We start from the raw sequence: 72089 nt of genomic DNA on the forward strand, positions 1-72089 counted from the left end.
CCTTCCAGCATTTTCCCACACATACCATTGTTGTTGCTTCTCAAAGATGTGATTATACTGTATATAATTTATAACATCATTTTTTCATATTAAATTATAGACATTTCTATTGTTCATCTTCATAACCATTTTGCTTAATACCTGCACAAGAGGGGGGTGTATGTGTCATAGTTGACTTAAATTCCCCCTGTCTGTTGCAAATCTAATTTGTTTCCATTTTTCACTGTTATAATAATAACCATCTGCCAGCATAAAGCACTTTCCATATTTATAATAATTTCCTTAGGTTATGTTGTCAAAAGTGAAATAATTGCATCAAAATATACAGATTTGCTAATGGCTCTTGCTATAAACTTCCAAACAGTCTTCTAGAAAGGGTCTTCTGATTTATACTATCCCCAGGAGAATATGAGCACATACACATGACCAGTGCTCTGGGTCTAGAATTGTTTTACAATTTTATAATAAAATGAGTCAGTATATATTATTTCCATTTGCATTTCTTCTATTGCTAGTTGGAAATATTTTTTTTCTGAGCTATTATTAATCTGTCATGTCTATTTGCATGCGGACATAATCAGCTACCTGTTGTGGCTTTATATGTTCTAAGGTTTTGTAAGGGTGGGCATATCAATATCCTGTTTTTTCTTTTGTTTATGTTTATGAGTGAATTTTAGGGTCATTTTGCTAAATTCCTGAAAAAAGGTATCTTTGGGATTTTGACTTGTTCTTAAATAAAAAAATTTCCACTAATAGCAGGTACACTCTTCTCCAGGACAAAGTCTCACAATGACAAATATTATTAGTGTCTACTGCCAGTCTCCATGTGAGCCAGTAATGCCACTTCTGCATATTTGCTTGAAGAATCTAAAAACCCTAATTTCAAAAGATACATTGGCCTATGTTCATTGAAGCACCATTTATAATAGTCAAGATATGGAAATAACCAAGTACCGAGGACGGATGGATGAATTGAAAAAGAAATGTGGTGTGTACAGAATGGACTACTACTCGGCCATGAAAAAGATGAAATCTTACCATTTATAACAACATGGACAGACATTGAGGGAGTTATATTAAAATGCAGTAAGTGTAAAGAAGAAAGACAAAGATGATTATGATTTCACTCATTTGTGAAATATAAAGAAAAACAAAAATAATCAAACACATCAAAAACAAACAAAAAGACACTGACAGCAAAATCAGGGCTGGGACAGGGAGGGAATGACTTGGAGGTGGATGGTGACTGGACATCCCGTGGTGGGTATGGGGACACAAATACTGTACCTTAGACAGTGCTATCAACTGTTACCTCAATGAAAAAGAAAACAACTCTCAGGAATCTTCTTGGCTCCCCCACTACATGCTGAGGTTTTCTGCTCCAAGTGACAGAGCATCCTACAAGGACGAGGCAGAAACTGACAGCAGACCCACCCTCCCCTCACCAGGGATGCCCAGGGCAAGACATTCCGAGGGGAGATCACCACCTTCCCAACACCTTCAAGGCTTTGCCTTTTCCCATTATGTCCACCATCTGTGTGTCCCTGGTCACACCACCAGGTCATCAGACCACAGTCCAGGACCTCAAATGGGTGTTTTCTCTTCTCTGTGCTTTGTTTGTTTGTTTGTTTTGTTTGTTTTTTAAGAGAAACCCCTCCCCCAAGCCATGCAACCACTGATAATTCCATACACCTGATTGGCCAGATAAATATCAGATGATTGTGCATCCTCCAGTCAGCAAAGAAGGCTGTGATTGGTTTTAGCCAATCAATGTTCAGGCTGTAGGTCTGAGGCTTGGCCGCCACTGAACACCAAAGAGGGGACCAGAGGAATGAATTCCAGGGAAGTGGCCCTCAGCAGGCAGGTGTTGGCTGTTTAGTGACGATGGCTCCCTGGCCGAGTTTTTCTCAATCCATATATTGGGAAACACTTTACAGAGTTTGTCTTTGCCTCTTGAATCTGTGATGTTTGAGTAGCCAACTTAGGTTTAAAATGGGAAGCTTTGTATAGATCATATATTTTTTAAATCTAACAAATTACCACAATTATCACAAAGTCTAGAAAAATGACATTGTATTTTCATTACCTGCTCTACCCACCTACAATATTTTTTTTCATTATATTATATGGCCTAAGTATATAGAACGTATGTCACTGAAACAACTGTGGCTTAGACCATTTCACATCATCGGTGGCCGTTCTGACCGATGTTTTACCTGGAGTGTGCAACTTCATCGGGGCAACAGATCTGTGCATGCCGGAATGCAGACACATGATTCCTCCTGCAGATTACTTGCTGCTTGGAACTGTAGTTGTTTTCCACTACTATGTACCAAACAATCACAAACTTAGGCCTCAGAACAACAGCAGTTAATTATCTCACAATTTCTCTGGGCCCCACCTGCGGGCCTACTGGAGCTGGCTTTTCCGCTCTGGTTTCTTCACCACAAAGAAACGGGGGTGTCAGCCAGGACCACAGTTCTCATTGGGGGCTCTGGGTCCTCCACCCAGCTCACTGGTTTCACCAGTTATTGACAGAATTCATTTCCTTGCGAGGGTCAAGCTGTTGGCAGTGAAGGCAGCTTGCAACTCCTCACCAGGTGGCCCCAACAGATAGCCCATGACAAGGATGTTTGTGTCCTTCCAAACCAGCTGCGGTGCATTTCTGCCATTTTCTTTTCTACAATCAGAGAAAAACTCTCTGCTTCAAAGGGTTTCTGTGATCAGGTTAACTTCCCCACCACTCTTCGGATAAGCTCCATATTGAAAATTAACTGGTTTGAGAGCTTCGTTTAGTCTGCAAAATCCCTCACAACAGTGTCTAGATTCATGTTCCATCTAATGCCTAGAAGGTGTGTGGAGTCCGGCGTCAGGATCTTGGAGCCACTTTGCAACTGCCCACCTGAGCATTATTAAAGGTGTGTGCCTTGCAGATGGAGTTATTCTGACCTGCTGTATCGTGATGTCCCCTTCGGGACTATAACTGTTCATGCTCTGTCCTTGTAGATATTCCTAAGAGAAAAGTTGCGACTTTGACAAGCCTTGATGAGTCTGAATTGTCTGTTGGTGACTTTAATAACAAGATCAAAAGTTTTCTGAAAATGACCTTCCAAACTTTGCTTCTTCATCGCTCCTCTCTGTCCTCTGAAAAGTCATTTTCTCCAATCTTGAGTTTGGGTTGTACGCCGGGTATCCACCTGCCTACAGAGGTCCTGGGTTCCTTACCCACAATTCCAGAATCTAGAAAACACTGAGGCCAAAGCTTACTTAAACACAGAGGGGGGCAACACCTTACCTGAACTGCAGTAAGGCTACTTAACGCTCCTTACTGATTTCAGCCCATTTTCATAAGGACCTGTGGGAATCCCAGTGATTCCTGCAAGGTGTTCTCAAATTCTGCCAGGAGACCTAGGAGACACCCTCCCAAAATTTCTAAATTTGGAAGAAAAACAAAAGCAACCAAAACTCCAGCCCTAAGGTGAAGTTTGCCCCCAAGTGCCTCGGGTTACCTTATCATACATCACACCTGTTTGCTCTCCGCACAAGCTTCAAAGCCACGGGGGAGACGTCCACTGGTTGACCTGGTCTAGGCGGGCGGTCCCCTCCTGGAGAAATAATACGACACTAATTTATGGCAAGAAAAGAAGCCCATGCAGTAAGATTCAAATGCAATATTGGGCCATTTTAGAAATAATTGAGGAAAAAAACTCTGATGTTTAAGCCCTGCTAATTCAATGGTCCGACAAATAGGTATAAATGGCTTCGGGTCAGATTGATTTTACTACGTAATGTAAATCTTTTGTTTTTGGCTTTTTTTCCTTCTACATCCCTTTGGGGCAGGAAAAAAATTCAGGAAGTTATTGTACAGTTTAAATATTCACTGTTTTGTTTTCTTTTTCTGTTATTAATATTCATACAACCCTTCGGGTTAGAAATTCTGCTAAGAATTTGTCCTAGGGAAAGAACTATGTAAGTATGAGTGATGATGATCAGGAGCAATTCTTGGGCCTGCTGTTCACCAAGGTTGCTGTAGGGTAAAGAAAATATCAGGCTTTTCTGCCCTTCCGCCATCAGGATAGATGATGGATCCTTGTCCTGAATGCATGCCTGATGGCGGGCACCTGGAGTAGGGTGTGGGCATAGGTAGATGGGATTCAGCTGAGCTAAGACTGTGCTTTTAAGGGCGGCGTCACGGGGGGGACGCCAGCAGCACCAGCAGCAGCAGCAGCAGCAGCCTCAGCCAGCAGCAGCAGAACCGAAAGAGAAGCCGAGAAGCAGCAGAACGAACGCTAGAGAGCCCAGATAGAGTGAAGACTTGCTGGGGGCTGGGAGGCCTGCCAGCCTCCCAGCCCCCCAGCCAGCACCCCTGCCTGCCATATGCCTGGTGAACCCCAAATAAAAAACCTGCAAAACTACTGAGGACTCTGACTCCTCCTTTACCCGATCTGCATGGGATCAGAAAACCTGCACTGTATCCAGTCCTGCCCTTACAGTTGCGCTCCGTGCGTTTTCTGAATCATTTATTCCCTCTCCATACAATGCATTGACTTGCAGGTGAAGAAATGGAGTTTGAAAAGAGCACCCTGTCGAGGCCGCAGAGCTGCGGTGAGGCTCCTTATGGTCCTTACTGATTTCAGCCCCAGTTGTGATTTCTCTAACTCCTCATGACTGTGATAGTGTGTGTGCATTCAAATAAAAATAGGAAGAAAAAGAATAGAAAGCTCTGCTTGAAACCGTGAGGCGTGCTCGGCTCTAAGTTGGGAGATGCCTTTTCCTTCCTTCTTATTTTCTAAATTTTCTTTTGTGGATTATATCACCCCAAATAACTCTCCCTTCCTGCCCCTCCTCCATCCCTCCCTCTCCCTGCATCCCTCTTTGTCCTCCAGTTTTCCGCATTTCGGCAGATTCCCACCACCTGCTCAAAACAAAACAGACAGGTGGCTCTTCAACAAGAAGATGCCCCCAGCATGGAGTCCTCACCTTCTCTCCACTTCCAGCGCATCCCTGCCATCTTCCTGGCCTCCCTGGCCCCTGCCTCCGCCGTCTGGCAACAACAGCCTTTTGGAAATGTCAATCAGAGTAGGTTCCCTCCACTCTTAAAATCCCTTTGTGACGAATAACATCAAATCCAAATAAACTCCATGCTGGCCCGCCACCCCAGCCAATTCTCAGGGCTGTTTCCTGCTTCCTCCTGCATTTCTCAGCCCTCCTAGGCTCTGCTACGGCTTCCCCCAGCTCTCAGTGTGCTGGAACTTTCTCTCGCAGGCTGCAGCAAACACTGCTTCCATGGCCGGGGGTGTCCTGCCACTGGAGGAGGTGACTTGCCGCCAACTCTCAGTCATTCTCAGGCTCCTACCAAGACACCTCCTGCTCGGAGAGGGGTCCCTGATCATCCTCTCAAAAGGCGCCCCCACCCATGATGCCCCCAACGAACCCTGCCTTTCTCTCTTCAGGGCGGTTTCCACCCTTTGAAATTATTTGGGGTTTGAGTCTGTTCTCTGCCTCATCATGTCTTCCAGCTCCCGGCCTGAGATAGAAGGACCTCCAGGCTCATCACACGCCCGGCACAGACCCTGGACCCCAGCGGCTGCTCCGCCATCTCTGAGAGCTCAATCCTATGGACAGGAGGCAAGCCTGGCCTTGAAGTAAGTCAAGCAGTTTCAAAATGTACAGATTTTCCTCTTGAAAGGACTTGCAGCTGCCCCCCAGGGGTCATGAGTGTGGGTTGGGGGGACTCTGAGTTACAGCTTCCGTGTGCAACTCAGGCTTTTTAAGGGCACAAGATGAGCCGAGCTGACACTTGCGTCTCGAATAAAACACTGTCCTAGCTGTGGGCCGTCGACCACCTTGAGCCGCAAAAGATTTTTGAGGTCAGAGTGTTTGATCATTGCCATTGTACAGCATTGCTGGGGCAGTGAGGTAATGAAAAACAGACCACATGTGCTTGGTGTTAGCAATGTTTTCAGGTTGTCCTTAGGGAACTGATCCTCTGATTGCCTGAGCCAGCACGAGCCCCCCACCTCGCCCCCATCACTGTCTACATGGTCTTGGGGCCACTGGCTGAGCACAGATGCTGCAACCTTGGACAGCGGCACTGGGTCTGTCCCACGCGAGTCCTGGACCGTGTCCCCGCGGTGTTTTACTGGTGTGTAGAACGGCTATGTCAATGCTTTCCGCGGGGTTGCCAACAGAATTAAGTTCAAGAGGAAGTGCGGTCTTTTAAAAACTTGGTAACTGCTTACTCCATGGTTGGCTTCAAGGTAGTGATGGTATTATTCACCTCTTTATTCTTAAAAAGTAAAGGCAGTACCGTAAGTGACATTTACAAAAATGACTGAGCTGCATCTATGGGGTTGTTGGAAAAGTCATTTGAAAAAATGTGTCGTGACTTTTCTGACAACCCAATGTTATCTTTTTAGCTCCCTCATTCCCCAGGCCATCCTGAGGGCCTCAGGAAAGGTTGGCCTGACAGTGCGATGCAGGGTGAGACTCTGTCCCCACCTAGCCTTCCCCCAAGGTGTCTTTCTGGCAGGCTCTGGACTTCCATGACTGGGTGCAAAGCAGGTAATGAAAGGACAGGATTTTCTCCCGGGCTGGGGCCGGGCCCCACGCCTGCTTTCGCGGCATCTGCTTCTGTCTCGCCTCAGAGCTCTGCTCGGCAGGCAAGGTGCACAGAGCAGGAGTCAGCCCGCTGGAGAGGACCCCCGGCTGCAAAGCCTCTTCTGTGTGACTTCGGGCATTTTACTCAACATCTCTGAACTTGACTATTCTTGCCCACCACGGGGACAACACAAACCCTTTCCAGGGATTTCCATGAGAATCAAATGAACTAGCACCAGTCGCCCAATGTGACCTCTAGAATGCAGTCAGGGCTCTATAAATATTAATTTGCTAACATCCCTGTGGAAGCCTTTCTGTGTGTCGGGGGGAGAGAGGTCTTGAAAGACCAGCCCGTGTGGTGTCTGCAGAACACAGCAGGTGTCTTAGAAAGGCCGAGAGAGCAAGAAGGAGCTCTCGGCACAGACTATGGCCATGACCTCGGTTCAACCCTGCTGCTTGCAGATGGGAAGATTCTGGAATGGCAAATATTAGACCAAAGCAAACGTGGCTTTTGTGAACCTCTTCTGGGCTTCTTTCTGAGAAGTGTCGCTTTCCAGGCCAGCTCTCCGCCTTTGCCGGAGCCCGGCCTCCGGAATGTGGCCCCGGGCAGAGCCTGCACCGTTACCACAGCAATGGAGATGTCCTTAGCTCAGAGCTTGCGGATGTGCTGCTGAATGACTGGGCTGAATGACTGGCCGGGACTTAATGGCTAGCAACTCCCGCTGCTCACGGGCAGCAGAAAACTGCGAGTGAAAATGTGAAAACTGCGCGTCCCTCAGGGGCTTGCTCCCGCCTCCCCCCACAGGGTTTCAGTTAATTCCTGTCCAGGGCATCCAGGTTGGGGGCCACACAACCTTTGACCATGGTATTTGGTGGCATATCTCTGACCTCGGATCTTCTTGTTGTGGATGGATATGTTCCCCCAAATTCATACGTCCAGACTGTAACCCCCAATGTGATGGTAGGAGGAGCTGGGGCACTTGGGAGACGATTCAGTTTGGATGAGGTGGAGCCCCCAGGGAGGGTGGGTGCCCTCGTAGGGAGAGATCAGAGAGCTTGCCCTCCCCCTTTCAGCCATGAGGATAAAACCAGAGGGCACCCCTGACAAGAGACCCCTCCCCAGGAACTTTCCTGGTCTCCAGAGTGTGAGGAAAATATTTCTGTTGTGGTTCAGTCCAACCAATCTCTGTATTTTGTCACAGCAGCTGACAAGACACCTCTTCAGAAGAGTGTGTTCCGTGGAGTCACGTATGCCCAGGTTCAAATTCCAGATGTGCCACTTCGTTCTGTGACTTTGAAGAAGTCACTTCACTTCTCTGCACTCCAGTTCCCTCGGAGGGTGGGCATGGATGGAGAAGAGAGTAAAGACATGGTCCCGCGTGGCTTTTTCATGCATAGCAGACTGCTCTAAGACTTGTCTTAAAGTTACGATGTATTATTCTCTCATCGTTCTATAGGCCAGCCTCTATAAACCATATGGTTGTATGTGTGTGTGTGTGTCTGTGTGTGAGTGTGCCCTTTCCTAGTCTTTCTTCACTTTGTAATATCCACAGGGGAACTGCCTTTCCACATCCATCCATATGACCATGGTCAGTGCTTTGTAGCAGAGTCTAGGCACCAATCTATGGTCTTCAATTCTAATTTTTCACTTTCACGGATGAGCTACAGTCAGACCTCTTCACACTCGTGTGAACAGTTCTGTAGAATAATCCCAGGAAATGAATGTTATTTTAGTGAGATACGTGCACTTTCGCGGATTAGTATAGACCACCAAGTTGCTCTTTGGGAACCTGACCCCCGTGGGCTCTACCTGCAGCGCCACCTCCAATTCCTTCCAACCCCCCTACAGCCCCCCCAGACAGCCTGGGCAACCCAGGGATTATGCTCCTGCTCTCCCAATCCAACAGGTCAATGTTCTTTTGTCATTGTTTTACTGCCGATGTGCACATTTACAGTGTTTCCTCCTATCGATGAAATCAGACTTCTTAATGAGTTTATTGAGCGTTTGTATGTTTTCTCCTTTGCAAAAGGACCAGTTCATACTCTCTGCCTACATTTCTAGGGAGCGTTTGCCTCTTCATGATGTAGAATTTTTGTGTAAAGGTAGCTCTTGTCATGTATGTTGCAAAAAAGAAATTCATTCCATTTGTCTGACATTTTAACTTTGTTTACTGTGTTGCTTGACCGTTCAGAACTGTTTGGTGTGATGTGGCCATATTTGGCCGAGTTCCTTTGATGGTGCTGGTCTTTGGGGTCATTGGGGTCACACTTTGAGAGTCCATCCCCAGCCTGGGACTAGGCCGATGTGAACCAGATGTTAGCACAGCTGCTCCAGCTGTGGCATCTGCATCACATGCTCTACATGGAAATTCAGCCCATCAGTGGTTTCCATGGTAATCTACTGGTCCTGCCTGTCTTGTGGAGCTAAGAAAGGGCCAGACAACAGATTTCGTGATGAGGAACTGTCACAGTTAAGCACGACCCTCCTGCCATCCTTTCTCTTCTTGCCAAATCTCCTTCCATAGCCCCCTCTGGGGAGTACCAAAGTTCCTACATTGTGCAGAGCAAGCAGTGGACCATCGTGTGTTATCTTGCTCTGTAACCCCACAGCTTATCAGGCATGTCTTTCCAAATAAAAAGATTACAGTCTTCCCAAAGACTGAGTATTTTTTTCTCCAACTCATTACATAAATATGTTCCTATAATTTCTTTCAGTGATTAACAATTTTATACTTTGCATGTGAATATTTATGCTACTTGGAAATTATTTTCATGCCAGGAGTGCAAAATTACAACATCAACTACCGGAATTCTTAACTCTCTCGCCCCCCAAAACCATCTCTAGGCTAGGAATGACAAGAGGGTAGCAAGGACATCCTCAGCCTTTCCCACAATTGTCTGCACAGTAGTGAGGTTATGGAGGGTCCTGTTGGTTGGCTTGTCTTCACCAAGGATCAACGCTCCAGCTTACAGTCTTGAAAGCATGTGATTGTCATGAAGATTTCACAGACACGTAAACAGAGAAAAGGCTACCCTCCCCGCAGCTTCCTGAGAGCTTCTCATCCAAACACTTTCTCTTCTTGCCAGGAGTGTGCATGATCTGAGCCAGCCAGGCCTGGCGAGGGCCCCTCATCGGTCCCAGAACCCCAGCCCCACCACAGCTCCATCCAAAGCGCAGTAAACCTGCCCCAGCCTCTGGCCTCCCATCTGATCCACGTCCCTCCCGGTTCACGTGTTTGGCCTTCCGACCGAAAACTGAGTATTTTGGACTTTGAAGAAAACAAGCTCTGTTTCCCCTGAGGCATCTCCAGCGTGTGGGGAAATAGACTGCCCTTTGTTACCGCTCCTCCAAGGAGACCGCGGCGGTCCTGGAGCCGGGCGGGCAGCGGAGGCAGGAGGAGCCGGGAGGTGAGGTCTGCTCAGTTGACTCAGCATAAGGCCTGTATTGTCCTGGCGGCCTCGTGGAGAAACAAAACTCCTCCTGGAGCTGAGCTGCCCGCTTGGGCTCAGAGCCCAGCAGGCTTCTTTGGAGACCCAGCGCTTTGTCATGAATGTCCCTCATCTTCTAGAATCTTCTTAGCTTTTGATCCTACCTACCATATTGACATGCAGGATGGAATCTTCCTCACCTGAGCTGCTTTGTGAATTGAAAGGAGGTGGAGATGAACCTAGAGGAGCAAGGGCAGGCGCTGGGGCAGCTGGTCCTTAATGGCCAGCCCCCAAAAGGCCCCTATGAGCAAGGACTGGTGAAATGCCTGCTGGGAGGAGGGGCCACTCCATGCTGTGAAGCTCCAGCTCCTCCAGGCCTGGGTCTGGCCCTGTTTGTTGGCCATGAGCACTGAAAGGCCTGGCTCTGATCTTCCAGGAGGTATTTATTATGCACCGATTTGTTGCAGGCAGCATTGAGCTCAGATCTGGAAGTGGAGTTCCTCACATCACCCTGACTTCTTGCCCCTTACGTCCACCTCCATTCTACCAGCAACGTGACTGTCCAGGAAGCACTGTAAACCTCAAAAATAAAACTGAAGTCTGTAAAAATAATAAATTGAGCGGGGGCTTTGTGGCTGTGGCCAGTTACCTTGGTCCCATCATCTGTGAGTGCTAATAGGACATCCCCAAGTCAGCAAAAGAAGGGATCTACAGAAAGGGGGGACACCAGGATCTGCAATGAGGCTGCTGCACCTGAGGGGGGGTGTCAGTAGATGGGACACAGGTGATCAGTCAGCCAGGAAGTGGTCAAGGGCAAGGGGTGTGGCTCATGGATACCTGCTGGGGAACTTGGACTTCACCCATGGGACCCTGGGGACCTCTCAAGGGTTGAGGGCATAGTGGTGACAGGACTGGATGCACTCACAGGAGTTACTCTAAAAGCTTTTCTTTTGTGATTTCAGGGAACTCAGAAACCCCTCAGTCCCCCATGTGGTCCTCTTACTTTTATGCTTCTCCTTGTACCTGATAACAGACTCCTCTCTCCTAGCCCCCAGGGTGGTCACAATACCCAAGACCCATGATCATTTTTTCTCTTGGGCAGTAGAATGTTCAGGTGAGACGCAGGTGCAGTGGAGATGGACAGCAGGAGAGCTGAGTTCCCCTGTTCTTACTTGCCAGGTCTTGGGGCGGGCACTCCTGGTTTATGTCTTTCCTGAGGCTTGGTTGTTGATCCTCCTTTACATGACATTCCCCAGAGTTCTTCAGATAGATGCATTTTACACTAATGTTAGTTAGAGGCCATTTCTGGCAGATGTACCCCCAACCTAACCCTTAATCTCTTCCCCACAACAGACTAATGACTAGACTCCATAGTCTATTCATTGACTTTAGATTTTGTCCCTTACTAGTAAGAAATGGCTCTAAGATAAAAGACTATGACTTCTTAGAAGTCATCTACATGTTAGTATGAATTAATGCTAACCCTGTTTTGAAGGAATATTTTGACGGTGCGGAGGCAGAAATAATAGGGGGGTTGTGGAGGGTGGGGATAGTGTATCACTGGGCAAGAAAGAGGACAGAGGTTCTGAAAAGTCCATTTAACAGACTTCACAGTTCCATCTTCTACCTTCTTCATTCTTAGTTCTCAACTCCTGACAATTTCAGGTCTTGTCAGCATTTCTGTACATCAGTAAGAAATCCTGGAATCTGCTGATGATCGTGAAGAGAAGGTTACATTTCAAATAGCATTGACATTGTTATGCACAAGCCACTTTCTTGCACACCGAGTGTTTCCATAGGTGGCCACTCTGCACGTGGGCATCCCAGGTACAGACAGTCATCTGCCAATTCCTTCCCATCAGTCAGATCCTTCCGAGGTTTGTGCTGCACTTCAACAAGGTTCACCGTTGCCCTTAAAATTTTCTTCTGAAATAGGATAGCTCCATCATCTACATTTAACCTTTCAAAGATCTGAAAGTAGAAATCAAGAGAGCTTAAAGATTTATCTGAGCAAAATGTATTGAGATCTCATATACACACTTTTGGTTCATGGGGAAGCACTCCATGCTGGGTTATTTCCCCAAAGCGCCATTGTCTTTTTATTTTTATTTTTATTTTTTGAAGAAGAGAGAGAAACACATTGTCTTTTAGAAAACAAAAGGTCTAGAATTGGACAAGGAAGGAACTTCAGACATCAGCTAATCAATGCAGAATAATGTACTTTTATCACTTCTATAGATCTGGATTTTTTTTACATTTTAATTTTTTTTAAAGATTTATTTAGTTATGCATACAAGAACTTGGGTACAGGCCAGTGGTGCGGTGGCTCAGAGGATTCACCAGAGACAGAGTGGGGAGCAGAACAGGCAGACTGACTGAAATCCACTGCTGAGGGGAGCAGCAGGGAGACAGAAGAGGTCTGCTGCACCATGTGGGTAGCTCCCTGGCCGGGAATCAAACTTGTGCTGCATTGGCTACAGATAGCTTCATAGGTTGCATCTTAATCCCTTGTGCCACCAGGGAGGCCCTTTTTTTATATTTTAAAAGGACAGATTTATTAGGAAAAGGAGAAAAAAAGAGAGAGCCACTGCATAGTCATGGGAGAGCTGCCAGATGCGGAACTTAAACTGCTAGGACTATTGCCTATTTTGTTAGCTTTCTAAATAGTAGCTTTGTTATGAGCTTGGATTATTAACCTGAAAGGCAATTGCAGAACTAAGAACAGAAAGGAGATAGAAAGAAGTGATAGAGCTCCAGACTGTGCTCAGTATTTCTAGTTTTACCTGCAGACAACGGAAAGCATGAACTACAGCTAGACTGGGTCTCTCATCTCCTAAATGATTTATTTCCCATTAATTTTTTTGAACCAAACTTTTTCCCCCTGCCTGTGCTCTGAACTGGAGGCGCTCCCTGCACGTCTAAGCCAATGGGAGAGGTCAACAGCCCATATGAGAGGGACCAGATCATCACCAATGGCCAAGGATATTTCCATTTCTTATCTGTGAGCATAGATACATATGTGCGTGTGTGTATATATATACATATATATACTCATTCATTTATTCACTCATTCCATCTTTTACTAAAAACAAATAGTAACAATGACTTGAAACAGAAAGTCTTATATTTCATCCCATCCAATTTCATGACGACTATTTCTCTTTGGTCCTTATCTCTCACATTCACTTTGAATTTTGAGTCTATCATTTACCCATTATCTCTTCCTCTCGGGTGTGTCTCGCCATCAGATTTCCCATAAGTCTTTCGTGTTTTTCCCAAGGCAGAGGAGCCTGGCACAATTTCAGTCCTTCAGAAACAAATACACAAAATGCAAGGTGGTGCAGCGGTTGAGCGCTGGGCTGCGAAGCTGCCCGCAGCCTCTGCAGTGCTGGTTCGATCCCCGGCCACTGGCGAGGGTCCCACATGGCGTGCAGACCTCTCCTGCCATGCCTGCTGCTCCCCTCAGCAGTGTATTTCATCGGTCTGCCTTTTCTGTTCCCCGCTCTGGCTCTGATGAATTCTCTCACCCTCCCGCGCTTCTGACTGTACCCAGTGCTTGTATAAATAAATAAATAAATCTTTAAAAAAAAAATGCAAGGGAAGACTTGGACCCTCACTGGCCACAGAATGATGGGATCTAAATCAACTTACCAAGATTTCAAGGGAAAGAGAGATACCAGGTGATGAGTGGGTTACACCTGGGAAATCTGACTTCAACCAGAGCTGCAAAGTCAGGCCGATTTGTACCTTTTTGTAGGAGACCATTAACATACTGAGGCTGTCAGGACAAGAGGGAAGAGTCATAAATGCAGAAGCAGAGGAAAAGATGATGAAATCAGACGCAGTTATTCCCAAATACCCCAACTCTGACAATCAGAGTAATAGCAGAAATCCCGTACAATTTGGCAATATCCCATACAGTCTGGCAATATCCTCTCCCCTCTCTCTCTGTGCTCTGGTAGACAGAAGTCAGCTTTTTCCCCAAGCTGATGACATCTTTTTGCTGTCATGGATTAAAAATGGCCTACAAAGGTAATCACCCTGTTATCTGCCAGGGTGGACACCCTAAGGTCATCCACTCTAAAACCAAAATCCTTTTTCAATTTGTTATTCGTTATAATAGGATCTGTAGAGAAACTTCTCCAGGCTGAGATCATGGTATCCACACTCTATGGAAACAGGGACCACTCTTGCGCCAGGCTGTGGGGCTTTTGGGGGGTCCTCATCCCTTTCTCAGCCACAGCAATTCCACCCTTAGGTGTGTTTGTTTGGGATTCCTGCATCTGATTTTACTGAAATAATGGACTTTGTTTAAGATACAAAAGTACTAATTATAAGATATTATCATGAGATCTTTTTGTTTATCACAAAAAGACACATTAAGGGAAAATGAAAAGTCAAGCCATGGACTGGAATATATGTGCAACATAAAGCCTAGCAAAGATCAGTATCAAAATAGAAACTATCAAAACCCAAGAACTCTTCCAACTCAAAAACAATATGACTAACAAACCAGTAGAAAAAATGAACAGAAGACATGAAAAGACATATTCAAGCAAAATCATGTGTAATTAATAAACCTATAAGGAGCTGCTCCTCCTTGCTGTTAACAGGGACATGCAGATGAAGATCTTAACGACTGACAAAAATTTAAGTCTGACAATAACAATCGTTGATAAGAATGTGGAGCAAGAAGAATTCACATAGGCTGCTAATGGGCATGCGCACTGAAGAGCCTTTTTAGAAAACAACTTTGTGATACAAGTTGGACAGCCATACATTTTATGAAGGAACAATGTCACTCCTAAATGAATCTCCCTAAATGACTCTCCTACACACATGTATCAGCAGGCAGGACAAGGTGATCACCGCAATGCTGACTTTAATCGCAGTCTAGAAGCAACCCCAGTGCCTGTTGACAGGAAAGTGAATAAATGATTGTTGGTATATTTAGACAGAATGTTGTATCACCGTGAAAATCATTCACTGCATTTACATGGAATGATGTGGAGGGAAGTTAAGTGACATTCAGTACAGACTGTACACAGGCCCTCCCTGGTGGAGCAGGGGTTAAAGTCACAGCACTATCAAGCTGTCAGCAGCCCCTGCAGCACGAGTTCGAGTTCAATACCCAGCCGGCCAGAGAGCTGACCCACATGGCGCAGCAGACCTCTCCTGCCTCGCCCGCTGCTCCCCTCAGCAGTGTATTTCAGTGGATCCGTCTGTTCAGCTCCCCACTCTGTCTCTGGTGAAGCCTCTCACCACCACCCCCCCTCCTCTGGCCCACACCCCAGTTCTTGTATGCATAAATAAATATTAAAAAAAAAAGACTGTGCACAGCTCAACACCCTTTCAATGCATCTCAGTTACAACTGAAACTGTCTCTTTTAGCATGTACATATATATATGACAAAACTGTTTAAAAAAGGCAGTGACCAATGTAAAATTTAGGGCTGGTTGACCTTGGGTGAGAAGGACAGGTGGATGAACGGTGAAAGGCACATTGCTGGGTGCCCACGGCTGTCAGCGCCCCAGCTCTGGAGCGCCTGTGGGCTCCCGGGTGTGGGTGCTGTGGACTGACTGACTATCACGGAGTGCAGTGAACCAAGGATTCTCATTTATCTAATTCCACGCTCCAGGGAGCCATTCGGTTTTAAGTGATAAGCTGTTGGAAACGTATATAAATCTGAAGAAAAAGATCAGTCCTAGGGAGATAAAATTTGCAATTAGTGGTGCATGGATATTGTTTAAAGCCCTGGGGAGAGTCAAGATGAAGAGAAGACCAAGGACAGGCCTGTGGTCACTGCCCCTTAGAGACACAGCAGAGGAAGCTGGACTGGCCAGGGAGGACTGGCCACGAGGAAAAAGGGAAAGTGGTGCGTGAGGTGGGCTGGTGTCTGAGCGCCTAAGGGAGTCCCTGAAGAAGGTAACGGCCTACTGGTCAGGAAGGGCGAGTTCCAAGAAGTGGCCACAGGGTGTGCTGTGTTCAAGGCCATCATTGACTTTCAACGGAGATATTCCTCTGGCGTATGAGAGGACACCCCTTAATCTCCAGTCCCACCACCCCAAGTCAGATGTTCTCATCTGTCTCCCAGGCGAGCCCCTGCCCCATCTTGTCACTCCCAGGCTAACCTCGCGTCCCTGCCGTCGCAAGCGTGCGCCCAGGCGTGGCTGTTCCCTGTGACCTGTATGGGGACACGCCTCCTTGGACAAGGCCTCTTCCCAGTCAGGCCCGCACAACCTCTCCAGCCCCCTTCCCACAGCCAGTGCTCACTGTCTCTGGACCATCTGCAGTTTCTCAAACCACATGCAGCCACCTCCAGGCGACAGAGCCCCCAGGCCCTCCTGCCGCAGAGGTCCGCTCCTACGGCCTTGTGCGCGCTGCCCGTGCAGAGTCCTCTCGGCCCGTCCAGTGGCCCCATGCCCGTCTCCTACTCACCTGGCGGAGTCGGGGTGCAGGGGCGGCAGCTGGGAGGGGTGTGTTCCAGGCAGTCTCTACACAGACAAGCTTGGAGACCTGGAGGAGCGCTCCCCCCTCTCTAGGTCCCAGTGCCCTGCTCAGAAACAAGGGGTCCCATTAGGGCGATGCTAAGGGCGCTCCCTCTTGGAATAAGCTGGTTCTGGGGACCGTGGTGTAGACTGCCATTCCTGACTCCTGCTGCCAAACTTGTGGAGAGAGAAGTTATTATTTTCTGTTAATTTGAAACTAAGCTGACCTTAGGCTAGTGAGGAAAAGGCGGGGGACGCAGAGGAGAGCCTCTCTGTGGGGTCACTTGCTGGTTTCCCAGCCCCGGAATCAGGGCTATGAGGGGGCAGTTTGGTTTCCATCTGACAGGTAGATGTGGTCAGTATCCAAGGTCGGCTAATGGACCCTCGCTGAGTCCAGCAGGGCCAATTGGTGGTTTCAAATCCTCCTTTGGATCACCAAGGCTTTGGGAAATGGAAAAGAATTTTATTTTAAGTCATTGTTATATGACAGTGAAAGTATTCCTCCTTTTCAAACGCCCTGTGATGACTGGCTTTATTTTTATACCCACCAATTCCTTGGGAAGAAATTAAACAAATAAACAGATGCCTCCCTCTCTGTCCCCCTCTCTTTTGGCTCAGGTCCACAGACAATACAGTGCTTTCTGCACCATCTGCTGGCCCTGCAGAGGTAATTAACAAATGCGCTCTATTCCCAGATGAGGCTGGTTTATAAAGGACAAATCACACCAGGCAAACAGGAGAGGAACCAAATAAGACCAAGGTGACCAGCATTTAGGGGGCTGCACCCGGACTCCACTGGCCTGTATTGTTGCAGCTGCTTGTCAAATGAGAACTCCTGAAAATGAATTCAAATGGATGGAACTAAGCAAATTGAATTTCGCCATTGTCAGGAGGTCCTAAGGAAGGGGTGAGAACTTGGGGAGGTCCACTATTTTTGTCTAACATTTTATTTGCCTTCTGTATTTATTGCAAATTTTTAAGAAGGAGAAATAAAAACAGACATCTACAGAAGTTCAAGTTCACACATCAAGTGGCCCCTGAACTCTGACTTGAGAGGCAAAGACTGTCACTCACTCCTGCCTGACCTTTATTTAGCACGTCACTTGTCCCCACACCTAAAAGTTGGGACTGAGCATTATTAGCACTGAGCATTATTATTATTATTAGCACTATTACTATTATTAGCACTGAGCATTCAGAACTATCGTGACAATGAGTGAGGTGATGAGTTTAAGTCGCAGGTCTAGTGCCCAGCTAGGACCAGCCCATCAGAAGGGATCATTGTTAATATTATCATCAGGTACGATCCATGACAGATGGCCTAATCCACCCTCAGCAGCAGGACACTAATAACCATCCTAGCAAGACCCACATTCTAAAAGGGACAGGAGCGTGGTCAATAAAAGAGAGCGTAGAAAGGGTGACCTTAACAAAACAGAGAAAGTCTTACAAGGTGTTTGTGCACAGAAGCTACAATTCAAAATGCGTGAAAAACAACAAAGGGAGTGGTCACTTGGAATAAGGTTGGGGGTTGGAGTAACTCCTATGTGGTAGAGATTTGACAAATGAAAAAATAGCAAGTGAAAAGATGGTGCTAATAAGATTAAAATATGAATTGCAGAATGAGAGAATTATCTTCCTGGTCATGAGTGAGGAAGTCCGTGTTTGACATGTTTCAAGTTAGATAAGACAAAATAGAAGCTGGTTCTCAGAAACCTTGGTATGATAATGGTGATGATGGTGATGCGGTGATGATGATGCGGTGGTGATGGTGATGATGAGGATGTGGTGATGATGATGGTGGTGGTGATAATGATGACTGCTTGTTTACTCTCTATTCCTCTTTCTAGCCAAGTCAAGGCTCACAGGGCCTGCTTCTGGTTGCCCAGAGAAAATACTGTTTCATGAGAGTCCTGTCTGCTCAGGGCCAAGCAAGAGGACTGGTGTTTGCATTCTAATAGCACTGAAAGATGTTCTTAACAAGCCCATAGCCCATAGCTCATAGCGCCCTCACTGATGTTTTGAACTTGATATTTTGGAGGGAAAGACCTTGCCTATGCTTATAATGCCTTTCCCTGAGGTCAGGTAAACCTGAGTTCAAGGCCAGGCTCTGCAATGTGTTGACTCTGTGACCATGAGCAGGTTTGCATAACTTCCCAGAGCTCCAGTCTGTTCATCTTTACAAAGGAGATAGTAATCCCTTCCTTGAAGTCTTGTGCAGAGAACTGAACAAGCAAACATGTGCCAGCCGCTGGCGCAAGCCCAGGGCTCAATAGTCTTTACCCCCCAAGGTCAGTTCAAGGCAGCTTCTCCCAAATCCCTGATCATCCCACAAGGCATTACCTCCCCCATTCTTTGTTTTCTAGAACCACAACAATGGCTGAGGTTTATAAGCATTTATTGTGGACAAGGTTATATTTACCTGGTTAACCTCAGTGATAACACACCTCTAGCTTGTAAAGTGAGCATCATCATTACCTGGGTACTAGTTTGGAAACTGAAAGTTCATGAGATCATAACCTAGGGGCAGACAGCTAGGTGGCAGAGTGGGAGACCCACCTCAGCTTTCTAAAACAGAGTTTGCACCCCTCCCTGCCATGCTATGCTGAACCTGAGGTATCTCTCTCCTAAGGTCACATTCCCATGAGACTTATCCCAGACTGCCTCGTCCTATGTCTTCAACTTGGCATGCATTTATGGAGCCCTACTATGTGCCAGCAGTGTGCACAAAGAACAAACACGATGAAGGCAAGGCCCAGTGGACAGGCGCTCAGTGGAGTGAGAGGGATACAGGCGCACATGTCAAAGCCATTCCGCTGCTGCAGATGTATCAGCATGGAAGTGTGGTCAGTGTCAACTCAGTCTGGGCTGGTCCAGGAGGGCTTCCTGGAGGAAGTGGTCACATCTTCACTTGGGATATCCTTTTCAGGATTTGATACTTCTGGATTATCCCTCACCTTTCAACTTTTTTCCTTGTCCCTTCACACTTTGGAGGAAGGCATTGGTCCTAGTTATCTTGGGCTGCTATGATGAATGCCACAGACAGGGTGGCGTGAAGAACAAATATCTGTTTCTCATAATTCTAACGGTTGAAAGTCCAAGATCAGGTGCCAGCAGTTTTGGTCCTGATGAGAGCTCTCGTCTTGGTTTGAAGACAGGAAGAGCCTCACATGACAGAGGAAAGAGTTCTGGTCTTTTCTCTTCGTACAAGGGCACTCCTCCCATCACAGGGCTTCACCCTGATGACCTCACCTCACCCTAATTATCTCCTAAACACCCCATCTCCAAATACATATTGAGGACTGTGGCTTCAACATACAAATTTGAGGGATACACATACTCAGTCCTGAAGCATTTACTGCATGATGACTGATGGGCCCTCTCTCCAAGCCCCCCTGCATCTGCTCCCAAGAAATCTAGATTTTTAACTCTAGATTTCCCCTCCCGCCCTCCCCAGGAGTCACTCCTTCCCGTTCCAATCTGCAATGGCTCCTCCCTACAGTTCTCAGGTCTGAAATCAGCAAGACCCAACCTTTATGATTCTTTCCCAGAGGCTCCTGATGCCTTTTGAGGTCTCAAAGCTCCAGTCATGCAGGACCTACTTCCCTCCCCACAGGCGAGAGGGTGAGACGAGTGTGGACTTGGTGCCAGGATGTCTTCTGTCTGCGTCCCGGCACAGACCCTGCTGAGAGGAGCAAGTGCAGTCCTGCTCAGCCCAGGTGCCCCCCAGGGCATGTGCTGGGTACGCCAGAGCCGCCCGCCCATGTGCACAGCAGCTCCTGCTCTCATGGTGTCCCAGGGGGACAGCAACACACATGGTAAAAGGCCCCATCAGGGCTTGGTTAACTTAAGAAGGAACAGGAAGGTGTGAGACTTTGAGGCCCCCCAAGTCCTTCCAGGCCCTTTGCCAGCCCGAATTAGGGCAGGAAGGTGCCTGGAGCTCGTACCCTTCTCCTGCAGTCCCTGAGCCTCGTCCTTATGTCCCAGAACATTCACACCTTGTGTGGGGTGATACATAAAGTTAGGATCAAAGAGACAGGTGGAAAAAAGGGTGTCAGGTCTCCCCCTGGTTTCTGCTCCTCCATCGGGGAGTCTGTTCCTCCCATCCCTGCTCCCCATCAGCTAATGAAGACTCCAGCTGGGAAGCCCCAGCATTTACGAAGTTCCCTCTCTGCACAGTGCTGCTGAGATGTGGGTACCAAGGAAATCCTCTGCCGATCCCCGTCCTGGAGGGCTGACCAGCTGAGCGCAACAAGGAGGCAGAAGTCAGACCAGCCCTGCAGGAGCTGGGCTCTACTCCGCTGGGAAAGCGAAACTGGGTCAGGACCGAGAAGGAGGCCTGAGATCGCAGGTGCAGAGAACTCGGCAAAGTCAGCCAGGTGGGCTCGGCGGGTGTCCACTTGCTACTGACTGCCTCTCCAGGTGATGCCACCCTCTCCCCTGGCCCTGGAAAGCAGGGCTCTAGGTGTGTCGACCTTCCTGGAACACGCCTGTCTGTTCCTGCCTCCCTGGTTCTGTGCCTGTAGTTCCCTGCCCTGGGTGTGCCCTTTCTTGGCACATCTACTGGAGGAAGGAAAATGTGGGTCAAGTCTGTCCTTTTCTGTGAAGTCTTTGCCGACTTCTGTCACGATGACGTCTCCTCCATGTTCCTTCTGAATTGCAGGCAAAATCATGGGTTCTTGAGGGCTGCCTGTGTGCAAATCTAGATGTGAAATACAGAGACAGACCAATAGATGAACATCTTTTTCCGTTCTTTGAGCAGCTGCATTATTATCCCCATTTTCAGCCTCAGCTTCCTGGACAGAGGCTTGAAGACTTTAACTTACTTGCCCAGGAAGATTCAGCTCCCAAGTTGGGATGGAAACTCAAACTCTTGCCTCCTACCTCAGACCCCATGCAATGCTTTCTGTATGAAAACGCCCATGACAGGCTCGTCCCTGCTGCCTCCTTGTTATCAGGATCTGGCTCCGGAGCAGAAACAACATGCACATCTGTTGAATGGAATTGATTTGTGAAGAGCTGGCAATTAGAAGGCCTCAGAGCCTGCTCAGGAGCTGAGACAAGGTGCTTTGGAGTGAAAGATGAGTTAGGTAAGCAGGAGCCAATTAGCAGAGGGTGCTCCAGCCTGTGATAGGAGCTTTAATTTGGTAAAAGACAATCGGGAGCCGTTTATCCCCGAGCTGGGAGAAAGGCAGTGACAAGGCCCTAACTACACTCAAGGGCCTTTCAAACCTTTAATTGCCGCCTGTGATTGTGCTACCTCTGTGTAGAGGTGACAGGACACTGGAGGGCGAGCTGGGCACTTCCACATGCTCCAGGCCGTGCCACCCACAGCAAGGTCACAGCAAGAGCGCCCACCCCTCCCTTGGTGCAGAGCAGGAACACAGCCCAGCCCAGCCACTCTCCTTCAGGTCCCAGGACCCCAGATTGAGATCCTCCCCGCCCCTGCACCCCACCCTTCGTGGCTCATGGGCTAGAAGGCTAGATGGAGCATGGGCCGCAGAGCCGCACCCACTCCTGCCAGCAGCCACCATCACTATCAGCCCTTCTGCAGCTTGGGTGACGCTCGCAAACCCTCTGTCTCTGGTCGTGCTACCCCAGAATGCCAGTTCCACAGAGGCAGGCTGCCTGCCTTCCCTCCCCAGCCACACTTGAGAACACCCCTAGGCAGGCTGTGATGAAGGCTGAGGTGCAGGCTGGGAGCCTGGCCCCACCAAGCTCGGGAGCCTTTGTCTGTTCCAGCTGGTGCAAAACCCTAGGAGACCAGGGGCCGGGCCTGGCCTGGCAGAGCCAGTGGGCGCCAAGGGCAGCACGGACTCCAGACCCACAGGACAATGCCCTCTTCATGCCCGAGAGTGGCTCAGTGCGGCATTGTTTGCGAGCCAGACAGCCTCCTGCGCATGCACAAATGCTCCATTGTGACCAGCACTGTGACGGTGACTTCATTACTGCTGAAGACGCCGGGGCTACAACCTCTATGACACCCCAAAGAGAGAACACGCCAATCCCAGGGCCGAGGATGAGGGAGACGAGCCGGCAGCCGTGTGGAGGGCAGGCCCTGGAGCGGGCCTGGGTCCTTCTCACTCCTGGCTGTGTGGGGAGGCGGCCGTGGTCACTTGTGGGCAGCGGACAGGCCCAGCACGAGGCAAGATGGATGTGGGCCAGAGGCTGACCGCAAGAGGACCTAATTCATGTGGCATTTTCCTGCCCCAACACACATTGCTGTGAAGGAATCTTGAACCTTGCTGAGCAAAACAGAACAAGACAAGTCAACATCCCCCGCCCCACGTCCCCCAGAAGACACAGCTGACGCGGGAGATCGGTCATCTCCTCCAGCCTGACACTGACAGGGGCCCGTCGCCAGGCCCCAGGCCGTCTCTGCTGCTTGCAGAGAACCAGCTTCCTGCTCCCGTGTCTCAGCGCCTTGTGCTGCAGGGAGAAAGCGGGAGTCCCACAACAACAAGTGGCAAGAAACTGGGTCACTTACCTTTCTTTTTGTTTTAATTAACTCTGTGTAGTGACAGGTCTTGTCAGCACCTGCTTACTCAGTAATTTGATTTTGATGGTGGCCAAGTGAAAAATGGTCTTTCAGCTTCAGCAGCCACAGCTGGTTCTGGGGTGCCCTCGGGGAAAGCTGGGAGAGCTAATCTTTCTTCTTGGAAACTCCATTTTAAAAAGGCCTGGTAGTCTGGGCCACAAGCTCGCAAGCAAAACATCCTCTCTCCGAGCTGGTTGACAAAAATCTTTGCTCTCTAAGGAGGATCTATGTGACCCACATGGAGTCAAAAAAAAAATGTGGATGTTGCACACCTGTTGTGGCATTTGAAGTACAGTAAGCCTGTCTGGATTCTCTGCAATTTCTACAACCTACACACTTGAGTCCTGAGCCACAAAATCAGGACATGCAGAGTGAAGGTCACTGTGCTTCAAAACAAGTTCAGCCTGACTTGAGGGGACCAAAACAGACATCAACAGGGTGAAGCATGTGGGCAGGGATGTCCTGGCTGCGGAGGTCTCTGCCCACAGGCTGCCCCCGCCTCCTAATGATGTGTGGTCTTAGAAGCAAGAGAGTCCTGAGCTCATTCTAGACCCGAACAAGCCTGTAAATGGCACATCCGCTGTGGGTGAAGCGATTAAGACATCCCTCCCCATCCGACCTGCGGCCTCCTGCCACGCACACCTGTCGAGAGGTGGGCCTGGAACAAGATGCCTGGGCTCCATGACCACACACCGGGACTTTTCCTGACTGAGCATCAGAGCCCCGCGGCCCAAGCAATAAGAGGATCTTGTTCACAAGTTGGGGAGGACGGAGTGCAATGATGTGAAAGTTTGGTAGGAAACCTGGCACATATCAAGTACTCGAAGAAGTTCAGCAATCAGTAGTACCCCAAGTGTGCAGCTGTGGGAATAATTTTTATTTCAATTTTATCTATTTACTTTTTACATCATTGTTCATTTTTAAACAATATTTGCTCCCCACCCTCAGGCATAGTCCCCATAGAGTTTCCTTCCCCAAGGCACCCGTGCACCATCACCCCAGTCCCCTGAGCTCCTCGCTCCCTCCCTCTGACCCCTCTCCTGCCTCCTCCCCTGCAGGATGGCTCTGATTTACAATTGTCAGTTTTTGTTTTGTGGTGTTTTGTACTTCTTTTTTTTTACACTGATGTCTTATTTGTTTCCCCTATATTCCTGCTACAAGTGAAACCATCCGATATTTTTCTTTTTGTGGGAATAATTTTAAACTCCACCAAGGACACATTGCTCCTAAGCAGTAGAACTAAGTCAGAACCCAGCCCCTCCTTTCTACTGTGAACGTGTTGTGATATTTTCTGGGGACCCCGCCCCCCCACTCCCAGTCTAGCAGGCAAGAGAGCAAAATGTGGTCAGCCTCCCTCCTGTAGCCTGCATGGGAATCTCCTGCCTGATGGTAACATCAGTCTGCTCCCCCGCTCTGATGACCCAGGAGCCAGATGAAAAAGATTTAACAATCAGCTAAACCATCTTTGCATCTCTGCGGTTCATTCTTTGGAAAGCAAGAGATTAAACGCTGCTCCCTCCAGCACCAGCATCACCGGAGGCCAGGACAGCTTAGAACCAGAAACCCGTCCTATCAAGAATAATTACATTCTTAATGTCAGTGACTCACTTTTCCTACCTATATAAACTAAATTCAAACTTGTGTTTATTAGAGCAGCTCTCACAGAGTTAAATCTACCCACCGCGAACCGGGTTCCAATCCTCTCTTTGAAGGTCTATGAAACTCTTGTGTAACTATCATTGAAACTTGACTTCCAGTTAACACTACTCGGCTTGACAGATGCAAATTCACAGCACAAAGCTCTGGGACAACAGCCACGCCCCTGGCATGACTTGGCAAGCCGCCCACCACCACCATAAAAGAAAACCTCTATTGTTTCCTCACAGGGCTTCTTGATCCCCCAAATGCTATTAGCCATGACCTCCCCAGGACAGACACAGCTCTGGGGGAGCTGCTTCTTCCCGCTGTGAACCTGGGGCCCAGACACCAGCTCAGAGAGGCCAGGCCTGGGGGGTGAGTCAGCAGAAAATGGCCCAGGCTCAGGGCTGGCCCACTGGCCAGCCAGAGAAGACAGGCTTCTGTGGGGAACAGAAAGGTCACTGCTCAGGTTCCAGGGCAGCTGCCGTGTTGACATTTCAGCAGGTCTGGCTGGAAGAGGCGAGAGCTTCCCTCAGCATGGGAGCGAAGGAGACCCTTCAGCAGCCCCAGGCAGCACCACATGCCTGTCCTGAGCCCTTATACACACTCACTCACTCACTCTCTGTAGCAGCGGGCAGGCACAGTGCAGGGTCTCTATGACCCGAGCAGACAGGGTGAAGGACAAAGAGAGTCCTGGAGCCCTCGGTGGCTTTTTCAGGGTTTTATTAGGATTTACCAGGTACATGGCAGGCAGGGGTCCCAGCCCCCAGCAAGTCTTCACTCTTTCTGGGCTCGCGGGCCTCTCTCGTGGCCTTGTTCTCTGCTGCTCTTCTTTTGCTCTTCTGGTCTGGTCTGGCCTGGTCTCTTGGTCTGTTCCGTACTGGTGCCGCTGGCGTCCCCATGACGCCGCCCTTGTAAACTCAGTCTCTCAGCCCAGGTGTACCCACTTACGCATGCCCACACCCTACTCCAGGGGCCGCCATCAGGCATGCATTCAGGACCACAGGGATCCACCATTCATCCCAATGGCGGGAGGGCAGAAAAGCCTGATGCTTTTTACCTTACCCTACACTCTATAGTTAGGAGTTGTCCATAGTTCCACTTTGAAGATAGGGGGAAAAAAGCTCAGAGAGGGTAAGTAACTCCCCTAGGGAAACACAGCCACTAGGTGGGGGCAGGGCTGAAACCAATAAAGTCTGGCTTCTAAGCAGATGGACACATTTGATTGCGATCCATTATGGTGTTTTGTTTTGTTTTTTTCTTTTTAAACTAGGACAGAAAAATTGAATGAAAGGAGAAATTTGACCTTTATCAGACCAACAAAAACCATAACTGAGCATCGTAGCAGGGGAATTGAGCAAACAATAAAGCTTTAAAAGAGGAAGGCCGGGCCTTTCTCCCCAGTTCTTGCCATTTGTCAGCCCCTTTCTGCTTCTCCCCGAACCACAGTGACCTCAGCTGAGCACCTTCTGTTACCACCTCCAGCCTGGGAGTCCTGTGAAATCAGATGTCCAGGGCTCCGGGTTGGGGCTTTGCAGGCTGCTGTTGGAACCTTCTTCTCCATGGACTCCCTAGGACTCTCCCAAATAGGTAGAGTAAACGTTGTTCAATTCTATTTTTTTCTGAGAAGAAAACAGAAGGAAGTGACATCCTAGTGACAGGACTGTAGTTCTATTTCATTTCTTTTCAAAATCAAGCTTGAGGAGGGATCGTTTTGTGTATTTAAAAGACAAGGAGGAGAGGCAGTTCTCTGTGTCCTAAAAATGAAACAGTGATTTAAAAAAGAAATTGAAAGAGAGGAAAAGGAAAGCCAGAAGGGGGGGCTGTGGGAGGCAAGGGAAAAGGACGCGTGAGAGTAAAAATAAAGCCAAGACTACAATCAGCCTCTGTGGAACGCGCCTACCAACACAGGTTTTCCCCTCCAGCCCTGAGGTCTGCAGACTAGGCAAAGGCAGGCGCGGCCCCACCTTCTGGCAGGTGCACTCACTGCGGCAGCGCGCATCTGACTTACTGTTCTCGTGTGTTTTGTTTGGCTTTGTTTATATTTTCAGATACTCCTCAAGGTTTGTCTTTCATCGAGGTTGAATGTCACTAGAAGAGCTAGTACCTTTTCAGTAATTTATCCCCAGCAGCAAAAGCAGAGGACGTGAGTTTCGAGCTCCAGTGCCTGAACACGTCCCATGTCTGTCTGTGTAGACAGGCACCTGCCGTCCAGCGTCTGCATGCAGAGTTGCCTTCTCTGCAGAAAAGCAACCAAGCCTTTGGACTGGCTGATTGAAACAGAAAAATACCCTAGACCTGAATGTTCTAGAAAGATGTTGTCAGCTGCTGCTGAGGCCAGCCTCCAGCCTGTAGCTTCAGGTAGCTCCGCACTCTGCAGGGATGGCAGGGAACGTGCACACACAAACCTCTCTTCTCTGCCATGATGACTCATTCCTCCCCAAGACAAAACCTGAGACAGTCAAGATTCACGCTGGGCTCCTTTTTGACTAAAATTCTGTGAAATTGTGGAGGAGGACACAGCACTGGGGGCACCATGGTGGTGATGGGAAAATAGGGTGAGGCCTTCTTTTCCAGGGGAGCATGGAAAGCAGCTGCCTGAGTTTGAGGACTGAACAAACATAGGGCTTGGTTTCCTTCCTCTGAGGCGGGGACCTGTGTCTCCCAGGAGTACCTGGCTGTAGCCCTGTTGTTGGATGAACCCCAAACCCACCTGAGGTGGAGCTATATGGAGAGTTGAGCAAAAAAGCATGTTTCTTTCCCTCTTCCCCAATGGCCAACGAAGGTTCCCGACTTCCTATGGAAATGGCAATGAGTAGAGGTCAGATCACAGGGTGAAACCCAAACAGGAAGGTGCTGTAGGATGTTGGCCACCCACGGAGACCACACAACCGAGGACAGGAGACTCTTTGTTCTGAAGCCAAGGAAACATCTCAAATTTCATATCAAAGTACAAAGCCAAAAGCACCTCTGCATGACATCTTGGGGAAACAATGACTGCTGTCCCCCTAAAACCAGCTCTCTGCAGTCTCCAGCAGTCAGACGACCCCACTGCACTCTGAGGAGCACAGGGGGAGCATGGGCTCAACACCATCCTAACACTGAGGACGTCACTCATCTATATTGTGCTCCTGCTGTGTGCCCAGCCCAGTGTGAAGCACTTTGCATGAATTGTCACATTTTACTTTTAAAACATAGTTGTGAGGCAGGTTTACTTCTCATCTGCTTTTATGGATGAGGATAGAGAGGATTGGCGAGGTCAAGGGTACACCAAAGATCATCCAGCTATTTTTATTTAATTATTAATTCAGTATATTTTCTTCAGTTCTGGTGAAGCCAGACCATGTTCTGAGCAGCAGGAATACAGCTGTGAACAAAATATAGCCAGATTCTAGGGGCCTCGTAGAACCCACAGCAGGTGATAAAGAAGTAAGCATCCCACTCTGTAGACTGAGCTGTGCGCCCCACCCCAATCTGGGATCTATAGACAAAAAGAAAACCCAAGAAACATCACTATGCAATTTCCTGAGTCCTGAGATCCCTAGAAATTCTGCCTTTTCTCCGCCATTCTGAATCTTAAATTTTTTTATGTCTAATGTTTAGTTTCTCAAATTTATGTGGGGATAGGAATATTAAAAAGCACGTTTTCTCCATCTTTTCAGAAGTCACAGTTTCCTTCCATTTTAAAAGTTGTGTTCTTTCCTCTTCATCAGAACATCACATGCTTTTTATCAATTCTTTGCCAAAAAATTTCCTGTCAACTCTAGGTTGAATGACTTCCAGTCTCTCAGAGAAAAAGCTGCTCCACCATTGCCTTGTGCTTTGTATGTTGCTTTGCAGGAGTCTGATGCCAATCTAATTCTCTTGCTTCTCTTTTTCCATTCTTTTGCCTGGAGGACGTGAAGATTATTCTTTCTTCTTGAGGTCTGTTAATTTTATTACCCATGTGTCAGAATTGGGCAGTTTTCCTGAGGACCCTTTGGGCTCTATCTTTGTGTAGATTTACTGAATTTCTATCTCGGACATATTCTGGACTTACAGTTTTAAATATTCTGCTTTTGTTCCATTGATTTAGTTTTGTTCTCTTGGGATGCCAATCATAAATATGTTGGACCTCCCTTGTCAATTGCTTTGCATTTCAACCACTTTCCCTTTGACACTTTTTTTGCTTTATTCTTTTATCTTTTTCTTTCATTCTTTATATAATCTTCCCTTTTATTACTTTTGATTGTTAACTTTTCTTCAATAAGCTTCATTTAATTTTTACTTGCCTTTATCCTACCCTTGGCTACTTTGTAATTTCATCTTCATTGCTGATATAATATCATCTTTTCTGTTTCTCTCCCAAGTCTTTTCTTAATCTATTTTCATTCATTTTATTTCTTTCTGAGTACTTTCATATATTTTTTTCAGCCTTTTCTGGATTTAGTTTCTATATTTCTGATTCACAGTGTTATTTTGTATCCCTAAATCAATTCACACTGTTGTATTTCTTTATGATTGTTTTAATGTTTTCTTCTGCTTTTTAAGCTGGATTTCCTGGTTAAAATTTTTTTTTCATCAGCAAAAATGCTTTAATTCTCATTCTATAATTTTTATAGATGTCTTACATGGCTGTGGTCTGCTTCCCTGGATTCTTTAATCTTCTTTTTTTAAATATTTATTTATTTATACATATAAGAACTGGGGTACAGGCCAGAGTTGTGGGGGGTGAGAGGATCCACCAGAGACAGAGTGGGGAACAGAACAGGCAGACTGACCAAAGTACACTGCTGAGGGGAGCAGCGGGTGAGTCAGGAGAGGTCTGCTACACCATGTGGGTAACTCCCTGGCTGGGGGGATCAAACCCACGCTGCAGAGGCTGCGGTGAGCTCCACAGGTTGCATCTTAACCCCTTGCACCACGAAGGAGGCCCTGGATTCTTATTTCTTTCACTGTTAGGGTTTCTAGTTTAAGAACTCCCCATTATATCAGTTCATTCCTCTTCTATCCAGTTTCTTGCATGAATGATTTTTATTCTGTGGGTGAGGAAAGAAGTTTCTTTCCCTTTGAGTTTTCTTCATCGTCCCTATTTATTTCTTCATTCCCTTCATTGATTTGTCTCTAAGGGGAGTCACCCACACATTCTCCACACATGTTTCTTCCCCAGAAGTAATGTTTCTCAGATTCCCCTTTTCTGTTCTCTCACATAATCAAACATTTCCCAATATCAAGTGCTGTGAACACCCAAGGTATAGACTGTTTTATATTTTAGCATTTAAATTTGGACTATTTCTGACTTTCTTTGGGCTTAATCTAAAGTCTCTGTTATTCTTTACACTTCTTTTAAGCCCCCTCTTCTTCCTCACCCAAGCAAGGGCTCTGTGGAATTCACCCTTGCCTTGTTTACAAGTAAAGGCTGTGGTGTCTCTGTCTCTCCTCAGTAACACCAAATACATGATCATGAACTGTATTTGCTCTCCTTGTTGTTTCTGGGCGTTTCCCTTTAGGGAGGAAGTGGAGAAGTGTTGAAATAAAGGAGACTCCAATGTTCTCTAAACCCAGAAGACTTCTTTACCTGTCTTTATTTGAGATAGCAAAGCAAATAGTCCTACCTAGCTCTCACCCTTACTCAGTTACAGATTTGGTTAGACAGTGTTCCTCAAAACTCAAGCTGTCTATTTCTTCTTATTTTTTAATGTTCCCTACATACCATTCTCATACTATTCCCTGATTTGTCTACCAAGAAAGAAAATCCTATTGACAAAGCAATAATTCCTTTATTGATCACCTATAGCCAGTGGTGTCCCCTCTGGCAACAATATTAGCACAGAGTTGATAAAATAACCATTAAGCAAAGAGACATTTTATGTGCCCGAAGCTAAATTCGTAATGGTAAATGTTCATTATTCATTAAAATGGTTTAATATTGAAAATAGCTGGTAAATATGAGTTACTGCCTTTGTAAATGCCTGGAGAATCATTCCTAGGTTGAGAATTATTCCCCTGTCCATTTATTCTCATATAATCAATAAGCGTTTACAATGACTAGGGTTACAGAGCAAAGGAATACTACCCAAACACGTGGAGGAGGTCTTTAAGGACTAGAGGGAACAGATAAGTATAAATTCTTACACAGAGTTATAAGCCCTTAATAAAAATGTGTTCGTGGTAGAGAGACATGGTCACAGAGATGTCTTATTTCCCTTGAGTGTCACCAGTCACCCAGGGGGTAGTCTACCTCTCAAGGCCTCCACTTACCATCCCTTCTGCTGTTGCCAGCACAAATATGGTTTGATGGAGTCGGGGGCAGGGCAAGCCATTGGTCCTTCCCACTCTGGCATTGTAAAAGTCCCCTGGACCATCCAGTGCCCCAGTAGCCATTGTTCAGTATTTAGACAGAGCATCTGAAGCCACTGCCAACTGTATGCTAACTTGGTGTGTTTAGGAACATCAGTTATTCATATACCAACCACCTCAAGTCATCCAGAAAGACTTTATAATTTCTAGTCTATGGAAAGCAGTGATTTTTGTCTTACAGCATTGTTATGGTTAATTTTATTCCATATAGTTGGGGTGGAGAAAGGACATTGTACATATGTTCTATTCATCCTCATAATGTATTTCCTGTCTTTAATTTTCAAATTTGGCTTTGATTCCTAGCTACTCAGGAACCATAAGCATAAGGGTCCAATTTATCTGTATACATCTAAGTAATTTTACAACTAATATAAGTGAGCAACACAGGAGACATACCATTTTTTAATTTTTTCTTGGACATGGCATCTACATATTATCTCTGTTTGAGGAATATTGTTCTGGATTTTTAGTGAGAAATTAATTCATCTAGATTTGATTCAAAAATATTAGTAGGAGAGACTAAAAACAATACTTCCTGTGCCTCAGCGAGAAGCCTTGGCAATAGAAATAACACAGGACTGCTGTCGTCTGGAGGCCCCCTGAACTCACACCGGAAGGACATATGTGCATCCTGCCCACCTGCTGGCAAAGCAGAACAGGTGCAAGGAAGGAAAAGAAAGCTGAGATGTAAATGGCAGAGCTTATGCAATGTTCTGAGTGTGTCAACTACTATTCAAACCTGTTACACTGTCCTGACAATAACCCGGATGTTTTGAATTACTGGGCTGGGTATTATCTCTATTGTTCAAATGAGACAAGCAGAGGCTTAGAGAAGTCAAGCAGCCTGCCTGAGGCCCCACAGCTACCCTTTAGCATGAAATCCAAGTTCTTTACAGGTGTACTGGTCAGCGACCCTGCCAGACACTGGTGATATGCTGCATGCACACTGTGTAAGGAGGTGGCAGGGTGTAGGAAAATGACAGCACAAGGTGCCCAGGCTGATGAGAATGAGTAGCTACCACCTCCAGGTGTGATGGCACAAGGTAAGAAAGTGGCTGCTGCAGGGGCTTTTATGGGCCTTTGGGGGCGCCCAATGACATATCTCTAAGTAATATTTTTAAATGAATTCAGCAAAATACTTAGAATTATAAAAGAAGCCAATTCTATGAAAATGCAAAGAATAAAATATGTAAATTAAATAAGTTTGTGATGCGTTCGTATCAGTGTTTCTCATTAGCTCAGTACCTAACAAGATCTAGTGATGGGTCTAGGAAAATAATGACAGGCATGAAAGGTCCTTGGACATATCTGTACCATGAAGTGACATGCAGTATCCTTGATAACAACCCCATGCATTGCTCGACCCATTGTGAAATGTTGCCTAGTTGGATGATTAAAGGAAATGGTAAAATTTGGTCAGAGGTTAGTAGATATAAACATATCTTTTTATTTTCTCCATTAAAGTGCACGGGTCTCCTGAACTCTATCCACAGACCTAGCATTGACAGCCCCTTGCTGCCTGGAAACTGGAATTTTTATAGAAACCATGCAAAGATCTCACTGTGATAAGAACAAAATCTTTGGTAGAGCAACACACACCACAGAGTCAGCCCAAGGCAACTTCACAAGGAGGAACTTAGGTAGTAAATACCTCTAAGTCCTTCTCCACCTCCATCTGACCTCAGACATGCTCTCCCTGATGAGGAAGTCCACAGATCAGCTTTCCGGGACACAGAAGAGGGTGAAGAGTCTAGAGAGTAAATCTAGGAGCAAGTTGAAGCACCCAGCCTTCAAGATTCTGCTAATCTACAACATCTACCTCCATCCACTTGCTCCCTATCTCTTTGCTGTCCACACTGACAGCTGACTTAGTTTGGTTCTAGAAAGCATTGAACGCCTTTCAACTTGAAAAGATGCATTATCACCAGCCTAGGAAAATGTTGCCTAACCACAATGCATATCACATTGGCTGTAAATACATACTCTCAATAAATATTTTTATTCTCCTGATAACATGCATTTCAATTAAAAGAAGTTTGCCCACAACCTTAGCTGTGGCCTCCATTCTTCAAGTATCCTAATGATTGCAAAATGGCTGCTGGAATCTCAAGCATGCATTGGGGCAGGAAAAAGGGGTAGGGGAAGGGAAAAATTCATTCCAGCTGCAGCAGCCCCATATTTTTGGGCTTTCTCATGTGTCACATGAGAAAAGGTTAGACTGCTAGATGTTTTTTAGGAGGTGACATTGAATTGATGCCATAGAAGGAGGTCTAAGAAATTAGAACTAGATACACTAGAACAGAGACAAATGGAGGGTTGGTACAGGTCCAGCAGCACCTTTGTGGATTGCTTTAGGGACTCAGAAGCTACTACAGCTCTTTACATTTGTCCCTGTTGGATTGAAATTATGAGAACTTCATATTTTCTCAATGACCTCTGGCTATGGGGCTCGGGAAGGGCATGAACTTGCAAAAGAAAGCTCTTCATTTTGGAGGCCAGCCCCAAAGAGGATGACAGCTGAAATTTGCCTTCTCCCAACACTCCCAGACACAGGATGAAGTCCTTCACAGAAGGAAGAGCTGAACCATACCTCCCAACGGCTTTCATACTTTACCCACAACTTCCATTAACATTCCATTGGCCAGATTTAGTTAGCTAAACAACCAACCCTGTTTACACAGAAAGCTAGGAAATGTTTGTCCACCATATTGCTCAATACTCACACATCAGAGTTGTGGTAACAACAGAGGAGGAATTGGAAGTTAGGGAGGCATCTAGGAGTCTATCATATCTGGCCCTTTACTACATGGTAATTTTCATGATGCAAAAAACAGGTTTCAGTTCCAATAATGAGCAAGCACATTGCCTGGACTGTGGTAGATTCCTAATGAATATCCAACAAGCAAATGAATGAAAAAGTGAGTGAATGAATCAAATGTAAACACCGCACATATAAGCCCCATGTTTTCCTCATTGAAAGACATGAAGAGGCCATCTTTGTTTCCAGATGATCAGGGAGAGTCTGTTAGTTGGCCCCACAGACTGGTAGTACCAACAATAGGAATCCATTTTCTCACAGTTCTGGAAGCTGGAAGTCTAAGATCTAGGTGTGGTGGAATTGGCTTCTGAGACTTCACTCCCTGGACTCTAGACAGCCATCTTCTCCCTGCATCTCCACCTGGTCTTCCCTCGGTTCACGCTGCCTCTTCATTTTCTTTACCGACAAGGACACCCAGTCATATTGGATGAGGGAACACCCAAGGACCTCATTTGGACATGATTACCTCTTTAAAGACCCTGTGTCCAAATGCAATCACATTCCAAGTTCCCGGTGTTAGGACTTCAGCAAATGACTTTTTGGAGGACACAATTTAGCCCGTAACAAAAAGGCTGCCGTGAGGATGATGGGCATCCTCCACTTTCACCAGAAATCTTCATGCCCATGAGTTTAGTGTGTAGGTGTCCTAAGACTTCTTCATCTGCTATCAGCAGTCTGACTGCAGTGACTGTGGTGGGAGGTGTTGGAAACCACCAGCCCAGAGTCCAGGAGAAAAACAAATTTCTCAGAACTATGTTGCTCTAGAGTGTTCTTCACACTGATTGTACTGATTGCATTAACTAACTATTGTATGAGGTCTCTTGCTTTGAGGAACTTGTAAGTTAAATTGTTTTCTATGGTCTTTTGTCTAGTATATGTCAAGGATAAGCGCTGGGCTCTGGAATTCAACAATTGTAGCTCTAAATCTTTCAAAATAGCTTTTTTTTTAGAAGTTTTTTTTAAAGATTTATATATTTATACAAGAGCTGGTGTACAGGCCAGAGGCACAGAGGGTGAGAGGATTCACCAGAGACAGAGTGGGGAACAGAACAGGCAGACAGACCAAAGACACTGCTGAGGGGAGCAGCAGGTGAGGCAGGAGAGGTCTGCCGTGCCATGTGGGTATCTCCCTGGCCAGCTGGGAATCAAACCCACGCTGCAGGGGCTGCAGACATCTTCACAGGGCTACGCTCAACCCACCGTGCCACTGAGGAGGCTTTTAAAAGTAGTTTTTATACAGCTAAGGCACAGTTACCATATTTCTTCAGCATCCTTATTTTAATAAGTTCTTTTTTACATATGTAATTTACATATATAATTATAGTATTTTTCACATATATCATGTAAATATATTTATAATAGATAATATTATATTACACACAAATGCAAATATATATTAAGTATACAAATATGTATTATATATATAAACCTAGTCGTAATTATAGATTCTATATCATAGGTTATTATGGAAAAAAAAGAGGTAATGCATTTAAAAACCACATAAAGGAAAGCTGTTATTTGGTAAATGTGTTGAATGTGTACCATGTACTATAATCAGGGATATAGAAATAAAGGTAAATTTCTTATCCTAAGGAAATCCATCATTTACGAGGGAAAAAGCCAAGTCATTGAGAAGTGCCAGGAGAACAACAAGCTACCAGGAAAACACAGAGAGGAACAGACTCAAAAAGTCTCCCTGCAACAGATAATCTCTTCGCTGAGCCTTGCAGGAAAACTCTACAAAAAGAGATTGGAGAACTTTACAGACAGGAAAGCGTATATGCAAATTTCTGGAGGCAGGAGAGCTTAGCCTTTGCAGGGAGTCAGAACAGGTAGTTCTGCTGAAAAGATAAAGTGTGATGAAAGATGAAACCAGAGGTGGAGGGTGATGGGAAGCAGGTCCTGGCTTTCCGCAGTGGGTTGGTCTGTCTTCAAAGCGCATGATTCATGTGGGAAACTAGGTCAGAGCTGTTTCTGATGAAGGTGAGGATTAATGTGCTTCTGTGGGGACCTATGTGCTTCTGCCCTTGTAAAAATATGTATATAATAGTGTGACTATGTCTTGCAGACTTGCTGAGTCTTCCTAGCTTGGGCTCTCATTTAATTACCTGCAGAAGACACGAGCACCGACTTGACTTCTGCCTCCACCTTGTTTGTGACTCATGATGGGAATTCTGAGTAATAGGCCCTTGTGTCTCCGAAGAAGCCTTCCCTAAGCCTGTAACAAAGAGAGACACGATGGAAATAGTCCGTGCCACCAACACCCTTTGTTTACATCTCTCCTCTTTGTCTCATTTTCTTTTTCTTCCCTTACTTGTTCATCTTTCCTTTCAACCAGGCTTGGGCCTCCTAAAAAGACTTTGACTAATTCTTTCACTGTGACTTTGGCGGTTTGCTACTACTTGCGACAAGCTGAGAATCAGAATCAACAAACTTTCATTAAGCACCTTTGGGTGCTAACTTTTACAGCAGCTCTGTTATTTCAATTTTATAGATGAAGAATCTGACAAACAGCAACACTGAGTGTTTGACTCACCAATATCCATGTTCTCTTCTTCCTGATTGCACTGCCTTCCCGTTGCGTTAGATTGTGTTAGTGAATACTTTTCACCAGGGGAAGGGAAATAGGAGTGGAAGCCATTTCACATTCAGCCTGAGGTATTAAAATTGCATTGTCCTTTTCTCTACTCCTGCTATTCCTTCATCACCTGGTGGGATCCAGTGGTGGAACTCCAGGACTTTTGGACAAGGCAACAGTTCAAAAAGGAAAGACATTGGTTCCTTAAAGAACTATATAGAGCAGAGAGTCCCAGTGGGACCCTCCTCGTTGATCCACCATTGACATAACACTGGACTATGACATGAGTAGGCAATAAAACTTTATTGCTTTATGCCATTGAAATTTGGAGGTTGATTATAAGAGCAATTAATGCACACTGAGTAATACTTAGCTAGAACAAGATTTAGATCACTCAGCTAATACTTTTTGGATTGCCTTGTACCAAAAAGTGTCTTTAGTGCAAGTCACATCATCATATAGTAATAAATTCTGAATGAGTGCCAGAGATACTGTATTGGTGATAGATGTTTGGAGATGTGGCTCCAAACAGAGACCCCAGAGCAGGTGAGCTTGAACGGTGCCTTCAACCACAAAGAAGTGAAAGTTCTATAGAGGTAGAGACCCTGTTCCTGGACTCAAGGGTGTCAGGGTTAATTCTTTACCAACAAAATGGATCGTGAACTCTGAGTCTCTGTTATTCACTATTATGAAGATTAAATGAAGTAATGTGTGTTATGTAACTATAACAGGTAAATGATCGGCATTAACACTGTTGTCAATGCTATAAATATAGGGAGAACTTTAGTTCCTCACTGACTTAGACACAACTAAATGAAGAACTCATGGACCATGAGTTCTTTCTCTGCTATTGGAGAGTGACATGATGACTCTCCCTCAGTTTATACTTGAATTTTCTTTGAGAATGATCAAAATCTGTATCAAAGATTTGCTACATAAAAGATTTCACATTCTTCGTGTCTTACCTAATTCCATCCTCTTGGATCAACAGTTAATTTCATTCAAAGAAGTAATTCTTCCAAGAGGTGGGCAAAAAAGGTAGCTGTTCTTTGTGCAAGGACATTGCTATGCAAATTAGCATTTTATTCTGCCATTTACATTTATAAGATATCCGAGCTGATGAGGAGTGTGGAGGGTATCAAAATTAACTTATCATTTACATTTTCAGAGGAGGAAACTGAGGCACACATGTAAATGTCATGGTTGTTAATATGCATGGTTTCTCCTCTCTCCCCAGGCCTTGGGGGCACTAGTAACTCTACTGAATGGTCCAAGCCTTACCATTAAAGTTCAGCAGAACCTCCATTAATCAAATTGCCTGGGGAATGAGGCGCTATGGCCCATTGAATTTCTTTATATGAATGTATATATTTCTTTACACTAGTTCCTCCTTCCTGACTTAGGACAGTCCAGTGAGCAGAATCAAATGTCTCTTTCATTAACAATGAAAGGAGCCTAGGGATCCTTTAGTGCATATTTTATACTTTTCAGATGGAAAAAAAGGTTCCATAATTGTCACACAATGTAATCTTCATAAACTTTGCCTGCTGTTTTTTTTTAAGACTGCCATTGTTTCCTCCATGACATGGATGAGAAACTAAAGTTCGCAACTGCTGAGTGCTTTCCTCTAGATCACAGGACTCATGTAGAACCAGTGACACACGCATGCTCAGTCACTTATTTTGGGGCTTGTAGACTACAGTTCAGTTCTCAGCTGTTCTTTTTTTTTTTTTAAAACATTTTTTATTTTTTATTTTTTACATTAATTTTTTTATTTTTTATATCATTGTTCACTTTTAAGCAATATTTGCTTCCCCCCACCCCCTCAGGTGTAGTCCCCATAGTTTCCTTCCCTAGTGCACCCGTGCACCATCACCTCAGTCCCCTGTGCTCCTCCCTCCCTCCCTCCCATCCCTCTCCCTCCTCCTCCCTGCAGGATGTCTCTGATTTATAATTGTCCATTTTTGCTTTGTTGTGTTTTATACTGTTAGTATTTTTTTACACTGATGTCTTATTGGGTTCCCCTATATTCCTGCTATGAGTGATACCATCCGCTACTTTTCTTTTTTCCTTCTGGCTTATTTCACTGAGCATAACTCCTTCTAGTTCCAATACAGAGGGATTTGGTCACATGACAGACATCTGGACATGGAATGCCAGGGAAACGGATCTTTCTCACTTGCTGGCCTGGTTCATGAGAACCTCCCACATGTTTTCTCCATGTTCGTTTCCCTTTTCATCTGGCTAGAATGGAGCCAGCTCTCATGATGATTCTAGAAGCTATAAATTGAAGGTTATGAAGCCACAAGTTGAAAGGAGCCTGGATCCCTGAGTCACTGTGTGGAGGGCAGCCACCCATTGACGCTTGCTCTTGGACTGTCAATAATGAAAATTGACCTTCTTTATGTTTGATCCATTATACAATTTGGGGTTTACTTGCTAGAGCAGCTAGTATTTCCTTAATCAATACATGGTTTGATAATGGCGGAATCAAAAATACTTACTGTGGGCAAGGCACTGTGTTTGTGTTAAAAGATATGAACGTGAATTAGAACAGTCTGGGTCCTTGATAAGTGTTAATGCTAATAGGAGGTATGAACAGAAATGGAATAATACAAACTAGGAACTGAAAAGGGTATCTAATGAAAAAGAAATGAGAAAAGAACGGAATTTGAACAAGTTGTGTCATTGTATAAGGAGGGATGATTTTCAGGAGGAGGATGGGGTCTTTGCATGGAGAGGATGAATAGCATCAGAGGTGGAATTACCAGGAAATAAAGACATGAAACAAAACATAACTCAGCACCATGGGTCATTCCATGGGGTAGAAACAGGGCACATGATCAAATGAAATAGTGGTTGAAGCCTCATGACAAAAGGTGCTCAATTAACAACTTTGGGCTTCATTTTGGAGCTGGCTAAGGGCTGTCACCAACACCTACGGGCTGAAAAATCTTGAAAATGGACATCGGGCCTGGCCTTCAGGGGTCAATGACCCTGTACAGAACTGAGTTACCAAAAAACCCAGAGCCCAGAGTCCTCATTTCTGAGCACTGGTCTCCTCGTGTGAGGCAGAGGCCAGAGTAGAGGGGGAGCAGGCCCAATTCATCCAGAATCAATCCAAGTTTCCAAACTCTGAGCCAGGCTGAAGATGAAATGGTCTGAAGAGCTTTTCGAGCATTTCCCATTTCAGAGCTTTTCATGGGGACACATAGAGAACCCTCATTCCCTTTAACAAGATTGTTGCTGAGTGTCACGGGGACAGGCCGTGCTGGGGAATGGTGTGCTTTGAAATCAGGTTACTTAGGAAAAAAAATTCCTGCAAAGCGAAGCTTAAACGAAGCTGGCAATTTAGGTGCTCTTCTGAGCCCGCTAACTAAAAATAGGAAAGGCACTTTCTGGGAACATATCTTTTTAAAGTTTGTTTGAGTGTCTCTTTCATCTCTTTCATTATTTTTATAGCTCACACACAGATGCAAAGCTCTAAGTGTCCTTTTTATCATTGGAGCTAGAAGCAAAAAGCCACCCAGTTGTTCTTCGTGCTAAATCAGGAGTCTTGGGAAATTACGATTCTCCAGCAAGATCCCCTGCCTGTACCAAAGGCACAAACAAGAAAGATAGTGGCAGCTGTTTCTTATCCAAATCTTTGCTTTTTAAAAAAGATCAGTCAATCGGGCCTCCCTGGTGGCGCAAGGGGTTAAGACACAACCTATGAAGCTATCAGCAGCCTCTGCAGCATGAGTTCGATCCCTGGCTAGGGAGCATCCCACATGGCACAGCAGACCTCTCCTGACTCGCCTGCTGCTCCCCTCAGCAGTGTATCTCAGTCAGTCTGCCTGTTCTGCTCCCCACTTTGGCTCTGGTGACTCCTCTCACCCCCTGCACCTCTGGCCAGTACCCCAGTTCTTATATGCATAAATAAATCTGTAAAAAAAATCTGTCAATCCATTTGGTGTCAGATGCTCCTTGATTGGGGAAAACACTTCTCATTCTCCCAAATCATGTTAAATTTTCCTTTTAAGGGATTTCAATCCAATGTGCCACTGATTCAGGGAGAGTCAGGGACACCACTGCATGTTTATGCAGGGGGCAGGGGAGGAAAAAGAAAGGCACTAACGTTTGTGAGTGGTAATGTTCTGCCTGCCATGTGCATCCTCTTTATTATTGCATCCGGAACTCCTGGATCATAATGTGGATTTTTTTTAATATTTTGAGGAATCTCCATTCTGTTTTCCTATCAGGGCTGGAAAATTCTGTTTTCCAGCCTACGTTCCCACCGACAGTGCATGAGACTCATTCTTCTTCACATCCTCGCCAACACTTGTTTTTGGCCTTCTTGATCTGGCTTTCTCTGGGCCTGGGGTGGAGGGGGGTGAAAGGTGTCCTTGTTTGCTGTATGAACATAGAGAGTTGACCCACTACACTGGCCAGCCACAGTGTGACGTCTTCACCACATGGTGAGAATCCCTGGGTGGGACCAGTGTTGGCAAAGTGCAGGCAGTGATGTGGGTCATACAACCTCCTTCTCCTACAACATGGGGATCAGTAAGTCAGGAGTCCCTCCCTCAACACCATCATGCCATCACGGCTCGATTCCTGAGGCCTTTGGCTAACCACTCCTGGGGTTCCTAGAGGCAGCCTCTGAAGAGCTACTTGTAATGTGTAACTAAAACCCTCTGGTCTGGGAATTGCGACCATAACCTTAGGCAAGATGAGCTTGGGTTTGATTTCTAGATACTTCAACACCGTAACCTCAATGGGGTAACAGAGTCTTCAGCACAACCAATGAAAGTCCATGATCTTAGGTCTGTGTGTTGAGGTGGAAAGGTAGGTTTATTTATATTCTCCTTCGATAAACTTCCACTTCCATTAGCAGCAGCCTTGCACTCCCACTGTCTTAGGGTTCCTTCTTTCAGGCTCCACGGACCCCCCCCCCCCGAGGTCCCCCTGCTCACCTTCACTGGACATTTTGTTACAGGTGATTATGCATGAAAAATACATCAATTATTTTGCCCCTCTCTGTCATAGGTCTGCCAGAGTCCCTTCCCTCAACTGGAGGTGGGTTCATCCACCAGCTTAACCAGCCCAAGTAATCAGCCCTATTTCACTCATCTCCTGAGAGCCTGCTGCTGCAACCACACCACTCCCAGACCTAATGAATATACTCCCAGGCTCCTCATGGCAAAAAGATGGAATAGAAAAGAAATTTATCAAAAAGCATATTGGCTGTAGCTGTGCAAGTGACAGCAGGGGTTTTGCGGGAAACTTCTGTAGATTCTGCTCCATTTTGCTGTGAGCCTAAAACAGCTCTAAAAAAAGATAGTCTTTTTTTTTTTTTCTTAAGCATATTGCCTAACACAAGCTTCCAGGGGAAACCAGAGTTCCAGACTTGGGGGCTGTGCAGCTAAGAAAAATGCAGCCACAGAATCAACCCCTGAGAAGCAATTACCCCTGGTACGCTGGGCACTGCTGCCAGAAACTACTGCTGCGTGAGCCCGCTGTAGCTGGCGTCTGTCTCTGTCTCTGTCTCTACACATGGCCAGAAAGGAGCAAATAAGGCCCCCAGGGGAACACGAGGCTCCCATTCATTGCTGGGGGGAATCTTGAATGGGGGAGCCTAAGAAACTTGCTGTCCGTGGGTGGTTTCTGCAGAAGCAGACTCTAAGAGAAGGGTGGGTATGCAAGTGATTTATTAAAGAAGTGCTTCATAAGCTATAAGAAAATGTAAGACACAACATATGATATAACAATTCAAGTCCTCTCATCCCAATTTAATTCTTGCCTGTGGGAGTCTCGGGCCCTGCAGCAGAAACCTCCCCGATGACAACATCCTCGTTTTGGCTGTTACACTAGCTGGGCGGATGGTCTCATGAGGGTAGGACTGCCAGAAAAACAATGCAAGGCATCCAGTTAATTTGCATTTCAGATGGCTAACACTTGCTTAGTGTAAGTATATCCCAAATACCACACGGAGCACACATAAACTTAAAGTTATTTGTTGTTTATCTGATACTCAAATTCAACTGGATCTTCTGTCACTTTCGGCTAAATCTGGCAGCCCTCTATTATGTGTGTCACTTCATTTCCCAGATCCTCACCTTCCTGTCTGTGAAAGGTTCTTAGTGTCTTATGTCCCATTAGACCACAGAGGGACTCGGACTAAGGAGCTGTGCCTCTGAATTCCCCAGAGGGTTACCCGAACGCAGCAGTGGATGAGACAAGACTGTGTCTTGATAACGTGAGAGTCTGGGTGTTTCTACATTCCTGCCTTTGGGAAACACCACCGGTACACACTGCTTGTGGATCAGATAGAAACCTGTAAGAAGGGGTCCGTCAGGGCACCCCAGCTCTGCCCACATCATGCCCCAGGGTGCAGCCCCCTGCCCTGCAGCGATGGCCTCAGTGTGGGGCTGACATCCCCCAGGATGCCCTCACCCCCTGCCTCCTCTGTTCTCACATTAAAAGAGAAACAGAAGAAAGACTCACAGCCCTGCCTTTACCCAGCAGCTGATTTATCTCATGCCAGAGCTGGGGAGAGGAAACCCCAAAAAAGTGATGTTTGGTTCATATAGGATGTCCTAATAACCACAAGCTGGGAATTTTTAAGTTGGTAGAATCATTCATTTGGCTTACTTTCAAGATGTTTCAGCTGCGTGGGCCTAAGGATCTTTGGACGCAGCGGGAGGCAGTGTCACGCCTGCTCTGAGACACTAAACGGAGCTCAGTTCCTCCCAGGGGGTCATGACGCACTCCCTGAGGCTTGCCTGGGAGCATTTACCCCCCACACCTTCCTCTCCAGCAGGAGGGTCTCTGCAAGGGCATTGCTGTCTTGTGTTGCCTCTGGGTTGTGACTGGAGTTGACCCAGCAGGTACCATCCCAGAAGCCAAGCTTTCAATCACCTAGTGCTGCCCCTCCAACTTCTTACAACATCTAAAAGCTTGAGTTTGAAACCAACGTGCTGTCCTTCAGGCTTCTTCTTCCTCATAAATTAGGGAAAAATTGTCAGCCAACATTAATGTTCCTAAAATATCCCATATTGGTAGCGTGGCAAATCTACCCAGTTGGCTGTTAGAAGACAGTGGCCATTTGCCAGCTGTGTGACCTGGGGCAGGTGACTGACTTCTCTGTGCTTCAGTTTCTTCACAGACCCAAAACTGACAGTCGTCCATCTGGAGGACCCGGCAGACTTAGTTTGAGAACCTTCCGTGTGGGTGCATATGAAGGAGCTTTATAAACTCTGAGGGGTTATACAAGCAGGATGGATTATAACCTTGAACTTTCTCCCTACTTCCCTGCTTCCCCACCCCACCCCCCACTGCGTTATAAGAGCCTCTGGTTACAAAACTGGTTTCCCAATCTCACCAGTACAGGATGTTTCATTCTAGTCCAGCATAGTTTAGATAAAAGGGATTAAGACTTTGTAATTCACCCTTCACTGATCAATGTTCTAGGCTGTTCCACTGAACCCCCGCCCTGTTCAGTTGTAACCCTGGGGGCTGGAGAGCAATGAATGGGTTAACATCTCTGTCAGGTCTCTTCCAAAGGAGGTTCCAAACACTTGCCTGGTCAGTCACCAATTTCAGTTTTTTTTTAAAAAAAAGATTTATTTATTTATGCATACAAGAACCAGGGAACAGGCCAGAGCTGTGGGGTGGGAGGCGAGAGGATTCACCAGAGGCAGAGTGAGAAACAGAACAGGCAGACTGACTGAGATACACTGCTGAGGGGAGCAGCGGGGAGACAGGCGAGGTCTGCTGCCATGTGGGTAGCTTCCTGGCAATTTCAGTTTTTTAATGAAAACTCAGTCTTCTCTCCTTAGGGGAAAACAAAACCAAAAGCATATAAGCCTCTGCACACACATGCACACACAGACAGGCATGCACACCCATACACACATGAGCACACAGACATGCGCAGAGACGAGGTGAATTCTGCAGACATTCACAGTGCCTCTGAGACCCCAGGACTGCAGCTCCGTGGTGGAACCCTGGGTCCCTGGAGTCAGCTAGATCTGCTTTTAAATACTGGTTGCAACTGAAGCATCTGGTAAATGCTCAATAAGTGAGCTGCCTTTGTGATGAAAGGAACACACCTTCTCCAGAAGCATCTCATCATCTCCGGAAACATTCACCGAAGCCCGAGAAGCTAAAACAGTGATTTCCATTGGCTGGAGGACAGAGGCTGCTGTTGACCCGGGAGAAGCTAGTGCTGTCCTCCCTCTGCTGGCCGCTGGCTAACACACACCCTCTGCTTCCATTCCAGTGGGTGTTGGCAAGGTCCTGGGGGGGTGGCAGGAGGGAAAAGGTAAGAGATGGGGCATCTGGGGACCCCACAGGTGAGCTCTGAGCCAGGGAATGGACTGGGAAGTGTGTCTTTCCCTTTGTTTCTCTCCCTTTGTTTCTTAAGCTCTAATTATTGTATCTGCTGAGCAGATCCCTTTTGGGTATCAGCGATAGGGCGGCACCCTGATGGGAAGGGAACCCCGTACAGTCCTGTCCACAGAGGCGCTTTCTCAGACTTGCCTTTACTTTTCCCCTTAGAGTGCCCATTGAAATCGGAGCACAGATTCACCCGGGCTGGGGTAGTGGTTAAGGGTGAGGGGCTCTGGGCTCAGACCACAGCTTAGCCATAATCAGAGGAGCGACTGAATCTCTGGAGCGTGAGCTCTGAGCCTCAGTTTTGTCATCTATGAAATCAGACTAACCATAGAGCCCACCTATTGCATTATTTGATGGATCCCATTGTGTGGTGGGGTGCAGTGAAGCATTTAGCAATTAAAAGAACTTCATAAGTGATGGGTGTGCACATGATTCTCATTCTAGCATAGAAATAGTACTGTACACTCTTATTATTCTGAAAATTGCACAATACTTGCTTGTTATATGAAGTCACGGCCTTGAAATTGCTAGTTTTCAGGCAGTTTTGACCTACAGTGCCGGCAAATTTTCATAGGGGTCAACCTAATAGAATTGAAAATTTCAGATTAAAACACTAGACATTATTCATCACACCACACTCCAGAGCTACCACCTGGTTGTCTTCTGCCTTCTTGCCAACGGGTAGTAAGTAATGCAATCCTAGTCACATCAGGTTTATTTTAAAACGCAATCTGACAGGTGATGGTGGGGTCCAGGGACCAAGAGGACACCAGGATAATGGCTGGGGAGCACAGTTATTGGGGGGCTCTGAGCAAAGGGGAGGCAGTGTTTCTCCAGGGTTCTGGAAGGAGAGGCCAGGCGCTTGGACTGTGCCTTCCCGGGTGCTGACTCAGCAGGAACACTTGACCCTGATCAGGAGGGATTTGACCTGACAAGTGATTTCATCTTATCCTTAAGATGAGACGAATCGTTGCTTTCACTCCTCCATTTTCTAGCACTCTGGGCAGTCAGTGATTCTGCAAGAGCCTGATTACTTATTCTAGGAGGCCTGTGTAAAGCTAAACTCGCCAACCCCCTTTATTGCTCCAAGATGGTTGCCAACATAAACAGCTCCTGACTATTTTTGAAATGAAGACATAGCTATCAGTCTATGCACATGGCCTCACGGGTTAGCAGTGTATGTCGAGAGGGCTCTGCGTGTGCTGCTGCTTCCATTTAAGGGGTAGAGGGAGCTGGGTTCAGGAGGGGCTGCTTGCTCTGTCTTCTGGCCCTAGGACTGGGGCTGGGGAACCTCGCTGATGAACACACGGTGTAGCAGCTGTGCTGTCACTTTCCATAGACACTTCATTCCCACCGTTCACATTTCTGTGCAAGAACATCCAAGTCCTGACCCTGCCATTCACTAACTCACTGGCTCTGAACAACTCACCACCCTCTCTGGTTTATAATTTCCCAAAAGAAAAAACCAAGGGATTTGAGCCAGGTGATCTCTAGATTTCCTCCCATTATCATTTCCAAATTCATCATGCACAAAATGGAAACCCTTTTTCTTCTCATTCAGTCAGCAATGAACTAGGAAGAATAAGTAGCTAAAGGCGCAAGGAAGAATTAGAAATGATGGGCATGAATTTTGTTCATTAAGAGCACTATGGAGAGAGTGAAGAGGCAAGCTAGACCGTAAAGCAGCTGTCTGACAAAGGACACGTACCCAACATATACAAAGAACCCCAACATATATGCAAGAGCAAGGGGTCAGGCAAGCCAACCCAGAAAAGCAAGGATAGAGTAATAATTGATAAATATGTGAAAATACAAATTAAAAACACAGAGATGCCACTAGAACACACTCGAACAGCTTCTGTTAAAGAGACTGGTGAAGCCAAGAACACTCACTATGCAGACTCCCTATATAAAATGTGTAGCCATTTTGGAAAATGTTTTGGAATTTTCTAGCAAAGTTCCAAACCGGTAATTTTATGACCCAGTAAATTTTATTGCTGAGTTATATACTCAACAGAAATGCTCACATCGAGGGGGTCTAAGTGGAAGGTCAAGATGATGATACATGTGACAGGAAAGTCACTCTGACACGGTCTCAGCCCAGGATGTGGATTGGGGACAACATATTTGGCTTAAAAGCCACAAAAGCATCATTGAACTTTACTCAAGTCAAGGGGAGTCTTTTACAAGCCCAGGAGCATCCTGAGCCCCTCCGCCAATCTATGGAGATTGACTGACAGGATGGATGTGATCATCCACATAACTGGACCCCAGAAGTCTGAACGGGAATTGGACTAAGATGGAACCCACCACCCTAGTTCTAACATGTAGGTTAGGAAACTAAATAACACACCCATTTACCCTTTTGAGTTTGGTAGAAAACCCTAGGAATCAAATGAATAAAAATAAAGGCATAATCATTATTGCTAGGACATCTGCCCTGTATAAACCAAGTTACCACCTCACAGACATTCACTTCAGGGCCCCCCTCCCTGGGATGATTCGTTCCTGAATGTTCACTACTGCCAATAACAGTGACAGAGAGAAACATCCTGAACTCCCTCTCCAAAGGCATCAATCAGACCCGGCGCCTCCGGGGGAGTGGGGGAGCAGCAGGGACATGACTGTGGTGGAGCTCTCGCCACATAGACACAGGGGCTCAGGAGCTGCCCTATGTCCAGCCCTGGGCATTATTTTCCACTCAAGAACTGTGTCTTTCAGTCACGCGCTCATGTTTGGCTATTGTGGGATGACTTTTCTGGGCCATTGGATACAGTGTGCCTGTGGGTAGTGGTTTCCCTTATAAGGAACTGGAGTCCTTGCTGTCAGTAATCAAGGACCAGGCATAAGACTCACACAGCTGGGGATCACTGTGACCCAGCACCCAGCGTGTGGATGCCTGCAGTGTTTGTGGTGGTGGACGTCAGCAGGAGGGCAGGCCTAGGGAGGTCAACCATCAGACAGGAGGCAAGGCTGTCTGCAGAGACCCCAGGAAGAGCATGAGCTGGGAATCCACTCCACTGCCCTTGAGCCAAGCAATCCTGTTCACACCCTGATTGTGATGCTTCTTAGCTATTGTATGTGGTCCTGCCTGTGCTTCAGGTGACAAAGCAAAAGAATGATGATAGCCTCCTCTGAGGCCAAAATGGAGGGCAAGTAATAACTGCCTTTCACCATTGTACCATTCTCCACGAGAAGCAAAAGCAGCAGCAGGGGGAGCAATATAGGAAACTGAGGGTGGGGGAAGGACTCAGCGCTGACACCCCTGAGCATCTCAGAAACAGCCAGGGACACCTGGGGAGGGGCTTCTTCCCAGAAGTCAGTGGGGCTCACATTGACACTCACACTCATAATTTGGCCATAAAGGCAAATGAGGTGTTGTTTCGAAGCCACATGTCAACATAGACAAAGCCCAGTTTTATCAGGTCTGGGGCCTGGAGAGTCCCGGATACTGCCTGAGCAGGACCATTTCACTGAGGGCTCAAGTCAAATGCAAGTATGAATTGATTGGGGAGAATCACATTAGAATAATAAAAGTGTAACAGGGTGGTCCCCAGGAAAGGGGGAGGTTCCCTGCCCCACCCAAGGGAGGGTGGAGCTGAGCAGGGAGAGGAGAAGCTGCAGAAGAGACTGAGGAAGGAAGCAGGATGGAGCCAGGAGACCTGGAGGAGGCGCATGGAGCCTAGAGACACGTGAAGAAACTGCGCTTGTCTTTTGGTCGTGGACTGGGTGACACAGATGTGGGTGAGACCCGTGGGGAGGTGACAATGGCAGCTTTTATCTTGATGTTGATTTTGCTCTTTTCCTTCCGGGCTTGTCTGGTTGTTTCTGACCCTTTTCTGTGGGTCCCCACTGGAAGATGCTTTAGACTTGTGGCAGGCTTTGGGGCCTTGCTCTGGGCCGATCCCGTATGGATGGACTTTTACCCACAAGGGGATGGGTAACTTTGGGTGCTTGATTTAGAAACCAGACTCTTTGCCTTACCTGTATTGTTTCCTAGTTTTATTAAAGTTCCTTCCCATTAAAGTCTCCTATGTTTTGTGTTGATGCGGCGGATGGCAGAACCCATTTAGAATAGGCAGGTTTGCGGGGGTTTGGGCTGCCCCTCTCCCTGCCCCATAACAAAAGCATATCATTCTTTTGGCAGTAAAATAAAAGAGAAGTAACTAGCTGCTTAGGGAGGCTGGGAGCACAGAGGACTGGCCCTGGAGCAGGTGGGGATCCCCTCCATGTGCAGGGGGGGAGGGCCACTTCTCACAGCCAAAGTCCCCAGCAGCCGGCACCAAAACTTGGCTTCAGGACTGGGGTGTTGAGTCCATCAGTATCTTAAATGGCCTCAAAAGTGGCATCTATATTTCTACCACTAAGCCATGTTATCAGGATCACCAATAAACTTTAATTGAGGGGCCCCTCTGCACAGCCCCTCCGTCCTTGTCTGCCTCTTGTCTGCGTAGCGGTGCTTTCATCAGCGCATGCCTGCCTTCTAATTGACAAGGGAAGTTGCTCTAGCTCAGCTGGCCCCACCTTTCCATCAGTCAGGTCATTACAGTATCATTGTTATAGAGCAGCCCCGGTATTGAACGGGTTCCTGGTTGTGGGTCCTCACCTGCGCACTTACAAGGGACTTATGAATACTCCACTCCAGGCACACACAAAAGGTTCATAAAAGGTTTATTTACAAGGGAAAAGGAAATAAGGAAAATGTACAACTCAGGGAGAAAATAGGGAAATAAAGTCTTTCATGTGTCCTACCCGATCCGCCGACCTGGAAACCCAAAGTCACTCTCAGAGCTGGCCAGAGGCTGCGAGCTGGCAGAGAGCCAAAATGGGGATCCCCCAAACCCCACGTGTCTGCCTTTTATATCCACCTGGCTGCTTAACCCCACCCTCAGGTCCCAGCCACCTTCCCTTTGGTGGTGATGGGATTTGGAGTTCCCAGTGTCTTTGGCTTAGGCCTGGGGTGGGGGTGGAGTCCACAAAGCCTGTATGGAATCAGCTTTAGGACACCCTTTTCCCCCTAACATCATTACAGACGACAAACATTCAGCCAATTTACCAGCACATCATGAGCGATAACTGCTCAGCAAACAGCACTTGTTAGTATTGGCATTGTTGTGGCATCATGGCCTGAGCATTGTGACTTTCGTTTCTCTCTGGTGACAGATTGGAAGGGCTCTGGCTTCAGAGCTACTAGGGATCCCCAGTCAGCCACTTGATAAGGACTTGTGGAGAGGGAGGTTCCAGATTATTCTTTAAGGACAGTAGAGATACAACTTTGCAGGTAAAAACTAGGAGCTCCACAAGGTGTGAGCTCTGCAAAAGGTCACTACAAGCTGGGATATTGTGAGGGTGGGGGGTGTCAAGAGCCACTGTGTGCAAGGGGGGCAGAGCTGCAGGGGAGCCGCGAGAGTGGAGGGGTAGTTTATACAAGGCGATTTTGTAGAAGATCAAACCTGACATATTTTCAGGGCCTGTATAAAAAATGCAAAACAGCCATCTCTTCTAAGAACCATCTTCGAAATTGCCCTAAATTCTTCTTGACAGAAACTCAGTCAAGTCCAGCATGTAATCTCCTGCTGTCAAGAAGAGTAATGCCAAGTGATACATGTTCTTCTACTATTAAAAAAAAAAAATAGGAGATTGCTGGCTGGGGAAAATAGAATTTAATTTGACCAAACTGCTTTTCAAAACTTAGTTTTCCCACCTTGTGAAAATGAATGCTTTCAAGGAGGTCCTTTTTGGCTGAGTCCTTCTTAGAACATAAATCTTGCAGAACGAGTAAGAGGGTGTGGAATCAGATAAACTGAGGCTCAAGTCCAGCACCGCCGGTTCTTCCTCGTCTTCTGGTCTTGAGCAAGTTCTTTCCCATGTCTAAGCCCAATAATCTCACTGTAAATAGGGGTAGTAGGGGCACCCACCTCATAAGCCTCATGTTGAGAACAGAGGGCGTTCAGCACTTTAAGTGCTTGTACCACAACTTGGCCAGTAGCCGTGGGCTGCCATCATCCTCGCCAACTCCATCATCATCTTCATTGGTATTTTTTTCTCCACCTTCTTTAAGTACGTCGTGGGGTTTTTTTGCACTCTCTTCCCTAACTCGACATCAGAGTCTGGGGAACCACAGTCAGATTTGGGGGCCCATTACAGAGAGGGAATTTGAGTTGGAGAGAATTTGAGTGAATTTTAATGGGGCTTTTTTCCCACATCTGTTATTTTAACCTGAATCGCCCTGCTGTGTGTGTGTGTATGTGCTCATTCTGTGTTAAAAACTCTATTCTAGTGCAATTGTTCCACAAATATCTATAATTACCAGGGAGCCTCTCTGCCAGCACGCAAATAACCCAAATATACACCAACTGGAAAGATAAAACAGCCTTTGTAGACTGAAGGTCTTCCAGCCCTGACCCATTTATCAACTCCTCTTTGCTGAAAAAGCTCCCCAAAAAGACGCATTCAGTTGCTGTCTTCTCTTATCACCCCAACTTTTCCTTCCAATGCATTCCAACCAGGCTTCCTCCCCCACCTTGATGGCTGTCATCAGAGCCAGCAGTGGCCTCTGTATTGTCAATGCATTTGTCCTTCCTCCTACCCTGTGGCCCTTGACTTGCAATAGTAAGTCCATTATCACGTGACGCCAGCATCTTCTGGTGTCCAGGTTGTCACACTCTCCAGTCTTCCTGTCATCTAATTGACTGTGCTTTTTACAATTTTCTTTGCTGATTTCTTCCCCATGGCTTAAACTGGCACAGGGCATTTCCCAAGCCCCCTTTGTTCCCTGTCTTTTCTCAAACACTCTCATCTAATCCAGTGGCTTCAGATCCCACCTACACAACTTTGGATTTAAATTTTATCTCAAGATTGTTTTAAGATTTATTTATGCATACAAGAATGGGGGTACAGGCCAGAGGAGTGGGGGGTGAGAGGATTCACCAGAGACAGAGTGGGGAACGAAACGGGACGAATGGCTGAAACACACTGCTGAGGGGAGCAGCGGGTGAGTCAGGAGAGGTCTGTTGCACCATGTGGGTAGCTCCCTGGTCGGGGATCAAACTCGTGCTGCAGTGGCTGCAGTCAGCTTCATAGGTTGCATCTTAACCCCCTGCACCAACAGGGAGGCCCATCAGTTTTATCTCAAGTTTTAATTGTTCCTCCTGATATGTGTATTAATGCCCATCAAAGCCATATGTTTTTAGATATATCTCATCCTCCTTATGCCAGAGAAGAAATGCAGCCATGGCACATCCGTCGAAGATCTTGACCCTTGTCCTACTCTCATAACGTATTCAGACCCTTTGGCCACTAACTCTCAGGGAATGTCAGACAACCAGTGCAGCTCTCCAAACACATGGAGCTATTCTTAAACCTCCTGCACACTTTTCTCACATGCTTCCCTTACCAAGAGATGTGGTTTCTCCCCTTCTTTGTCAATATCTTACTGATTCACAAAGACACAACGCAGGCATTATTTAGTCATCTAATCCCACACAAATGTCACTCCTGGCTGTTCCCATGGTGTTTCACTCACTTGTCAAGTATTTAATATTCACTCGTATCATGGTTTCTCCTTACCTATTGGCCTTAGTTCAAGCTGCTATCACAAAACACCATTGACCAGGTAACTTAAACAACAACCACTTATTCCTCCCTTTTCTGGGGCTGGGAAATTCAAGATCAAGGAGCCAACAGGTTCAGTGTCTGGTGAGGATCCTCTTCTAGATTGTGCTCAGGAATGATCATGCTGTGTGCTTACATGACCAAGAGAAAGAAAGGAAGACAATTTTCTTTGTCTCTTCTTTATAAGGACACCAATCCCACCACCCTCATAAACTAATTATATCCCAAAGACCCTTCTGTTTTCCATACATAATTGGCGACACCAATCCTCACCAACACTATCTCTTGTCTTTTGGTGATTGTCATTCTGATAGGCATGAGATGATAACTCTTTGTGATTTTGATTTGCATTTCCCTTATGATGGTGGTGTTGAGCACTTATTCATGTACCTGTTGGCCATCTGTGTGTCCATTCAGATACTTTGTCCATTTTTTAGTTGGATTGTTTGGGCTTGCTGCTATTGAGTTGTATGTGTTCTTTGTATATTTTGGATGTTAACCCTTCAACAGTTATGTGATTGCAAATATTTTTCATAGGTTGACTTCAGTTTATTGATGGTTTCCATTGCTGTGAAGAACTTTTTTAGTTTGATGTAGTCCTATTTATTTATTTTTGCTTCTCATGTCTTTGCTTTTAGTGTGTCAGCTTTAAAAACTTATTAAGAGTCTTTTGTGGTTCCCTGCAAATTTTAGGATTATTTGATCTTTTCCTATCAAAAATGACATTGGAATTTGTATAAGGGTTGTATTTGATACTATACTGCATCGGGTAGTCTAGACATTGCAATAATATTAATTTTTCTATCCAGAAACATGGAATTTCACTCTGTTTATTCTATCTTCTTTAATTTCTTTCATTAATGCCTTATACTTTTTGGTGTGTATGTCTTTCATGTCCTTGGTTAAATTAATTCCAGATATGTTATGCTTTTCAATGTAATTATAAATGGTGTTGTTTTCTCAATATCTCTTTCATGGACTTCATTATTCTTGCATTCATTTCATCAGGTGTAAGGGGATCTTCAAGTAGAAAGCTGAAGTTTCAAAACAGTAGAAGCATCTTAGATTCCTAAGCTACATACAACAAGGGAGCATCCTTATTATCTTGGAGAATCTGCCAGTCTTAATTGCCACAGCTTCTCCACATCATGAGGTTCAGGACATGTCCAGGCTGAAACCAGCTTAAAGGGATGCAGACCTGAAGACACAGCCCTCCCAGATTAGCACATAACATAAGAAGGCACTATTAAAGGTCACTTGTTCAAGGAGTATTACATATGTAAATGCCAACTCATGAAGTTTTACACTCATCAGTGATGGAATTGTTTAGATGTTTAGGGAATTATGGGACATCTTTCAGGAATTCTGTTTTCCCACATTTCTAAATTTAGGACTGCCGCACATTTATGAGACATGGAGTCAATTTAGTGGGTACCCAGGGGGCACTGATATTATGTCTCATCGCTTATGTTCCTCACATAAGCGATATCAAATACAATAGGAAAAAAATTTGAGTAAGACAAAACTACTGGGGCCTCCCCAGTGGCGCAGCGGTTGAGCGCTGGGTTGCGAAGCTGCCCGCAGCCTCTGCCAGTTTGATCCCCAGCTGCTCCCCGCCCCCGGAGGAGGGTCCCACATGGTGTGCAGACCTCTCCTGCCGCCCGCTGCTCCCCTCAGCAGTGTACTTCGGTCCTTCTGCCTGCTCTGCTCCCCGCTCTGGCTCTGGTGAATTCTCTCACCCTCCCGCGCTTCTGACTGTACCCAGTGCATGTATAAACAAAACAAACAAACAAATAAATAAATAAATAAAACATGCCTCTATAAAAAAAAAAAAAGACAAAACTACTGGTAAATATTGCATGTAAAGAGGATAAAAGCATTGCTTCCTAAAAGTTATTTTTCATGCATGCATGTTTGTGTGCACTTGTATACCCACCACACACGTGCGCACGCCCTTGCTGAAGGTGTAAAATCTACTTCTTATATGATGTGCAGTTCAGGAATCTTTGAAACGCGCTGTGGTGGAGGCAATTGCTGCAGTGGGTGGGCTTTGGGCTGTGATAACTCCTGAGGTCATCCAACTCATGGGCGACAGCTTTGGAATGCTCAACAATGAAGCAGGAAAAAAAAATGTGAGGTTCTTCCAAGACAGCAGGTTTCACCTGGTGGCTGCTGAGCACACACAGACACAATGAGCCCCCACCCGGGCAGTAATTACAAACACATTGCATGACAGCACTTATTAGCTTCAGCGAGAAGTCACCGGAGGAACCAAACCCACAAACTCTTCCATTCTTGTAACAGGAAAGTGTTTCAGTGGTTTTTCATAAATCTAATGGATCGAAATGGCCACACTATTTAGATTTCGAGAGAGAGGAGGCTTGGAATCAGTAAACTTCTTACCCTCAGTTCCTCCTAAGGGCCCTCATTTGTGTCAATAAAATTCTCAGCAGTACGTCCCTTCCCACTGACAATATTTTTGACAAGGTTTGCTGCCAACTCTGGGGCTACAGTGCAGCAACACAGGGAATACGATCTGACCACAGAACTCTGCAACATCTCTTAAAAATTCCAAAACAACTTTAAAAAAAAAAGGAATTAGGGCTTTTTCCTCTTAAAAGATGAAGTGTTGCCACTTGGCAAGAAGCTTTCCCAGCACTATGTTATTATAAACATATTTATCCTCTTTTGGAGTAAAGTGACTGAAACTGAGACAATCTGGCTAAATCATTAACTTTGCGACTGTTCACCTCAAAAACAAATAGTCTGACTTAAAAATAAGTTAGTATTTATTGAGAACAATCTACGTGCAGACATTGTGGTAAGTGCCCGGGGTTGGCTGAAAAATGTATCGGCATTCCTTTTTCATGAGGCTCAAGCGCATGCAGTTTAATAGTGGAAATGGCTGTGTGCACGTAACACCAGCAAGGCAGACCATGGTGTGGATTTATCTTTTCTGGGGCAAAAAAATGTTTCAGATATGCTGAAAGACACCGACAGTCTCACTAGAAAAATACACACAGATGCATTTGTTTGCAGTCTAATTCTGTGTCTGGATTTTGAGTTCCAGTGGAATTTTCGAGATGTTCAATGGAAGCCCTCTGCCAGAGGAAGAATGAATTCACAACGGCAGCTCTTACCCAGTCTCCTCTTCACCAACTCGCTGCTGACCGACTCGCTTCTTTTCCTACGGGAAAGACACCCAATGCTGGGGGAGCTGATGTGCTGCCTGTGGACAAAGGCACCCTCTACGGATTTCTGCTCCTGCCATTCAGGGTAACCCTGACCAAGCATCAGAGGTGTCTGATCCTGTCTTAGCTTGTGTTTTCTTAACAGCAAAGTATCATAGATTGAGTAACTTAAACAGCAAAAATTTGTTCTTCCTTGATTCTGGAGCTTAGTAATCCAAGATCAAATTTCCTGACAATTGGGCCTTGTAGGTCATATTAAATGAGTAAAGAAATGTATTGAGTTGAATGCGTTTGTGTGTTTGTGCGATTCCATAACCAACAGACTTTATTTGTTTAAATGGCCACTGACCCTCCTGATTGGGTTGGACAAAAAGGCCTTCTTCCGTGGCCAACTCAAAAGTGAGGAAACCGTGATGGAGTCACAGGACCCTACAACTCACACCCTCAGTGGGCTGAGCTGAGTTTGTTTGTATCTCTTTGGTGGGTGATGCTTTGTGATTCAATCAGTTCACCAGGCATTTCCTGTACAGTGTTTGACAATATGCTGGGTACCAAAGGTTCAGGAGGAAAGTCTATGGGGCCTCCATAGGTTCAGGAGGAAAATCTATGGGGCCTTCATGTCAGAGTACAGACATGACTCTGAGCAGAGTAAGAATTAATGCAGGGAAGCAGAAGCCTTGGTCTGAAAGGGAAGAGGGAAGAGTCAGATTATTACAAAATATCAATCTTAGGATCTCAAGTTCTAGAAAGACAGAAGTAGGTTCTGAGTTTCTCTTGTGGTTGTTACAAAGATTGCCTTTGTTCAGGTTTAACTATCAGTCCAAAAGATACAGGACTAGAATGTAAGTACACAAGCAAGCAAAGACTTCTCCACTATAGACATGTCTTCCCAGGCAACTGGTGTGGTTACTTTGTCCCAAACTTTAAGATTTTTTTTTTTCTATAAAAGTATTCTAATGACATTTGTTCTTCTCTTGGATACCAAGACAAAAATCCTTACCCAAGCGTGACCAGCAGGAAGCAATACAGTGTGATACAGTCTTCTCTGACTAGGGGCCTCCCTGGTTGGCAAGGAGTTAAGTCTCAGCCCTATGAAGCTACCCACAGCCACTGCAGAAGGAGTTCAATCCATGGCCAGGGAGCTGACCCACAGGGCACAGCAGACCTCTCCTGTCTCCCTGCTGCTCCCCTCAGCAGTGTGTTTCAGTGGATCCACCTGTTCTGCTCCCCACTCTGTCTCTGATGAATCTTCTCACCCCCACACCTCTGGCCTATACCCCAGCTCTTGTATGTATAAATAAATAAATCATTAAAAAATAAATAAAACATTTATAAAAAATCTTCTCTGGTTAAAAGTGGTGGGTTTCAAGCACTTACTAGCCTGTGTTCTCCTTTGAGAAGCTACTAAAATGAAAATAACTGAATTTTTTTAAAGGGCATATGTCCACAAAGGTCAATGAGAATTTGAAAAAGGAGACATTCATTTTAGAAGATGAGGAAAAGAAGGATTAATAACTGATTTAAGAGACTCCAAAATACTGAATTTTAAAATAACATAATTCATAAAAGAAAAAAAAAGAATTAATCAACTATCAAAGCTGAAGATGTTTGCTTTGCAAAAGACATTGTTCAATGAATGAAAAGATAAACCACAGACTAAGACAAAATACTTATTAATCACATTGCTGATAATGAATTTGTCTTCAGGTCATAAAAAGAACACTTACACCTCATTTTTTTTTTCAGTAAGACCTGAAAAATAACTTATCTAAAAAATATACAGACTACACATATATCAAAAGATGCTAAATATCACTTATCATCAGGGAAATGTAAATTAAAACACAGTGAGATCCTATCTAAAAATTTAGTGAACATTTTTAAAACCTAAGATGACACTATGTTTAAACAAAAAGGCAACCTGAAGGAGGCCCCAGTGGCCAAAATGGCAATAATTTGAGTAAAAGATAAGTAACAATATTGACTCTGATGAAACCAAGCGGTTCCCAGAGACCCCAAGCTGTTATGGGGGAAAACCCAAGGTGCCCGCTCTAAGGAACCACGCAAAAAAAAAAAAAATCAGACTCTAGCATGCTCAAAGGTTTTTATTTTAGTTTAGTAAGCAAAGTCCAACAAACCTTAGAATAATCTGAGAGTAGCCAATAAATATGTCATTGGCTTATTACATTCTTTCGTATGTGTGATTCGTAGAACAACCTGAGTATGTATCCTCAGTAAATTATAACACAGTAAGTAAATTATAATGACATGGTAATAGGAGGAAAGATTGGAATAATAATAAAAATAAAGAAGGCAGAAAAGAAGAGTAAAAGAAATAGGGTGGAAGAAGTATTTATAGATGGGATTGACTCCAAAGAGGCAAAAAGGACATAGCAGGAGGCTGGGAAATGTGATGTCCTGACCACAGTAATGTCGCCGCCACTGTGGACATCTGCCAGAACTCAGGAAGCCACATTTCTGAAAGGTGAACCTTACTGTTTGAAATTACAAATTAGTCAGTGGATTTTATTTTATTATTTTTTTTTTAATCTTAAATTTTATTTTTATATTCCCCCATACAATTGCAAACGCCCCATTCTGACCCCAATCCTTCCCCTCCCGCCCCCACCCCCCAAAAAGTGTCTCTGGTTCATAGTTTTTTGTTGATTTTGATTTTCACTTTCTTATATTCATTTTCCTGGTCCCTTATTTAAGTTTTCTAGATTCCTGCTATGAGTGAGACCATCCGGTATTTTTCTTTTTCTTTTTGGCTTATTTCGCTGAGCATGATCCCTTCCAGCGCCATCCATGTTGCTGCAAATTGCATGTGTTTATCTTTTTTGAATGCTGAGTAATATTCCATGGTATATATGTACCACATCTTCTTGATCCAGTCATCTACTTTTGGGCATTTGGGTTGTTTCCAAAGCTTAGCTATTGTAAACAGTGCTGCTATAAACATAGGGGTGCAGGTGCTCTTTGGAATTGATGTTTCTGTGTCCTTTGGGTAAATACCTAGGAGTGGAATTGCTGGATCATATGGAAGCTCCATGTTTATTAGGTCCAGAAATCTCCACACAGCTCTCCATAGTGGTTGGACCAGTTTGCACTCCCACCAACAGTGCAGAAGAGTTCCTTTTTCTCCACATCCTCGCCAACATTTGTTGTTGCTAGTTTTTTTAATATGTGCCATTCTCACTGGTGTGAGATGGTATCTCATGGTAGTTTTGATTTGCATTTCCCTGATTGCAAGTGATGTTGAACATTTTTTCATATGTCTGTTGGCCATTTGCATTTCCTCTTCAGAGAAGTTTCTTTTTAGCTCTTCTGCCCATTTTTTGACTGGATTATTTTCTTTGTTGTTGCTGAGTCTCATCAGCTCTTTGCAGATTTTTGTGATCAGTCCTTTATCATTAGTGTTGGGTGCAAAAATGTTCTCCCAGTTGGTGGGGTTTCTCTTTGTTTTGGTTATTGTCTCTTTTGCTGTGCAGAAGCTCTTTAATTTGATGTAGTCCCAGCTGTTTATCTTTGCCTTCACTATCACTGCTTTGGGTGATGTGTCTGTAAAGATGTCTTTGATGTGCAAATCCCGTAGTGTTTCGCCTATATTTCCTTCTATGTATTTTATGGTTTCAGGTCTTATGTCTAGTTCTTTAATCCATTTTGAGTTGATTTTTGTGTATGGTGTGAGGTAGTGGTCAAGCTTCATTCTTTTGCATGTAGCGACCCAGTTTTCCCAGCACCATTTATTGAACAAACTTTCTTTGCTCCAATGCATAGTCTTTGCTCCTTTGTCAAAGATTAGTTGACCATAAATCTGTGGGTTTATTTCTGGATTTTCTATTCGATTCCATTGGTCTGTATGTCTGTTCTTGATCCAATACCATGCAGTTTTGATGATTATGGCTTTGTAGTATAGTTTGAAGTCTGGGAGTGTGATGCCTCCATTTCCTTCTTTTTTTTTCAGTAGAGCTTTGGCTATTCGGGTTTTTGGTGATTCCATATGAATTTCATCAATAATTGTTCTATTTCTTTGAAGAATGCCATTGAGATTTTGATTGGAATAGCATTGAATCTGTATATTGCTTTTGGAAGGATGGCCATTTTAATAATGTTTATTCTTCCAATCCATGAGCAGGGGATGTCTTTCCATTTCTTTGTGTCTTCTTCTATTTCTTTTAACAGTGTTTTATAGTTTTCTTTGTATAGGTCCTTTACCTCTTTTGTTAGATTTATTCCAAATATTTGATTTTTTTTGTTTCAATAATAAAAGGGGTGGTTTTTTTGATTTCTTCTTCTTCAGATTTATTGTTTGTGTATAGGAAGGCTACTGACTTTTGCATGTTGATTTTGTATCCTGCCACTTTACTGAACTGACCAATGAGTTGAATTAGTTTTTCTGTGGAGATTTTGGGGTTCTCTATGTATATTATCATATCATCTGCAAATAGTGATAGTTTGACTTCTTCTTTTCCTATTTGGATTCCTTGGATGTCTTTCTCTTGTCTTATTGCTCTGGCTAGGACTTCCAGTATTATATTGAAAAGCAGTGGTGAGAGTGGACATCCTTGTCTTGTTCCAGATCTTAATGGAATTGCTTTCAGCTTTTCACCATTGAGAATGATACTGGCTGTTGGCTTGTCATAGATGGCCTTTATGATGTTGAGGTATGTTCCTTGTATCCCAAGAATTTCAAGGGCTTTTATCATGAATGGGTGTTGCACTTTGTCGAAAGCTTTCTCAGCATCTATTGATATTATCATATGGTTTTTATATTTCTTTTTGTTGATGTGTTGGATAACGTTGATTGATTTTCGGATGTTAAACCATCCTTGTGCCCCTGGAATGAATCCAACTTGGTCGTGGTGAATTATCTTATGGATACATTGTTGGATTCTGATAGCTAAAATTTTATTGAGGATTTTTGCATCAGTGTTCATTAGGGAGATTGGCCTATAGTTTTCCTTTTTTGTGTTGCCTTATTCGGTTTTGGTATTAGTGTAATATTGGCTTCATAGAACGTGTTTGGTATTGTCCCTTCCTTCTCAATTTTTTGGAAGAGTTTGTGAAGGATAGGCACTAATTCGTCTCTGAATGTTTGGTAGAATTCATTTGTAAATCCATCAGGTCCTGGGCTTTTGTTTTTGGGGAGGTTTTTGATTACCATTTCAATTTCGCTGCTTGTAATTGGTCTGTTTAGGTGTTCTATTTCTTCTTTATCTAGCTTTGGGTGATTGTAGAGTTGTAGGAATTTGTCCATCTCCTCTAGATTGTTGAACTTGTTTCCATATAACTGTTCATAGTAGTTACTGATTATTCTTTTGATTTCTGCTGTGTCCGTTGTGATTTCTCCTCTTTCATTTATGATCCTGTGTATTTGTGCTTTCTCCTTTTTTCCTTTGTGAGCCTGGCTAGGGGTTTGTCTATTTTATTTATTTTTTCAAAGAACCAGCTCTTGGTTTCATTGATCTTTTGGATTGTTTTTTTAGTTTCAATTTCATTTATTTCTGCTTTGGTTTTTATTATTTCTTTTCTTCTACTGGATTTGGGGTTTTTTTGTTGTTCTTTTTCTAGATCTTTGAGCTTCGAGATTAGGTTGTTTCTTTGAGTTCTTTCTTGTTTTTTGATGTGAGCTTCTATTGCTATATATTTTCCTCTTATTACTGCTTTTGCTGCATCCCATACATTTAGGATATTGGTGTCCTCCTTGTCATTCAATTCAAAGAATTTTTTAATTTCTTCTTTGATCTCCTCGTTAGTCCAGTGGTCTTCCAGTAGTGTGGCTTTTAATCTCCATGAGGTAGGATAGTTCCTTGCCTTCTTTTTATGATTTATTTCTAGTTTGATGCCTTCGTGGTCAGAAAAGATGGTTGGTATGATTTCAATCTTGGTGTACCTGTTGATGTTTGTCTTGTGCCCCAGTATGTGATCGATCCTGGAGAATGATCCGTGTGCGCTTGAGAAAAATGTGTACTCCGTTTTTTTTGGGTTTAGTGTTCTATAGATGTCTGTTAAGCCCAAATGCTCTAGGTCCTTATTTAGAGCTTTAGTTTCTTTACTTATTTTTTGTCTTGTTGATCTATCCATTGTTGATAGTGGTGTGTTGAAGTCTCCCACTACGTATGTGTTTTCTCTGATGTCTGTTTTCAGAGAGGACAACAGTTGTCTGATATATTTTGGTGCTCTTTCGTTTGGTGAGTATATGTTAATGAGTGTTATTTCTTCTTGAAGTATTGTCCCCTTAATCATAATGTAGTGACCATTGGGGTCTCTTTTTATTTTTTTGAGTTTGAAGTCTGTTTTATCTGATATAAGTATAGCTGTTCCTGCTTTCTTTTTTGGCCCATTTGCTTGTAGGATTGTTTTCCATCCTTTGACTTTGAGCCTATTTTTATCTTTTGTAGCTAAATGTGTTTCCTGGAGACAGCAAAAGGTTGGGTTTTGTTTCTTAATCCAGGCTGCAACTCTGTGTCTTTTTATTGAAGAGTTTAGTCCATTTACATTTAGAGTTAATATTGATATGTTAGCATCTGTATTTGCCATTATGTTTGTCTTTCCTTTGATTTTATTTATCTTTAATAACTTTTTTTTTTTTTGGTCTTCTTTCATTGTTATTCGTCCCTCTGAGGTTCTGGCTTTAGGATTCCTTGTAGTATTTTTTGGAGTGGGGGTTTATTCGTAATGAAATTCCGGAGTTTCTCTTTGTCTGGGAAGGTCCATATTCTTTCTTCATGGAGGAAAGAGAGCTTTGCGGGATAGAGTATTCTTGGTTGGCATCTGTTTTCTTGGAGTCTGTTGACTATGTCCCTCCACTCTCTCCTTGCCCGTAGTGTTTCTTCAGAGAAGTCTGATGTCAGCCTGATTGGTTTTCCTTTGAATGTTATCTGTTTCTTTCCTCTTGTCAGCTTCATTATTTTCCTTGTCCTGGATTCTTGGGAGCTTTACTATTATGTGTCTTGCTGTGTTTTTCCTTTCGTCGTGGAAGTTTGGTGTTCTTCTTGCTTCTTGTATATCAATTTTCAGCTCCTTCTTCGCATTTGGGAAGTTCTCTTCAATTATCTCCTGGAATATTTTCTCTGTTCCTACATCTCTCTCCTCTCCTTCTGGAATTCCTATAACTCTTATATTTCCTTTCCTCATGGAGTCAGATAGTTCTCGAAGTCTTTCTTCATTCTTTTTCCTTCGTACTTCTCTTTCCTTTTCTGTTTTGGTTCTTTTTATTTCTGTGTCTTCAAGAGAACTTATTCGTTCTTCCATTTCATCTATTCTGCTTTCCTTGCTTTTCCCGGAGTTCTTTAGTTCCTCCATTAATTCTTTGATCTCCTGCATTTCTTTTACTCCCTCTTAGGGACTCAATTTCATTCTTCTGACCATTGTTTTCCCTCTTTAGGGACTCAATTCCTTCTTCTGATCTATCACTTTTTAATCATGGCAATTTTAAATTTTCTTTCTGGAAGGCTCAGAAGTTCTTCCAAGTTGCTGTCGTTGCAATCCGGGGAGTGGTTTTCTTTTTGTGGTGTGCTTCTTTCCTGAGGAGTTGTTAGGTTGCGTGTGGTTCTTCTACTCCCTACTGTCTGTTTTCTAATTTGTCGTATGCATTGGGACACTGTGATGCTCGGACTGACTGGCATCTTGGGTGAACTTCTCCGCTCCCCTCTGGCTCTTCCAGGAGCCATCTCTGCCTTCTGGGGGAGCTTTCTGCTGGTTTTAGGCAGTTTTTACTGAAGAAATGTCCCTGTTCTCAAATGGCGAAGCGGGATGCAGTCCCTGCGCCTCCGGTTTCAGGCACACTCTTCTGCGCCCCGGTCTGCCCCGACGTGGGTGCCTGCTCCCTCTGTGGGCTCAGACTGCTGGTCGGAAGGGGCCTGGCGTGGAATAACTTCCCGGCTGGCCACTGCAGAAGCCTTCTGCCCTTTTCAAGCAGTCTTAAGAAATTTCCTGTTCTATGGGGTGTTAGTGACTTTTTTTTTTCCTGGTCACTAGGTGGCGCCAGAGATCTCTCCTAGTGTCCTTGGGGGGCTGTTTTGTCCCCCCAACCCCGTGGGACAGGGAGCAGAGCGGGAATGGTAGGGTACACCTCAACAGCTTTGGGGTGCTGTGTCTGCCTTGTGCCCCACCGTCGTGGAGAACCCACGCCCCGAATTTTCGTGCCCCGGGTCTCAGTTCAAAGCCCTCAGTTCCAGGACGCGGGCTGTAGCCCAGTTCAGTGGCGCGGGAATGGCGCCTTTTGCACCGCTCCCGTGCCCGGGTGCCTGGTTCCTGCTCACTCAGGGAGGGACCTTCACGTCAGTGAGGACCTCCGCTTGTCTCCCCGCAAGCCTAGGTCGTCTCCCCACAAGCCTAGGTCGCAGGCGCAGGTACCTGGGCAGCCGCGATCCAGGTCTGCACTTGCTTTTCAAGCTCGCGGAGCACGCCGCGTTTCCGCGCCAGCTTACCGGCAGCCCGGGCTGTGTGCGCGTCTCCCGGGGTCTTTGTTCTTCTCTAATGGCGCCCGGAGCCGTTCGCTCACCGCCGCGGCGGATCCTGCAGGGTTCGCCTCAGCTCCCGTTCAGGGGGTGTGGTGGCTGCAATAGTTCCTTTCCACTCCCAGTCCCGCTTGCTGCGTCGTTTGTTCTTGTGGGCCGTTTTGGTTTGTTGTTTCCTCCTCTCTGCCGGTCGGAGAGTGCCGCCTCTGTGGGCGGGGGAGGGGAGCAGGGTTCTGCGCTTCCCTCCCTTCTGGTCCTCTTTTATGGCCACTTTCTTCTTCGGGCAGTTTGCTGGAGTCACCCGTTTATCTTCCATGTCCCGGTTCTCACTGGGACCTGCCGCTTTTCCTCCCTATTCACTTTTTTTAATGGGAGATCTTACTCGCAGCGTCTCCTCGCCGCCATGTTGCTCCGCCCATTTAGTCAGTGGATTTTAAAAGTGCTTATATGACCCAGTAGACATTAAGGCAAGAACATTTACTAAAGCAGAAAAGGATCATTTTATGAAACAACAATTTTATTTCACCATAATGATGTAGTGTTTTTAAACAAACATGTAACTCACAATGTTTCAGGACAGCTAAAGCAACTGCAACTAGCAAAGCTAAACAGAAAGATGTGCAAATCCACAGTACACAGGCCCTATCAGCACAACTCTCAGTCGTTGATACAGCAGGTGGACAAGAGCAGGAAGGTGGGAAAGACCTGACCGGGAGGTGAACACCCCAGCTGACTTACAGAAGTGCCTCATCCAACAAGAGCACAAACCCAAGCTGGAAATACGCAGGCAGCCTGGCACCAAGGTTTTTCAATGAATCAAATCTAAAAAGCTGTCAAAGACTGAAGTCACAGAGAACAGATTCTAACCAATGTCAACCTAAGCTGGAATTAATAACTTAAAGGCAATTAGAAAATAACTTATTTGAAAATAAAGATGTTTTCTTTTGAATAAGTCATACTTAAAAAGGAATTGCAGTGAGAATTTTAGCATATTTGTAAGTAATTGATAATAGAAATACATTGAAATCTCTAGAATGTAGATTAGCTACGTTTAGAGGGAAATTTCTAGTAGTCTAGCAGGAAAAAAAAAGAAAACAGGTTAGGGGAATTGTAGGGGACTATAACCAAGATGAAAATGCATACATTGTGCAAAAATGAAAAATGATGTAAAAAAATATACAATTAATTTTTTTTTTAAATCAATGCTGTAAGCACCAATCTTAAGGAGTTCTTTAAACACACACTCAGTAAATTAAGTGCAAAGAAGGACAGAGCCAAGAGCAGAAATCAATGAAATAGAAAACATACAAATGAGAAAATCATCAGGGTCAAAGCCTGTTCTTTGAAAAGACAAAGTAAGCTGATAAACCCCTGGCAGAAATGGTAACACGAGGTGGGAGAAGGTCAAACAACCGGTATCGTGAATGAGAAGTGGAACAGAAGGAGAAAAGTCTAGCAAAGCCAACAGCACAGAGTCCGTCAGCAGGCGCCTGGGTGAAGGAGGTGAAGCCGCCGGACTGCAGGAGCCTGCAGGCAGCAGAGGGTCTTGTTTGCTGTCTTACCCTCCTGGCTGCACACGCTTGTCCAAGTTGATTGAATTGCACCCTTGGACAAAGCCCGGCCATTAAAAATGCTGACCATTTGTAGGCTGTCCAGAGCTGGTGATCACCCCAGTGCCCCGCTCAGGCCTCCAATGAGTCGGGTCACTTGTGAATCACGACGCTTCTAAGCCGATGTCAACATCCATCGAGTCTCACGGGCTTGCTCTTCAAAGTGTTGACACAACTTGGAGGGGCGCCTGGTCCCCCATGTCTGTTCTCAGTTATGTGTTGGTTAACCCTGCAAGTAGGGATGCTTTGTCTCCTCGTTAGATGAAATAAACCAAGGTTCAAGGTGGTCATGACATTTAACACAAGTCTACTTAGTGACACATTCTGGAATCACCTGTCACCTGGATTTGCGGTAATAAGAGGGGCTTAAATGCTTATGTGTATAAGTGAAACCAAGTGTTCCCGTCAGAGGGACCCCATGATGGGTGACCTATCTCTTGTTTCCTGGAGGGTTCACGTTGGCCCAGTGTCCTCCCTTTTTGGGTGGAACACTTGTGTCTACAGTTTAATAATAGGGACCCCAAACAGAAGTTCATTGTGTCCTTGAAGCCCACATATGGAGTCCCTAGAATATTCGTGGATCCTGGGGCTGGGGGAAATCTCTTAGGTGCCTATCAGCTCTGATCCACTCCAATCATCATAAACTCCTAAAGAGATATTTTCGCTGAGCTACGAGAGTGCCAACAAGGTGCCTCCTCTGATTTAGGGCTCATTTCATATATTCTAGTCATTTTCCCCTTACAACCATTGGGTTCAGACTTTGGGACTGAAAACCCCCTGGTGGTGCAGGGGGTTAAGCACAGCACTATGAAGCAATCCGCAGCCACTGCAGCATGAGTTCAATCCCAGGCCGGCCAGAGAGAAACCCACATGGCGCAGCAGACCTCTCCTGCCTCGCCCGCTGCTCCCCTCAGCAGTGTATTTCAGTCAGTCTGCCTGTTCTGTTCCCTACTCTGTCTCTGGTGAATCTTCTCACCCCGCCCCCCTCATATCTGGCCTGTACCCCAGCTCTTGTATGTATAAATAAATAAATCTAAAAAAGAAAAGAAAAGACATGTTCACCTCGCTGAGCATGTAATCCCAATAGGCCAGTGACGTATGTCCTCAATAGAGTTTACCTTGGAGGTGAACAAATGTGCAGCTGCCGCTATACTTTATAACACCACCAGGGGGCAGCAATGTGCAAATAACGCCCCTAACTGCTGGGGGCCTCCTGGCTGGGTTAGGAAGAAACTGTGGTTCTGGTTCCCAGTGAGCATCTCAGATTTAAAATATTGGCAATGCAATTCATTTCAGCCCTGCTCTGGAAACTGTCAAAGCTCATTTCAGATGAAAATATACTATTCACACAAGCATCCGAAGCAATTTTGGGGGTGCAGTGTGGGGTCCCTCAGGCCCGGCTCACCTCACCTGGCCTCGAACCCGCTGAGCACCAGGCGTGCAGAATGGGCTGCAGATCCTTCCAGAGAGGAGCAGGCCCCGCTATTCACACCAGCCCCCTAGCCAGCCGTCTAAAAACCAACCCTACCGACTTTTTCAGTTTCTTTTAAGTACTTACTTTCTTATTTTATTTTCTCTTTTGCCCATCTACCCTGCTCCCCAAGAGCTGTGATGTAACCTGTGCTGTTCACTGGGGCATCGCCAGCTCCTAGAACACACTGGCACGTAATGAGGACTCAAAAAGTATGTGTGGGACGAGCAAATGGAAAGGCATTCGCACCTGTCCCAGGGCGGCGGGCAGTTCCACCGTCCCAAATAGAGCACACTCTGGCTCACTCCAGGATTCACCGCTTTACCTTCCTGCCAGCAAGTGTGGGAGATACCAAATTATTTCATAGTAGCATTAAAAGGAACTTGGGGGCATCATCTGGGCTCCCCATGCCTTTGGGGGAGAGTCACACGCCCGAGGCCACTAGGCTGGCAGGAGGTGCAGCCAGAACTGAGGCCGGCTCCTTGCCCCTCCCTGCCTGCGAGGGCTCTGCTCAGGTGATGATGGGCATCATCCGGGAGCTTATGTCAGGAGCCAGGCACTTATGGCCACAGCCCAAGGGCATCCCCCAGCTTGTGATGGATTCATTTACAGTTGGACTTAGCCAGGTCTGACAGCGGCACACGCCACAGGAGGAAAGCCATTCCAAGCGGACTTCTGGATTCTCCCCCATCAAATGAGTTGGGGTCCCCACACTTGTGCTGCGGTTGCATTGACCACTGGTTTCAACGGCGGGAGCAAAGGCGGATCTCCCTGGAGCAGAACACAGCAGCGCAGCACGGAGGCCCGGGCTTGGTTCTTCTCCTAGCTTATTCTGATGATATCACTTAAAGAATCATCAAAAAGCACCAGGAAAACACCTGATGTTTCCCTCATTTCGCCAACTGTGGGCAGCTGCTGTAGGGGCCAAACCCCTGAGGTGCACGTGGCTGCTGGAGGGAAGCATCTCGAGAACTAGCCCCTCTGCTCAGAGATCCCAGGCAGCGCTTTTCGTGATTATAAAATTCCTCTCCTGAGCTCCCTCTGCAGGGAAAGTTCCATTTAGAAAGGTCATAGGTTGGCGCCTCTGCCAAAGCAGCGCACACAGACTGGAAGGACGGACAGCAGTTCACCACGGAGCCGATGGCGGTGGCTCCCCGCTCCTGAGTGCTGTGTTCCTGCTCGGTCTTTCTCAACGTGAAGGTACATTCCAGTTTATTAGACAGCAAAGCCGCCTGCTTCCGTCACTGAAGAAGCTCTCCCAACCTCCACACGCACACACACTCCATACCACAAACACAGCACACATGCTCCATGTATACACGTCACACACGACACACACGCACACAAATAGGAAGGGAAATGCTTCTATCGGGACAGATTTCTGTCTTGGAATTCCATTTCCCCCACGAGGAGCCCAGCCGAGTCAAGGAGCCTCGTTTGTAACCTCAAATCCTGGGAAGTGGAGGGCTTGGATTTGTCAGGGGACCCGACCTGTCACAGCCAACAGCCCCCAAATCTCAGGGACTTGTCGCCAGGGTTATTTCTTGCTGCTGTCAGAGTCAGCAGTTGGGGGCCCTGAGCGCCACTCAGGCGGCTTCTCTGACCCAGGGACTCGGCTGTCATCCAGGGCAGTGGCTTCCTCCACAACAGGCTCCATTCCCCAGGGCCTCAGACTCCCGCACCGGCGCTGTGTGTGCAAGGAGCAAGCACAGCAAGGGAAAGAGCATTGAGGTCAGTGTGGGAGTTTCAGAGGCCACTTGTGCTGGTGGCATTCACCTCTGTGCCCACATTCCATTGCTTGGTAGCAAGTCACATGGGCCCACCTAACTGCAAAGGGTGCTGGGAAATGTAGTCCAGCCACATGCCCACTAGCAAGAAGGACATAGGAGCTGATGGACACATTGCAGCATCTCCACTGCCAGATGGACTGAAGTGCTTGCCAGGAGGCACACGTGGCAGCTCCTCGGGACAGGAGAATTTCACTGTGCTGCTGCCGACGTTCAGAGCATGAGCGCTGTTCTCAGAAAGCTGCTGTCCTTTTACAGAGACGCCAAGAAAACACGAGTTAGGGAGAGGGAGACGCGTGGGCTCACGATTTGGAGACCTTGTTCAGGTCTGCTTCTCGGGGGGGGCCCTAAAAGGACCTGTTTGGGGGTGGTTTCCTGAAGCACGTGGAAGCAGTGTGCACATGTAGACGTCACGGGGGCAGTTATCAAGGAGTCGAAACCTCCATGGTGCCAGACGGAAAAAGGGGGCCAGGAGCAGAAAACTTAGGCAAAGGGGGTTAGTGAGCCAGAAAAATACAGAATCAGCAAGGTTGAAGGAGCCAGGACATCTGCTGCCAACATTTCTTCCTCCATTTTCTTGACGCTCACCGGGAATGTTCCCTGAGCCAGCTTGCATGTGAGAGAACACGGCAAAGAGAAAACCTCGCTCCTGCCCGCAAGGACTCCAGCATTCTCCGTGGTGGGCCAGGGCCTGTGGTGGTGGGTGCACTTGTCTGACCTAAAAGTCCAGGGTTAACAGGAGACATAAGGCTCTTCAGGAAGAGATCTGACAAAATGGCCGCTTTCAAGCTTTGAGACCAAAGACCTTCTGTCTGACACGATTCCTGTCCTTCCTGGGAACTCTGCAGTCTCTCCTCAGCAGGACACACCATGCAAAGCTGACGCGGGGAATTTCAGAGTCAAAGGAGGTCTTATAAAGCTCTGGGTCTAGCTGTTTTCTGTTGCAGCAAAGGAGACGAACTCCGCGGTCTGGTGATTCTCCTCAGCTGTGTAGATGATCACCAAAGACTCTCACACCAAGATCGTGCAGTCCGGCCTGTTCCCCAGATGTGAGATCTCAGTGGCATGGAAATGATGAAAACATTTCACTTCACAAGCGGCTATTGAATTCCTCCTTCCAAGGCCCAGGCGCTTTCCACGGAGACTCACCTCGCATCTCCCTGGGCCTGTGCTTTCAAACATGCTGCTTCATGTCACTGAAGTGTCCACCAGGTGCTCCTGGTTCTCCTCCCTGAAATATGTCTGAATGTGCATCATCAAGCCCTATCAAATAACATCATCACCCACTAAAGTGCGGCAAGGCGGGGACACCTTCAGATGGGGCATGGAGATAAGTGACTCTAGTCTCGAATGGGGTTACGATGGGCAACAGTGTGATGCACTAACCAGAGGTAGCCACAGAGGGGAGCCATTTCCACCTCTACCACCCTGAAGGGGAAAGGGAGGGAGCAGCTCACTCCAGGAGGGAGCCAGAGACTCAGGCTGTGGCTTTGGATAAGGAAAGGGAACTCCCTCTGTCTGCAACTTCCAGAACCAGGACCAGAACCGAAGCTGAGGGTGAGGTCAGGGGAACCTATTGGCGTGGCTGATGAAAGTTAGCTTTGCAGCCCAGAACAGAATAGACAAGAAGGAGTGAGGGCCAAGTGGAGAACAGCCCCCAACCCCACCCCCAGGCACCCTGCTGTCAGGGAAGGTAGAGGAGAAAAAGAAGTAGTTTTGATTCTTGACCTCACAGAAGCTACAGGGCAGTGAGAGAGCGAGAAAATGAACACGAACAGCCCCTAATGGGCGTCGCTGGGTCTGGGTCGCTGGGTCTATGGAGGGGGGGCAGCATGAGCCGGCATCAGGAGGACCAGCTTGAGAGTGACGTCTGCTGTCCCTCTGTGGACCTAACATGTCAACTAAGACCCTCCCATTGAACAAGAGGAGCCCTCCCATTGAACTGAGCCCTCCCATTGAACAAGAGGAGCTTCTAGACCAGGGAGAGCATGAACCAAGGAAGGCCTTGGCGCTTCGCAGCTCTTCAGATATTTGATTCTTTGAAGTTCATTTGAATTTCTATGACATCCTTAGCTGTATTTCCTCATCGTTGCCCCTGCAATGCCCAGGTCCACTGGAAGGAAGAGTGGCCTGAGGGTCTGGAGGCTGCTCCAGCAGCCCTGGCCTGGCCCCTGACAGCCGGGAGAGGCGTCCCTGGGTCTCTCTTGACCTCCGTATTGCATCTGTAAAATGCAGATGCCAGCTGTGGGCCAGAGAGTCCCCTTCAGCTCTAAAAGTGTTGGCCGTGGACTTGATCTTTTTTTTTTTTTTTAATAGAGGCATGTTTTATTTATTTATTTATTTGTTTGTTCTGTTTATACATGCACTGGGTACAGTCAGAAGTGCAGGAGGGTGAGAGAATTCACCAGAGCCAGAGCGGGGAGCAGAGCAGGCAGAAGGACCGAAGGACACTGCTGAGGGGAGCAGCGGGCGGCAGGAGAGGTCTGCGCGCCATGTGGGACCCTTCTCCGGTGGCTGGGGAGCAGCCGGGGATCGAACCAGCGCTGCAGAGGCTGTGGGCAGCTTCGCAACCCAGCGCTCAACCGCTGCGCCACCGGGGAGGCCCAGTGGACTTGATCTTTTTAAAGACGTTTTTCGACTCTTCAAAATTCTATTTTCTGCTTAATGAATGCCCAAGAGCAAGGTAAACGTGTTCAGATCTTGAGATGAATGGCGGTTGACTGAGATCTCTGCTGCACACCAGCTGAACTCTGCGCACACTTCCGTGGGGATTAAATAAGACTCTTTGGGATTTGTCCAAAGGAAAAATACGAAGTCACAACAGTAATGAAAGACACTCTGGTTATAAAATCTGGCTTTTAGGAAGAGTATGTTTTATGGGGTCAGAGGCTATCTGGGCCCCTTTCTGACCCCCTTGAAAGCTCAGATCCTCCTTTGAGGACCCTCCCACCCATACCATGCTGGGAAAGACCCGAAGCTCACAGGATGTGTCCACGGATCCCCAGGCTCCTGCTTTGGGGCATATGGAACTGGATGACCTTCAGGAACTCAAACTTCCATGTTCCCACTTCCCTCCAGACTCTCAGACACTCCACTGTACCCTCCTGGGACTGCTCTCTTCCTTGCCAACCATGCCAACTTCT

The sequence above is a fragment of the Talpa occidentalis genome, unplaced genomic scaffold, assembly GCF_014898055.3.
Source record: "Talpa occidentalis isolate TD23 unplaced genomic scaffold, MPIMG_talOcc4v2.1 talOcc4.6, whole genome shotgun sequence".
Classification (NCBI taxonomy): domain Eukaryota; kingdom Metazoa; phylum Chordata; class Mammalia; order Eulipotyphla; family Talpidae; genus Talpa; species Talpa occidentalis.